Source organism: Mesoplodon bidens, assembly GCF_964165515.1.
Source record: "Mesoplodon bidens genome assembly, chromosome: 8".
Taxonomy (NCBI): Eukaryota; Metazoa; Chordata; class Mammalia; order Artiodactyla; family Ziphiidae; genus Mesoplodon; species Mesoplodon bidens.
The window spans coordinates 72,746,249-72,818,337 of NC_138165.1; the positions used below are offsets into that span (position 1 = coordinate 72,746,249).

Consider the following 72,089-nt stretch of genomic DNA (forward strand, 5'->3'; position numbering starts at 1 on the left):
AAATTAATTAATTGCAAACCACACACCATTAATGTGTTAGGCTCTGTCCAAGTTAGTATTTCATATGTTCAAACCCTGGAGTAAAATATAAGTCGGAACGTTCAGTTGCTCTATTTTTTTTGTGGGAGTATCAGCTCAAAATTATTTCATACTACAAGTATGCCCTTACCATGACCATGTTGTAAAATTTCCTAAGTATTCTTGAAATCATTTCTGTTCCTAGAACTATTTTTTAAAACTTTCATTAAGTACTGTTTTCTTTCTTTTTCTTTTAAGTGTCCTATTTTTAATTAAGGGGAATTGAGAGCTTTCATACTTGATTCCTAGTATAGAGCCTGTTTTGTTGTTGTTGTTGTTTATTTCTTTGTTTCTTTAGTTTCAGTTAGTTGACTGATTTATTGATTTTCATTCATGATGATACTCTAATGTATTTCCTTTTATAAAAGTACCCTAAAGAGTTACATATTTATTAGATTGATATTCCTAACGCAGCTTTGTGATTTTGAGTTGAGGGAAAAAAACTGAAGGCAGATTTAAGAACCACTTATGATTTACTGGCGCTCAGTGCTTTGAAATATTTCAGGCTCACTAAATAAACAATAGGAACTGTGGTTTTAATACAGGATATAATGCTCCAATACTAATTTCATCTTGATGAAACAAAAGGAAATTTTCACAGGATAAATCAACATGATCTGAGGGGTACAACTGTTACTACAACAGCAGTTTTAAGCTTTTTCTTTAACATAAAAATAATCACTATTATCTAATTATCTTCATTATCTTGTTATCTTAAAACAATACATTTCATAATTTAAACTACATATTCTATAATAATATCACTAATAAATGAATAAAAACACTTTTCTAAATATTATTCTATTACTTTCAAACACTATATGCATCTTAAGCTTATTGAACAATGAAACAGTATAGAAATCTTTTGTTTTATTCTGAAGATAGCACCAGGCCACACAAAAAAAAATGTGCATTGTTTTTTTCTAGCTCTGATGATACTAACCTGTCTCAACTGTCTGTCAATATTCTATTTATAAAGTTGGCTTCTTTTAGTCTAAGCATGTTGAGAGAGTGTAAGCAAAATTCGTTTGCAACACCTGGCCTAGGATATTTAGTTCATGAGAAATCTTGTCCCCAAATTATAATAATTCAGAGTTTCATCTCATGGCCATGGTGTAAAAAGAAAGCCACCTGAGAGTGTCTTCATGGCAGTAGGTATACTAACTAAGAAAAAGTTTAGTGATTACATAAATATATGTAATTCTCCAGTGAGTGGTGTCATTTCTGTTTGCAAGTCCAATTCACAAAAGATTATTTGAAAAGTAAATTGTTGCCAAGAGCCCTTGTGTTCCAGATCTGCTTTACATAGGCTAGTTTTTAAAGTAATAGCTAAAATAACATCACTATCCTGTAGAAATCAGCTGGCTAAATTACCTAAAAAAGGTTAAGAATTTAATCCATATAATATTGGTGTTGTTTCCTACTTTCAAATATAAAATTAAATATTTTGTTTCTCAGAAATCAAGTCCCAAGTTGTTTTTTATAAAATTTCAATGTTTCCCTAATGGTGGTGTATATAGTTATTTGTCAAAAGAGAAGATAATTTGAAGTTTTTGTACCATATTTTTAACAGCTTTGAACTTCTTTTAACATTTCTGTTAGTGCAGATATGCTAGAGACAAATTCTCTTAGTTTTTATTGTCAGAAAATGATTTTATTTGACTATATTCTTGAGGGATATTTTTGCTGAATATAGAACACTGGTGGGATAGTTGTTTTTATTCTATTTCAATGTTTTCAATATGTTTTTCATTGTTTTCTAGCAACCATTGTTTCCAAAGAGTATTCAGTAGTCATTTTAATCATTGTTCTGAATGAGATGTGCCTTTTATTTTTCCCTGACTGCTTTAAATTTTTCTATTTATATTTGGATTTTAGCCAAATGTGTCCAGGTGTCATTGTCTTTGTAATAATCCTGCTTGGTGTTTTCTGAACAAACACACCTCAAATAACAATTGAGTTCTGTTTCTGTTAGCCATTTGAAGACTACCCCATACACGCCCCACATGCATGGTTCAGGGGTTAGTTTATATACAGAATTTAGGGCTTCCTTTCTCTGGCTCTCTCCTTTCATAGATACTGTCCCTTATTTTCTATCATTTGTAAGTGCCATAAAAAATGTCCTATAGATCTTCAGAACATCAAGATGATGGGTTTTCTTTCTATCAGAGATTTAACAGTCCAGCATGTTAAATTGCTCCGTTTAAAAAACTGGGGCCTGTTCTCAGACTAGACACCATGAAAATGAGAAACTCACTCAGTACCTGTTCTCCTAAGTGTCATCTGCTGCTCACTTTTTCACTTTGTTCACTCTCCAATGCTTTCTGGTTGTTCCTCACACTGTCCAGATTTTATAGTTATTTTCCCTGGAAGGTTTAGTTCGATGGGACCAAAGTGGAGCTATCATGACTCCTGTTTAAATAGGGAAACAAAACTAAATATTTGGTGAGATGATTATTCATGCTTCTTACAGTAGCATAGCAAATAAATATTAAAATACTTTCACCCCTCTGATTAATGTTCGGGAAGTTTATCTTGTGGTGAGTGTGCGTATGCTGGGAAGATTTGAAGGTGAGGAGAGGGAGAAAAGAGAACTAGAGTAGAAAAATGAGAGATTTGAGGGGAAGAAAAATATGATGTTATGTTATATCATTAAGATCTCTATCTATGCATGTGTTACATATTAAAATATGTATATATAATATATATAAAATATTACATCATTAAGAAAATCTAAGGTATCTAGCTTTAAATAAAACTATCATAAAAGTGATTTGGCTGAATAAAGGGATGAACTTATAGTTATTAATATGAAATACTCATAATGTATGCATGATTACCAAGTAGCACTCTAAAGATTACATATGTAATTTGTTATAAACTCTTAGTTAAAAACACTAAACAATACAGACTACATAAGGAATTAGAGTTGTTCAGACAAATGCCAATAATTCAGAAAGTAAAAAAGAAAAAAATAGAAGAATTTAATTTCCTTAGCAGAAAAGTATAATCTATTCAAAATCTATATGACCCATTAGACTACATGAGTACCTAGACCTTGGTCCTAGACAATAAGTTGCAATTTACTTTATGGTTGTCTTTCCTGTCTCATTATTTGTGTTCTGCATACTTATGATTCAGTGCTGAAAGTAACTAGCTGGAAAGCCAAATGCTTATTCCACTCTATCACCAGTCCTTAAAAGCTGGGAGCAAGACTTTTGATTCTAGAGAAAGTGTCAATTCAAGGCAGACATAAGATGCAAACACATTTAGTAAAATTATGCTAGCATCTGTCATAAACTAAATTTGCCCATCATTTTCATATAAAGTAATCTAACACCTAGAGCAAGACCCTGTGTATGTTTAAATAATAAAAAAAAGTAAAACAAAATTCTAGTAGATAGAATTGCTCATTTTAAGCATCACACTTAAAATACATGTGTTTTCAGATAATAAGCTCAAATTAGTGCCCCTTCATCTAAATGTGTGAAATAAAAAGCCATGTTGTAACTTGCTTATTTTAATTGTCTTTGTGCCACCAGCTGTGGTATTTTCTAATGGCTGTATCTGCCCCACTGAGTTCGGGATAGGTGTGTGTCTGTTAGAATGAGAGCGAGAGAAAGAGCCAGAGAGGTAGTGAGAGAAAGAGGATGGAGTCATGTGCAGAGATAGCTGGGGGTGGTGCTTGCCCTTCTGTGAGCAGTGAACCTCTACCAACGTCTGTATTAAATTAAGTTTTTCAGGTTTTGACCATACCCTGAAATACAAGATTTCATGGCCCTGAGTTCCTGAAAGAGTTCAAGTGTTGATTTCTGAGTGAAAATAAAAGTAAAACAAGGAAGGAATTACCCCAAGACTGCCAATACTTTTACTTCTAGTGATTCAATTATTGCACCAAATATTCTGGTAATTAGCTATAATATTTATTATGATCCATTTAGAATAAAAGACAATGTCAAGAAGGGAACCAAGATTAGGACTTGTGGACAAAGATGAAAACCTTGGTAAGAAAGTTGCCCTGTGATAGTTTTTTCTAATTCTCAAGCAATTATTTTTTACTCAGAACTTAGAAAATGACTGAAAACATCAAATTGTACATAGCAACCTACTAATAAAATCACATTGGCACTATAATAATATTTATTTGACATATCTTGGACATTGATAATAAAATAAAAGGAATGCATTTTAACACAACCCTACTATATTTGAAATGTTTACAGTTGAGATCATTCTGATCCATTCTGTATCTTTTAGCTTTTGCCCAATCAAGACAAGCAAAAATTAGTAAAACCACTTTGTTCTATAATATTCCAATATTACATTGAATTACAATGTTTCATTTTGCTTCAAGTATTTGCACCACAAATTTTAAAATGACAATGCATAAATAGCTGATGTTTTATATGATCAAATTTTGCTTTCCTATCTGAAACTTACCTTGCTGTAATTTAAATCTTATGAATGGTCAGTATATCGGGTGTTAGAGCATTTTAGTACCATGTATATATCAATGACATTAAAATGTATAATTCTAGCACTATTTTCCCTCTCACATATAATTGCCTACTCAACATAGCTAGTTGAATTGTAATAACAGTCCCAACTTAATATGTCCAAAATCAAACTCTTATTTCACCTATAAAACATACTCCTCCCATAGTCATCCCTACTTCATTAAGTATCAAAGTTCACACACAATATCTTAGCAAATCATTCAGATTATTTCTCTAAAATGTGTCTAATGTGTGTTGAGTTTTCACCATCTTCATTGTTACTATCCTGATCCAAGCAACCATCATAATTTACCTGGACTTTTTCCATTCTAACTGATCTCCATGCTTCCTTTTACCCCTCTGCAGCAGCCAGAATGATTCTTTTAACCATAAATTGGATTATGTCATTCCTCTACTCTGTACCCCAATAGGCTTTTGACTTTATTGGATTTAACTTCAAACTTCTAACGATGTCCTACAGGACTTCTGTGATCGACGTCCTGTTACTTCCATGACCTCAACTCCTAGCACTCTTCTTCCTTGCTCTCAACCTGAGTAATTGATCTATCTCCTTGTTGTTCCTTGAACACACTAAACAATTGTTTACCCTCCATCCTCGAGTCATTGCAGATGCTGTTTTCTCTGAGCAGTACCTTCATTGGTTAGCATATATATATATATATATATATATACTTCTTCATACCTTCCATCATTCCCTATATCTCTGACTTTCCTTTATTTTACTGTATAGAATTCACCATCACTTGATGAATTATAGATCTGCATATCGTATGCCTCTGCCCATTAGAACATAAGGTTCCAGAGAGGAGAGACCTTTTTTTTTTAAGTGTTTTATTCTAAGTGCTTGGAAAAGTGAGAAATACCACAAACTATGTGCTCAATAAATGATAACCTGAAAATGAATCTTTCTTATCAACATAAGAACATATTATGTATCTTCCAACTTTAAAAGTATTTATTTAACCTGATAATTCCTCTAATTACTACCTCATTTATCTTTACAAGTTGAAAATAAATTTTTTTAAATATTGGTTATATTCTCTGTTTCTATTTTCTAATATCCCATACTCTTCAGTCAGTGATAAGACTTTATCATACTGACATATAACCATTGTTTGACACCCTTGATTATGCACTCTTTTTTTTTTTTTTCACTTTTTCTCTAGGACAGAACTACCTCTGAATTTGCTGCCTACCATACTGGCCAGTTCTCAGTCTCTTTTGCTGGCTGTTTCTTCTCTCTTGATATGTAAATACTGAAGTAAACTAGTGGGGTTTTTTTTCATCCTTTCCATTCCCTCTCTCTCTCCTCTTTCTCTCTCTCTCTCTCTCTATATATATATGTGTGTGTGTGTGTGTGTGTGTGTGTATGTATATGTATATGTATATATACCTCTTCTTAAGTCATACCATCCTATCTCTCTTTAGAAATTATTTTACTAAAACTCTAAAATTTAAATCCTAACTTCTCTTTTGAACTGCCGGCTTACATATATATTTAACTGCCTACACTTCATCTCAACTTGTATGTCTAAGCATTAAATGGTTATTACATTTAAGTTTTAATTTTTTTCCCAAACGTGATATATAACAAGCAATTCCAATCTCAATAATGGGTATTTTTGCCCTTTCAGCTACTCAGGTCATAACTTTAGTGCTATTGTTATCATGTTAAATATATCCCAAACCTAACCACTTCTGTTTTTTTTTTTAATAAATTTATTTATTTATTTTTGGATTTGTTGGTTCTTTGTTGCTGCATGCGGGCTTTCTCTAGTTGCGAAGAGTGGGGGCTACTTTTTGTTGCGGTGTGCGGGCTTCTCATTGCAGTGGCTTCTCTTGTTGTGGAGCATGGGCTTTAGGTGTGCAGGCTTCAGTAGTTGCAGCACGTGGGCTCAGTAGTTGTGGTTCACGGGCTCTAGAGCACAGGTTCAGTAGTTGTGGCTCACGGGCTTAGTTTCTCCATGGCATGTGGGATCTTCCAGGACCAGGGCTCGAACCCATGTCCCCTGCATTGGCAAGTAGATTCTTAACCACTGCACCACCAGGGAAGTCTCTAACCACTTCTTAACTCCACCACTAATACCAAACTAGCCAAGCCACCGTCATCTCTAATTTGTACTATATCATTAGCACACTACCTGAACTTTCTGTTTCTTCTCTTGCCCTCTACTAGGTAAATCTCCACGTAGTCCCAGAAGAATTCTTTTAAAGCAGAAATAAGATCATGTGACCTGTGACCCCCGAGCTCTTAAACATTTCAATGACTCTGACTTAGCATCCTATCAGTTTCCAACGCGTTCAATGTATTTCTGCCCCACTGACCTTCTTTTCCTTCCTTGTGCATGGAAAGCATGTTTCCTATTTAGGATACAAGTTTTGCTTTTCCTGTTCACCCATTCTGTAGTAATCCATATTTCCTTAGACTTCCCATGGCATACTCTTTCACTTCCTTTGTGCATCTGCTCATTTTTACAGAAGTCCACCCTCTTCGAATGATTTAATATGTGCTTCTTTCCCTCTCTAACCCTTACTCTTGCTGCACAGATACTTATATACTTAGTAATTTCTTTTTTATTTCTGTAACTGGAATATCAGCCTCAGGACCACATAAGTTTGTGTAGCACACAGTAAACTCTCAATAACTATTTGTTAAATGATTAAAAGAATGAAAAGGTGGATGATTCAAAAGCTACAACCTTGACCAAAAACAAAGAACAAATGGTTAAATTACTTTCAAAACATCACATATCTCCTAGAAAATAGCGCACCCACTTTTAATATGATATATGTATTCCTTCCAAATAGTACGTATTTCTGTGTCTCTACATATACATGACTTCATGACTTCAGAAGCCATGCCAGAATAGTTATGGTGGTGGGAAGTGAGAGAAAGAAATAGTACTAGACTATAACCAAATATGTTTTCCCCTTATTCTAACAAGAACCTTTCTTTTTAAAATATCTTATCCTCAAGTTTCTAATTAAAGACTATTTTTCTTACAGATCACTACTATTCTTAATTAAATATGAATTATACCAGCTAGATGAACAAACCATATTTTAATTAAGAAGATGTGACAAAGAGTGATAAGGTATAATGCAGATCTAGAAAAAATTAATCTGTATATTAGAAAATTTCTTCTCTACAGATAATATAAAGGGAGTGTTTGAAAGATGACACAATTCATTGTGGTTTATTGAGTATAGTTTGCAGAGAATGTAAGGAGCAAAGTAGTACATTAAGCTGTAAGTCAGAAAATAGTGACTAGTTCAAACTGAGTCATTAATTAGTTTTGTTACCTGTAGCAAGTCACTTAACCTCTCTGGATCTCAGTTATCTTATCTATAATATAAAAGTGTTAGATTCAATTATCTCTAAAATCCAGTCTATGTCTGAGATTATATAAGAATTTGAAAAAAAAATTCTCTGGGGACTCAAAGTGATAAATGCTATCCCTATCTATTAATAGGAAATATATGAATTTATCAAATTGGTTCAGTTAAATCTAGACCTTAGTCAAGCTAAAAGTTTGAATAAATTGATTTGAAAAGTCTGAACAAATTGAATAGACATACTGACTAAAAACCAATTAGTCTATGTGAGTTTCAGTCCAATTTTGTTATATGATGCAGTGATAATATAATAATAATAAAAGAAAACCCAAATTTTATCCCTACTAAACAACTTCTTTATGAAATAGTTAAGAAGTTAATTTCTGGGCTAAATTGTCCTTGAATATAAAATATATGGATGATATTCCTATAAAATTCTTTCTTCTATCTGGTATTAAATAATATTAAATAATCTTGAAAATGTGAATAGAGAATTACTTTTCTGTATTGTCCTCCACTAACAGCCTCAACCCCACTCTTTCAAAATCTCCTACTTTCTCTCATCATATCCCCTTCCTAACAGAATAAACGTCTTATTCATTATACTTTTAATGTCATTCTGAGGATATTTTTGTTGTATCAAGCTACTAAAATGTATCTGAATGATAAAGAAAGGTAAATGATAAAGCAGAAATTTAAGAAAGGAAAAATATTAGTACTGATAAAATTATTACTAAAAAAAAAGTAAATAAGGGGTTTTGGTTCTGCAGATTATCTGCTAGAACTAGCTGATCTTTTATGGTAGCTACAGGTGACTACTGAGCTCCAGAAATGTGACTAGTCCAAACTGTGTGATGTAAGTGTACAATGTTCACTGGATACCAAGACTTAGCCACCGCCACCAAATTATAAATATATCACTAATATTTAATATTGAATAAATATTAAAATGATAATATTTTAGATATTGGGTTAAAATAAAATATATTATTAAATTTAATTTACTTTTCTAATGCAGTTAGTAAAAAATCTAAATTAAAATGTGATTCACATTGTATTTCTATTGGAAAGCACTGACATAGAATGTTAAATCCTAGTATGTTCTTATTACAGTCATTTGAATAGTTAGAGATAGTACTAAAGGTCATCAAAACACTTAGTAAATTTTGTTTTCAACCAAAATATTTATCAGTAACCTGTTATGGCACTTAATGCATAGGTTAACATAAAAAGATTTAAAATAATACACTGTCATATACTTCTTGCTATACATGTGTCACAAGTCTAGTATTTTCACTGTGTAGAATGGATTAACCCAACTGAGAACGACTGTCTTTAAAATATTCCTATATATTGGGTTTTTAATTTTTAAAGTTTCAGAAAATGCACCCTTCCATGTAGGTTTCTGCCACATAGAATTTTAGTAAGTTATGGTACTCTAAAATAAGACACTATAATATATAGAATATTATATTACTTGCATAAAATAATCCAAAACAATAAAAAGAAGCAATTGCTAAAAATGAAATACATCCTATTCCTCCAAATTATGAGCACTGATGAAAATAAAATGTTTAACTTTGTAATTCCATTCAGTACCTTTCATTATTCACAGACTTATCAGATATCCTTTAATAGTTTAAAGTTATCATAAGGTGTGACTTTTTATTAGGTATATTTTAGACTTCATTATTTTATGAAAAAACATACTTTCATCATATATATGTATCCATTCTATTTCTTCATGAAAACTAACAAGATGTTTGAAAAAATATATCTTCAAATATCAAAATATTTTTGAAGAGATGTGTGACAACAAAAATGCCTTTTTCCAACAATGAGTAGAGATGCTGAATGTTTCTCTGAAGAAAACAGATATTTGATCACAATCAAATGGATGTTTTAAAAGTGGAGCAATTGGGGTTTTGGATATTTACATAGATTCTTTTTTATTTGACAAGCATGATGCTTGTTCAGGTTTACTTCAAAGTTGACATAAGTTTGCACAGTACCCCTAAGAGAAATCATTTTTGAAAAAAAAAAAAAGAAAAGAAAAGAAAACTAGAATGAAAGCACAGTCACTATGGAAGTTTCCTGAGTTTTGTTTTACAATTAATTGAATTCTTGAGAGCTATCACCCACCTATGAATTTATAAAAATTGTTACTCTGAAGTTTAATTCGTTATTCCATTACACTGATGGTTTCACCATCTGCAGATGGGTATTAATAACCTTACCTAGTGTTTCATTGAATTTCTGTGCGTGTTAAATGAGATAATGCCTATAAAGTACTTAACATAATCTCCAGCACACATTTTAGCTTTCACAGTTTCAGCTTGCAACCTAACTCTTACAGTACAAAATACAAGTGTCTCTCATTTTATGAAGGCATTGATAGGCTAATTTTATTTTTAGAAAATATCGCATATCTACTTTTATGCATAGTTTGGTTTCATTGGAGTAACTATAGAGAAGTCATCCTAAAATCATTTATATATTCATGACTTGATTGTTATAGTAAGGCATATGAGCAGTTGGTTTAATTTAGCATCTCATTCCAATATATCTTGAAAAGAAATAATCTTTAGAATATAAAATAGAAGATTATGGATAGATGAATAAATCTGAATATTTGGTGAGGGGAATGTGCTTGACTCTCTTTTCTTGACATCCTATCTGCCACTGCTTGCTGAATGGGAGATGGCTCTCTAATTTACTGGGGAGCTCTAATATAAAAATTTTCAAAAATATTGTATGTCCCTGGAGAAACAAGCTTTCTGAACACCATAAAAATGAAGTAATCTCACCCCTCAGAAAACCAAACCCTGCATTTTTCATTTCAAGCTGTTCACTGGTACAGCTGAGATTAAAAGCTTTTGACTCACAGGGAATGCTTCATCTTACTCAAGTAATTATTTGTTATCCACTGTGGGTGTTATACAATGTACATTAGAATATACATTTTGGCTGCTCAGACTTAGTTTTCTTTCAATTATAATTTTACCTGTATTCTAGTGAGCTGAGTTTTCAATTAGGTAATGTACTGTTATTTATTTATGTGCAAATTTTTCTTGGTATTTGTCTGCTTATTTGATATTTTTTTTTCTTTTTAATAGATAGGGAAAGATAGCATTTATCACTTTGAGACCCCAGATAATTTTTTTTTATCATAGTGTTTCAGACATGAAATGGACTTAATATACAATTGAATCCAACATTTTCATAGTATAGATGAGAAAACTAAGATCTGGAGAGGTTAACTGAATTGCCACAGGTCACAAAGTAATTAGTGGCTAAGTTTGATCCAGTTACTATTTTCTGACCTACATCATAAGTACAAAGTCCTATTAGTTTTGCTTCAATATATTTTTCAAATGGTTCTCCTCTTCATTGTCAATACTACTGCCACATATGAGACAATAATGTTCTCATATAAAGGTTTAATCAATTTCATCTCAAGAGGTTTTCCCACTTTCATTTGTGCTGTTTCACAGCTGTTGAATATATTGAGGATATAATCCTTTCTCCTTCTTATTCTCCAAATTATAATCTTAGATTAGGCAAAAGCTTTTATTAAACAGGACCAAAGCCAGAAACAATATATGAAAGTTAATATGTCTAGTTATATATTATTTTTAAATCCACTAAGGAAATCTTTGCCATAACAAAAGCAAAAGATGAATGACATAATGGGAAAAAATGAATGCAGCGCAGGTAGTATGTGACTAATATCCTTCATTTACAAATAATTCAGTGAAAGAAATAAGAGGTGGTAGGAAAAAATGAGAAAAATATATTAAATAGATATCAAAGTGATGGGGATGTGAATGAAAGTCAATCCTTGTATTCTCTCCTTATCATATAAAGTTTATCTTGTTGGGTTCAGTTAATGTTTATAAAACCCAGTTTACATTTCAGTAAAATGAGTCTCAGAGAGGTTGAGTTGTTCAAAGTCAGCATGTTCCAGTTAGTTCATGCATGATCATCCAGGCCAGGCCAGGGTTCTTAGACATCTTTAGGTTAGAAGTGGTCAGTGAGCCTTAGATATTTTAGAGATGTTGGTGATATATATATATATATATATATATATATATATATATATATATATATATATATATATATATATATATATATATAAAATACTAATCCTTGAAATTCATTGTCCCAAAGTGCATTATTGGAGAGGGAAGTGAAATTGGGTGGAGGAAGTACATCAATTTCTGGAAACCTCTAGGACTGCTTTTCCCTGTACTCTTGTTTCAAAGCATATGACAAAAAATTCTGCCCCTCTTTATAACCAGAAGCCACAGAAAGACTGATGATAGGTAGATATAGATTTTTTAATATGAAACAATTTATACATTTGGTGAGGAAATTCTCCTGGCTGGGATATATTGAATTGCTTTACTATATCTTATGATTCTTTTTGATATCAAAATATCTCTTCAAATTTTGAGAAACTAGTTCCTATGCTTTGGAAATTTCTAGAAGTCAGGAATTTAATGATTTGTTGAAGTCTGCCATTATGGAATCATTATATACTGTGTGTTTTCTCACAACGATTTAAGTTAATGTTTCCAGATGACAACCATCAAAAAAAAAAAAAACCATAAATAAGCAAGTACATAAAAATTTGTCAAGAAGATTATTTGTTTTGGTCTTGTACTCAGTCTTAATGCTGTCATAAGTGTTAACAGGTGACACTAACTTAATTTATATTATTTTAAAAAATTTTTTTGGAATTGGCTTCCATAGAGGTTATTAATCCATACAACCAAGTGATTGCACTTCGTTTCCTACTAAATTTCATTCCCTTTCAAATGGACACAAAAACATTTGTAACATCTATTTTAGCTCAGAATCTGATAACAAATATCAGTTCTACTCTCTAATTACAGGGGCTTCATTCAGTGTTCATCACCCATATTCTGAATGCACTCATAAAATTAGTTTGGTGTATATGAAAAGAAAACAACTTCATTAAGAAAAATAAGAATTTAACTCTGAAGACAAATAGAAACATTTTTTTTATTTTTACAATAATAATTATTTTGAGTAAACAAAATAACCAATACAAATTATCTGACTTTTTGATGGATGGAGAGCTATAACTCTCTCAATGACATTCTTCAATAATTTATTTTAGCATTTTATTCTTTGATTCTTCAAATAACCATTTCTCATTTAAAAAAAAGAATTTCTAAAAGGATGTAAATGATCCTTTTTTTTTTTTTTTTTGCGTCACGTGGACCTTTCACTGTTGTGGCCTCTCACGTTGCGGAGCACAGACTCCGGATGGGCAGGCTCAGCGGCCATGGCTCACAGGCCCAGCCACTCCGCGGCACGTGGGATCTTCCCGGACTGGGGCATGAACCCGTGTCCCCTGCATTGGCAGGTGGCCTCTTAACCACTGCGCCACCAGGGAAGCCCAAATGATTCTTTGATATATACTTGATTTTTTTTTACAAAGAGAATTGAAAATTTTTGGACTATATTTCCTCTAAAATTATACATATTACCTTAAAAATTATTTCTAATCAATCTTAATTTCATTATATATAATAAAGCTAAAAACTTTAGAAACTTTTTCTAAAATTAAGTATCTTTAAGTAAGGCTTACAACTATTTTAGTCTTTAAAAGAAAAGTTCTTAGCTATTAAGCTATTATATCATATCTACTAGAGACCTGTAATTTATTCTAAAATTCCAACAATAATCCAAAATGAAGAGAAAATCAAAGTGTGATTTATTTTCTCTACATCATATATTTTAAAATTTAAACACATAATGAAGTGGCAATTTCATTTTATCAAATAAAATGCACTTTCAGTTTCATTACTAGATAGACCAGCCGCTAACTTAGTATTACCACTGGCTCAGGCACGCAGAGGAAGTTTAATTTTCTCTTTGTATTCTGGTTGACTTCTTCCCCTCCTCCTGGCACACCTGGAGTATTATAATCTTATAAATGCAAGATTGCATTACATTCCCTCTTCTGTAACTCTTTCTCAATCAAAGCAAGTACAATAGAAAGAGAGTAACCGTTTCCCACAGTAACATCCCTCCAACAGTTTATCAGCTCACTGTGGTGTCATACCTTCCAGTAATCTCAATGCAAGATATCTTTACAAATGGGCCCTGTATATTCTTTACACCATGAAAGTCATTAGCGAGGATAATTAACTGAGACTGTGGTGATGAATAGAGCTGCATTACTGATCAGTGTAATAAAGAACAGAAGCCACTAATTACAGATATAGAGCCTTGGAGCTACCGAGAAATGTAATTTAACATTGCTGCCCAGATTCCACACAGACTAATATAAGTGCACAATTAAAACAATAAGGTCTTCCCACAGATAATGCTTTTGGGATCATTCCAGGTGTAAGAAAATGTGCCCATCTGCATGAAGTGGCTTGTGATCTAGTAAGTACAATGCCTTAAGAAAAACTTCTAAAAAATTAAACATACCTAAATATTTTGCTAGGTACTCTCATCATAACCTTGGCCTTCTATCACATACTTTAGTAATTTCTTTGAATTTTCAAAAGGTTAAAAATAATTTCACCTTTATGTGAGTATACAAACAGCACAAATAAATCTTTGCATCCATAGAGTTAGTTAGAATTGTCTGTTCCTTAGATACAAAGAAGGCATTTTTCAACTGCACAGAAAGTAGTAAGTTGTAGAGCAGTGTTTACCAAAATTACTTGATGATAAGAATTATATGAGGCCCTTGTTAAAATTCAGATTATTGGAAAGTACCCTGGACAATGAGAATAGGATCTCGAAGGGGAAGGCTTAGGATAGTGATTTCAATGAGAGCTCTGGATGATTTTTATCATTGGGCAACTTTGGTGCAGTAGAAAGAAATTGGTTTGGGGACTTTAATACTGGTTCTTTGAATCCTGAATCTACCTTTTCATAGATGTGTACCCTAGTGAGAGCCATTTCTTCTCTCTTATTATCAGTACATATATTAGAAATGTATATAACTTGCCTATTAATGTGTTTGTACATTGTACACATGCAGCAAATATCAGTTCCCTCACACTTTCTTCTTACCTTTAAGGGTTCTTTTTATTCGGTAAATATATATATAGTCTCACTAAGAGTAAGGAAGCTATATATGTATGTTTCAAATCTATTATAAAGAAGAGGAAGTAAACTCAGGAAAACAGCCTTCTATTGGTCTTCCTGGCTTTTGTGTATGACAGCACAAAATGTACATATCTGCCTGGACAGTGCCCTTCTGTCATGTTTAGAATTTGGTAGCTGGTATATCCTCTAGTTTTAAGTCAAGAAAATTTTAACATAAAGCAGAGGTTTACATCCATTTATATAAAATCATTTGTGATAACATTCTACTGCTAGCAAAAAATTTTAATAACGTCAAGTAACATATATAAATTTTTAAAAATTATCATTAAAAAGTTATCATACATAATATCAGCAACTATCCAAGTATTTAGAAACAACTTCTCATTATTATTACTTTCATGGAATGGAAGAAAAATGTTTTGGAGTCTAGTACCATAATTTGGAGGCAGACTCAAAGAGATAATAATTTAAAAATGCTTATCACTGAGCTATTTTGCTATGATTATCTTTTTGATTCTAATAAGATTATAACTGATATGGTAGCCTCTCAAAATTGTGTCAATAAGAAGGCTTGCTGGAAGAGTTTCCTCTCAGAAAGGGAAAATGCGGTCTTTTTCTCCGAAAGTATAATCCTTATCCTTGACTGGTAATTATACACCTGTTTACTTGACAGATATTTCTTGATGACACACATATAGGCCAATTGGAGAATAGAAAAATTATTTCTACACAGAAGAGGTCATAAGGATCTTCAGTTCTACAAGTTATGCACATACATTTTTACAAAATGGCTCAATCATTGACAAAGAAAGGTACAACTGTGAATTCAGAGGAGGGCTAGATTACATACAGCCTGGATGACCAGCTAGGCACTATAACATTTCATAATTTATTTAATGGTGTAAGTCAGTTCATAGCTAACTGAGCTAATAATTAATAACAATTGGGCTAAATAAGAGCCAATAATACCAAAAAAAGTGTTTCCTAGCTTTTGTTTTATATTTATGTAATTTCCTGATATATATATCCACTGGTCAAATTAAGTCATCTCCAAAATAAAGTTAAATAAAAAATTAAAAACAATATTTTGAGTTACTCGTTAGCTCTTTTTTCTTTACTATTTTGCAATTTCAGCACCAAACCATTTAAATTTATTTGTATTTTGACAATAATAATTTCATATATACATGGAGTTGCTTTTCACTATTCATCATACTGTCTACCTTTTATCAAACTGGCTAGTTTAAACTCTCATGCAAAAAATATCTTCTTACCATAGACTTTACTATCCACATTGTTTTTAATCTCACTCCTCGTAAAGATGCATTAACTCAATGACAATGTCAGGCTAAGCTTTTGCAATAAATTAATGAACAAAACAGCCCATGGAGTTTACTTCTTAATGGAGAGACATAAACAACAACAACAACAACAAAATATTACCTTAGAAAGTAATAAGAGTGATAGAAATGATAGAGCCACATAAAGCAGATGATGGCTGAGGGAGAGTAGAGTATTAATTAAAATAATCATGATAGGCCTCCATAGGATTGTCATACTTGAGGAAAATGTGGAAGAGGTGAGGGACAGTATAATCCAAGAGAGACAAGGACTAGCACAAAGACCCTACGGTAAGAGCATGTACAATGTATATTCAAAGGTGATATTTAATATCAAATAAGTTACTAATAGAGATAAAACCTCTAAGTCATGATGCATGCAAGGTATGGTTACTGGGGTTCTGCATTGAATTTATTACTTCAGAGCTTTAGGCTTCTAGTCAATCCATAGATGCTCATATCTCTTTTCAATTAACTCTATTAATCCTCTTCTACTCTGGAAAGGAATCCACAATTTTCAGCCATAGAAAAGCTATTCCGTCATGAACTCTTTTTGAAGATGGAAGACAAACAGAGAAACATGACAGGATAGTCAAGGCATATCCTGAATGTTTGAAGCAACAAAAGTAACAGAGTTGGAAAACACAAGTTCCAATTTAACAGTAATGATATCCTTTACCCAGAGACATTGATATTCCCCATATCATTCTTTTTATGTAAATCCTAAAAATATAAATAAACAGCAAACAAAATGCAAATTTTATAATTATCTTGCCTCCCTCTCAGACTCAATGATTAGCACGGGTTCAATTTTTAAAGAGATGAAAAGAACAGAAAGAATACTAAAAGATTGGGGGTTGTAAATAATAGCAAAACTAGGTACCTGAGGCAAAATCATTGAATTAGACATAAAGCAAAGATTTGAGTTTCCAAGAAGTCTGTAAATGGAAAGTTTTAGGCTCTATCATTCTCACAATAGAATAATAAGAGCATTTTCTGCTATTAGCTTCAGCTTTTTTCTAAAAGTACCACTTTATAGATCTTATTATGCTCCCACAGATAATTTCTATGTCTAGTAAAACAGAGAACATTACAGAGGGATGACAATATTTTATTGCTCTTCAAAGGCTAAGAAAAATATTTTTTTAAGTTCAATATTATAAATCAGTGACTGGCATAGAGTAAATATTCAATAAATGTCAGCACCTTCTCAACGCCTTAATTTCCTTCACTTGTTCTCATTTTATATGTGCAACTAATTATACAGTTATTTAGAGATTTCTAATGAGGCTCTCCCTTGTGCATTAAAAAATGGGTTGAAATAACATTTGATAGAAATATATTCCATAAGTGGTTCTATGTTACTGTCAATAGTGTACTGCTTCTGCCCCTAAAAACAGAGATGCAACACCTCGCAGAGGCTCACTTATTACCATATCTAATTAGTTTGTTTACCTTAATTAAAATTTTGGCAGGTTTTATTCGAAACCTCACATTTTAACTACACGATAAGAAATTTATAGGTACTTATAGGAACATTGAAAAGCGTAGCTTGAGAAGAATATGAAGCCACTAAGATAAAGACACCCCTTAAGGAGTAAGGAGATTAAGAAGTCTTAAAGCTAAAGGGTCTAGTCAAGGCTTCAATAGTTCACCATCAGCACCCCACCCTCCTCCACCAAGTAGTCCTTCACCCTGTCTGTGATAGGAAAAAAAAATGTTTAAATCAGTTATTTCAAGCAGTCATGAATTGTAGAGAAAGCACTGGAGTTTCAGTTATATGGCAAAAGATAAAACATCTTTTTAAATGCCCTTTCTTACTCACTAATTGCTTTATGTGTTTACTATTTAAAATGCCTACAATATAAAAAAAGTTTAGTAAAGAAGAAAGCAAATCATGAGAAAGGAAATAATATACTCAGTGTTAAGATTAGCAGTCAGAAATGCCCACTGTAAAGTCCTGTGTAGATGTAGAGATGTACTAAAATGTTGACTCTAAAATTCCTGGTGGTCAAAGCAATCAGCATAAAATTCAGAGATATAGGCTCTATAAGATTAGAAAGGCAGGGACAGAGGGGAGCCGGTGTTCAAAAGAGATATACCTTCTACTGATAACAGAGGCCTAATAGAAATGTCTCCTTTGGGATACTGTAAAGAGGAAGCTGTTCCATATATTGACTGATGTCCTCAATAACATTCACACAAAAGGAAAGCTAACAAGTTTCTTATGATTGTTTCTTTTAACATCCAGAACAAAAGCTGGTGGTAAATGCTTATGTGCAATTCAGAAAGCAATTCTATCAGGGGCTAAGACATTGCTATCCAAGTATATAGTTCCTTGGTCGTCTCAAGCCCAGGTTTAGTCCCTTGGGATCTAAGAGAGAATAACCTTTTTAGGTGTAGAGAGTGCATTCATCATGATGGGAAGAATGTCTTTATTTCACTCTTTCAAAAGTTACAGGATTAAAAAAAATTTTTAAGGTAATTCCCCAAATTAAGCTCCAATAGAAGTAATATCATACTTCTGTAAAGTATATCAAACAGTATGATGGTTTAATGACCAGTGTTCCAAAAAGGGAATCACCATGGGAAATTGCTGTTTTGAATTTTTTCTTCCTGAGGCCAAAGCAGTAGTAGCATTTTTATCTGGCCATATTCTCTATCAAGGTTCACTTTGAAAACTTCAAAGGCCACATTTGAAAAAAGAAAATATCTCTCATTTTCATTCCTCTTCCCTTTGAGCCAGCATGTAAAAATGGCAATCCTTTTAATCCCAGGGAAAAATACTTTTAGACAAACCATGTAGGTGTTCTTTTTTTTCCTGGGAATATACAAAAAGTAATGTGGAAGAACTATTATAAGTAATGCATTGGCCCAGTAAGGCATTAAAAACAGAACAGGTAGAAATCATCATAGTTCTCTACCAATTTAGACTTCTTACATTTAAGACATAACACATTAATGGAAGCCTTTAGGGCAACAATAAAGTTAAATAATATACTCAAAGGTAAAATGATCTGATTTTTCCTTTTAATAACAATTACTCTACATATTACTAGAGACTATAAAATAGTAATAAATTGATTTAGGATGCTGGCATCTTATATGAAATATATTCCCATTGTATATGAGTGCATTTTAGTTCCAATCTTTTTTATTTTTTTTCTTTTTCCAGCATCAAGGGACTGCTGCTTTGGGAATAAATGGGAGACCAACATGAGGCCCATACAACACCTAGTTTTGGCAACCAAAATTTTCCATTCATCTTATGATTTCAGTGGTTTCATTCAACATTCTACCACCTCACTGAAATGCAGGGCAATGGTGAGGAAACTACCAAGTGTTACCTTTGAACTAAGGAGTAACTTACTCTAAAGCGTCCTGCCATTAGTTACAGATAACCTAATATATGTCGCTGTATATTTTTATTATTTTTCTTCCTCTTACAAAATCTTCAGAGAAAGAATTTCTTAGAGTAAGTTTTTAATCTAAAATTCTCAATTTTGCTTTTTATTGCTACCAGTACCACCTTTCAGATAATTTTTAGTAGATCACTATGTGAAGTTTTATAAGTTTATATATTCTTATATAAGACAGAAATTTCCCAGGATGGTATTAGTATTATTGATATATCATGGCAAAACTGATTAGACAAGATAAATCTGAATGAACCTTTTATACATGAAGTAAATAGCCATGGATATAAAAATAATATTATTGGGCTTCCATAGTTATTATCTTAAATATTCTTTATACTTTATTAACAGATTTTTCTGAATACTTAACTCTATATGCATTTTATATTAATATATAAACCAGATTAATCTAATTTCTCTAAATCCTAAGAAAATCTCCTAAGAATATTCAAATTTTAGATTTTACAACTAGCCTGAATTTCAGATTCTGCAATTCCCAAATCACTGAAAATCAAAATATTTTCTAACTTATGGCAAAACCTGATATGAATGGACTCTGATGCTGTATATGCAGTCTTTATTAATCACACTCAGTTTGAATATTCATATATTTTGCTGCCAAAATATGTGCTCAACCAGATTCCTCAGTGGATATAACATGTGCAGTTTATTACCTTTGTTAAATGCAAAAAATTCAGGCTTCTGTTCCCAGGGGATACTGGGCCTGGATAGATATATCACTGTGGGTAGACAGATACATTAAATGGACAAGTTGAATGTAAAATAAATGTAGTAATCATTTTAACCCACTGAATAAAATAATAATTTATGAAACCATACTGATATAAACAAACGCGTAAAGAGAGAGCTCTCCTTACAATAGGAAGCTAGTTCATATATGTACATATACTATAATATAGTATCATATATTGTATTGTATATATAATGTGTAGTTATAATTATATATAATATATAAACAATATACATAATAATATATAATGAATATATGTATTATAAAAATATATACATATATAATTATAAAATCATCAATGGTTGATAATACTGGTGACTGAAAGTTTGATGAGCATCAAGATTTTTAAATAGTTTCAAAATATCTTCTTACAATTCCTAAATTGATCACATAGGAAAGTATAGTAAATTTATAGTGAAGAAACCTAGTAGACATCACCTTAACTATGTAACCAAATTTAACATCACCAATACTGAGACAAACCAGAATCATTTTCCCCTTGATTTCATTTATTGAGAATAAGAGACAAAAAAAAAAATCACTCAGAGTATTCTGCCACAAATGTATACAGTGAATTTGATTATGAAAAAAAATCATATCAGAGAAACTCATATTGAGGAATATTCTGCAAAATAACTGATCTTTATTTCTCAAAAAAAGAAAAAAAGAAAAATTCAAGTCAGGAAAGACAAAGGCTGAAGAAATGTGCCAGGTTACAGAAGAGACATGACAAGAAAATGCCATTCCAGCTCCTATAACTTTGATAAGATGTGTGGCAATGGAATTTATTCCAATCAAAAAGAAAGAAATAGTCCTGAATATTGTCAAGTATATGAAAATGGTGCTAATTTTGAAGCAAATGAAATGAACATTTAAGGGAAATAATTTAATAAGGGAAGTTAAAAAGTGCCTTTCTATGGCCACTAATGGCTGGAAATGGTAGAAGAAAAAGAAGTAAATATGTGAACATAATGGAAGAAAATGAGAGACAATAAAAGAAAATGAAATACAGGCAATTATGGTGAGGAAAATAAAACTCATCTAGAAATACTGAGTCCTAGATATTCAGGAAACAATTAAGTGAGTTACTATAGTATGGTAAAAACATAATTGGTTTTAGCCAATAGAAAAAACAGTTTGAAATAGTTAACATTTAAGAAAATTTAAATGACTCATTAGGAAACAGAATATATAAAGTTTTGAAAGGTAAAACAACTTTAAGTAAAAAAATGCATGTGTTGTGAGAAACAGATCAGATCCTTGAATAGATTAATGACTCAAAGAGTCCACACTTGGGTCTCAAGCACATTTTCCTGAGAAGATACTTTAGTTGTGAAGGATTTTGCAATGTAACCGTCATGTTAGTTTTATATATTTAAATAAATATAAATAAATAAATAAAGCATGAAAGAATGAAGGAGAAATTTTCTTCTTCAATGAAATATACATATATGCAATTAGTTATTACTTCTGTATTTTTTGTCATTAATGATAATTACCATCCACCAAGCCAGAACTGGAGACTAACTCTTTTGTCTCCCAGAATCTCCTCATTAAATCAACCACTTGGACATGATTTTTCTTCTTTTCATTTATTGTTATGATAATAATTCAAAATTTTATAGTTTATCTAGTAGATTAATTCCTTATTTTCTAAATTTCTTTTCCGATCCCTACTTGATTCTTATTAATTCACATTCCAGAAAGTCTTGTTTTTTCTTTAAAAAAAATGTACTGATGCCCTCCCATTGCAGAAATGTCTTTAGTGGCTTCTCATTGCATGTGGAATGAGGTTCAATTCATTATCATTGCCTATAGTTTTGAATAAAAAAAAGTCAACACAGTTTTTAAAAAATTAAAATTCAGATGCTTGAAATTTTAGTTATCTTATAAGCCTTATATTTATACATGATCAGTGAACAGAGTTACATACTACTACAAATAATAATAATAATAACTATTATTATTATTATAGTTATTCATCTTGGCTTCAGTAGAGGGTGCCAGTTTTGTAAAAAAAAAATGTAATTTGATTATAGATATTAAAATCACCAGATGGGGAACTGTGGTACTAGTAATGTTCTATCATTTTTTTAACAGCTTTATTGGAGTATAATTGTTTTATATTTGTGTGTTAGTTTCTGCTTTATAACAAAGTGAATCAGCTATACATATACATATATCCCCATATCTCCTCCCTCTTGTGTCTCCCTCCCACCTTCCCTATCCCACTCCTCTAGGTGGTCACAGAGCACCCAGCTGATCTCCCTGTGCTATGTGGCTGCTTTCCACTAGCTATCTATTTTACATTTGGTAGTATATATATATGTCCATGCCACTCTCTCACTTCGTTCCAGCTTACCCTTCCCTTTCCCTGTGTCCTCAAGTCCACTCTCTATGTCTGCATCTTTATTCCTGTCTTGTCCCTAGGTTCTTCATATTCTATCTTTTGATCGGAGTGCTGGCTATATAGGTCAGTTCAGTTAGGGAAAAGCCATCAAGTGTAAAATTATGGTTTTTGCAATTTTTTGTATTATATAATAATAGTAAAAATGTTAACAATTGTTTGGAGATTTAGGATAAAAGGTACAATAAAGAGGAGGGAAAAGAGATAAAAGAAAATATATATTAATATATTCTCATTTTAATAAAGAATCCCATGAAAGATATAAATTTTCCATGTATGATTGTTAATTTAAGGTTAATTTATCTTAATGATTATCATGAGGTTCTTATAGTAGCACTTAAATTACATATAAATATATAATCCTAATATAGCTATTTATTTTCTAATCAAGAGCATAAACCTTCCAAAAATTTCCTTCTACATCTTTATAGCTGAATTTATTTTTCTGATTTTTTTTGTTTTTTTTCAAATCGTGTCCTTCAATACAGAAACGGATACTGCATTTATCCATATTTATTTAGGTCTTTCCTCAGCCCTACTGCCAATCCATGTGTCCTATTCTTAGCTCAGTGAGCTGGCACTAGTTTTGTACCTCAGGATGTTTACTCTGGCTAATTTAGCTAGTGATCTAATTTCTGGTGTTTGGCAATAAAGTTCCAGTTGGAGTTTTCAACCAACAGCAGTTTGTATTTAGTTTCTGAATCTCTGTTTTATAGTCTTAGTACCTTCCCTTCTACTGCATGAAGACAATTGCTCCTAGGGATACCTGAACCTGAAATGAACTGAAAATATTTTACTGCTTTCAACTTGCCAGGAGTAGAAGAAATATTCATACCAATTCCAGCACTCTGAACAGCTGTTGCTATAAGGTGATGTTGCTAAAGAATCCCAAAATAGAACAAGGCAAATACCATCACTGCAAGGTTTCCACTATGTTTTGGAGATATCCAGCTGGAAACTTAATTGTAATTTAAACAGAGAATGCAGAAACAGCTTTCTTGCATCTATTCACCATACTTTTATTGAATTGGATAATTTAATCAATAAGTCACAATTCTCTCTCGTGCTGTGCTATGTAAAATTCTGGGAGCAGAGAAATTTGATCTTTGCAGCCTATTTCTTCCATCTTCCTGTATTGCATTCCTCTAGGATTTAGGTAATATATCCCCCATTCTAATCAAGTCTTTAAACACATGCAATCTATTTTCTGTCCCTTGTGTCAGCACCCTACCTCCAAAGACCGCCAGGAACACTGCTGTGTTTATTCTCGTTTGCAGCATTAAAGGGCATACATATGGTGAAATGTGAGGTGTCTTGGTAAGAAGGTGTATTATAGTTCTCCAGAGAAAAGAGAACCAAAAACCTATATATATATACGCAGGTATTCCTCGCTTTTTGAACGTTTGCTTTATGCCACTTTGCTTTTATGAAAGACCTGTATTAGTACCCGTTTTCACTAACCAACAGAAATCTAAAGTGGTTTTTCACTTTTAGGAAAAAATTGCTTCTTTGCTTTAGGCAATTTCAACTTACAAACGTTTTCATAGGAACACTCTACTTTCAGAGAAAGAGAATGAGAGAGAGAGAGAGAGAGAGAAAGGGAGATATTTATTATAGGAGCTGGCTCATGCAATTTTTGAGGCCAAGACGTCCTACAACCTACCATCTGCAAGCTGGAGAACCAGCAGAGCCAGTGGTGTAATTCAGTCCAAGTCCAAAGATCTGAGAACCAGGAGGTTTGATGACTGAGGACAGGAGAAGATGTCCCAGCTCAAGCAGAAAGAGAGCAAATTCATTCTTCCTCTGCCTTTGTGTTCTGTTCAGGGCCCTCAAAAGATTGGATAATGCCTTCCTACATTGGGGAGGGCCATCTGCTTTATTCACTTCACCCATTCAAATGCTAATCTCTTCCAGAAACACCCTCACAGACACACCCAGAAGAATGCTTTACCAACTAACTGGGCGTCCCTTAGCCTAGTCAAATTGACATGTAAAATTAATACCATCATAGTGGGTATTAAAAGGAAGCCTACTATACAATTCAGGCTTTGGTTGAGTTGTTTGGAGGAGCCTTTAAGGAAGCAGTACCTTGCACTGGATTGTATCCTATGAGGAGCAGGAAGCAATTCTATGATAGGGTATCTCAAAACATATTAACCAGGGAAGGGTCATACTTGTGAAGCTGTGTGTTGGGTAGTGCTTTGTCTATGCTCAGCCATGATTAAGGAATGGCCTTGGTTTTGTCTTTATCCATAAAGATCAAAGAATGGTCTTATCTGAGTTTGAGGTTCTGTGAAAAAGATTATTTTCAGCAGGAGACACGGAAATCTAGATGTGAGTGCCAGGACAACTTGAAGCAACACCAAGGCCTGGCTGAGAGTTATGAGGCCACAGCCTGCATGTCAGGGGCTTGCTCTTTCTCGCTTGTTTCTATTAAAGAATGTTAATAGAACATTCCATTGTAAAGTATAAAATGTAAAAAGAAAATCATAAGAAAATGTAAGAATTCCTCATAAAGGTATTTATTCATGGATTCATTCATCTATTTATTTTTGGAAATTAAGGCAACACATTCAATTTCCTTGTAATCATATGATCTAAAGCATGTGTGGTGGTCATTGGCCAGAATATGATTTTTTTAAGGCCTTCTATAATTAAACTTCAGTTCAGAAATACATCATATTTAGTGCAAATTTGAGAAAACTTATTTCTGGCCTGAGCTCTTAACTCACGATAAATACATCTTTACCTCATCAACACTTGATCACACTCAATCACTGTTTCAGTGGCAGGGCATAGCCAGTTTTAGCAGCTGCTCTAAAGGTTCTAACGTGGCCTGACCAAGTAAAGTAACTGTGGGCCATGGTGGGCTCCTTTCTCTCCTCAGGCTGGGCTCTGAATGATGAGTGTCATACCTTGGCCAACTGCAATGCAAGCTTATGCCCCTGCACATTTTCCACCTCCACATCTTAATTCATGAACCATGTGTGCAATAATGCTTGATCCAGATCCTCCCAATGGCTGATCCCAAGTAATGGCTCTTCCATTTAAATTGGTTATAGCTGGGTCGAGATCCAAGCTCTTCTCAACTGACAAGTACTGGGGAGGAAAAGCTCCATTTACCTCTACCAAATCCACATCCTTAAGACTCAGTCTCCTTTTCTTTTGTGCCCCATTGGAGGTAGGGACAAAACCAATATCTATGACAGAGAGATCACATCTAGATACAAAATAGCTCAAAAATTTTGTCAGTGTAAAGTGATGCTTTTTAGCAGCATCTTTACTAGCTATGAAAGCATCAGATACTTCTGGTACATTCCTTACACTGATGGTCCCTTCTTCCTTGAAAATTGGAGGAAGTTTATTTAACTGCTCCAGGCTCATTGGGACCAAACCAGCGCATTACTTGCACTGTTTTCCTGTCCTTGTCTTTACCTCAACTGGTACCATCTCATTATTAAAGTAGCCAGCATCTTTAGCAGCTTTCCATCTCTGCTCTGACTACAGGGTGTATTTGTTACATTCTTCTCTGCTAATTTTATGTTTTGCAGCAAGATTCTTTGCAGTAATTCCCATGGGGAGTTGGAGATGCTGCTCTGTTAATGCTGCTCGCAAAGAATCTTCCAGCTTGAGTCTGATCAAAACTTGGCTCTAAAACGCACGTTTCTGACACAGTAAGGAGCCATATTTTTGGATCCTCCACACAAGATAACTTCAGCATCTTTAACACACATTTTCTGACATCCATTCACAATGGACGGGAAACCAGAGCCACGGAGCCTATTAACAGTGAGAGCTGAGGTCTCTTTAGGAACTCCCACATCAAACTGACCTGCCTTGCCAAGTATGCAGCATCTGAAGAGCTATTTGCCAGTTTATTATAAAGAATACAACTAAAGAACAGACAAATAGAAGAGATGCATAGGGCAAGATATGGGGAGGTGGGGTGTGGACCTTCCACATGCTCTGGACACCCACCTGTCCCAGCACTTTCATTTGTTCACCAACTTGAAGCTCTGATGGGTTTATTCTTCATTCATAACAGAAGGATTTGCAAAACAATGGAATTCATTTTTAATAGTAGAATTTTTGTTAATCAAATTCTGGAGAGGATAGTATCATTTGATGCAATGGGAGTTACAGGTAGAAGTTGTAATCTGCCTCTAAAAATTTGGCAAATATAAGGTTAATCTCCCCTGCCCTCCTAGTATTTGCACTTGAGTTTTCTTTATATTTAGGTTCTAAGTTAAAGGAATCCTGAATGAGAGGAATTGAAGACACATGTTTAAAATATAAAATTATAATTTTCAGTGCCATCACTATATTTTAAAAGTTCTATGTTTTATGTTACATTCATAATACTTCTATAGTATATAGTTTAAGAGCGATCTTATCGTACTCGATTGGAACAATTATTTGGTAAGTTAATTGAAAAGTACGTTAAAGTAGGAACCATATACAAACAAAAAATGTACACATACCTTAAAAATTTTATTTCAAGTTAAAACATACGCATGCACCCTATGATGTAGGGACAAAGCCTTTCTTTGAAACTTAGTTTACTGATTTATTTTCCACATTTTGCATAAAAGACATCCTAAGGCCTCACACAATATCTAGCAATGGTTTCATTAGGTAAAGTAAGAAGGGCAGAAGGTGTGGAGCAAAAGAGAGAGGTACTTGGGCTTCCCTGGTGGCGCAGTGGTTGGGAGTCTGCCTGCCGATGCAGGGGACACGGGTTCGTGCCCCGGTCCGGGAGGGTCCCATACGCTGCAGAGCGGCTGGGCCTGTGAGCCATGGCCGCTGAGCCTGCGCGTCCGGAGCCTGTGCTCCGCAACGGGAGAGGCCACAGCAGTGAGAGGCCCGCGTACAGCAAAAAAAAAAAAAAAAAAAAAAAAAAAAAGAGAGAGGTACTTATTAGCCACAGTTATTCAGTTGGTATATTTTCAAAAGGGAATTGTAACCTTCAATTAATCACAAAGACTATGTGAAGACATATTAAGAGAGTTTCTGTATGCTCTATAAATAAAGATACAGTCCACTTAATGAATAAGGCTTTTATATATTATCTGCAAGGACTTATAATTATTTTTAAGTATTTTATAGCCTTATGTCATAAATCTTCGTGTCTATTCATTAGATAGGTGAGTTTCTGTTGTTGTTTGTTTATATATATATGTGTGTGTATATATATCCCCTTTCCTTACTTAAGGTACTACTGCTAAGTATTTTGGGAAATTTAGAATAGAAAGCAGAATTCTCAACAGCAGGTCCATTTAGTTGGTTAAAATATGTTTATAACTAATCTTTTAAAATATATACTTGTAGAAATATAATTTTCAGGCAATGTTCATCTATTATATATATATATATATATATATATATATATATATATATATATATATATTTCCCCCATAAACACCAATTATATGTTGACATCGATCCTACTTGTTAGCTATGCTGTCAGTCAAAACAGATCTGACTGCTCTCTAATGGCATTTGGCAGAAGTAAATGGAGATTAGGGGATAGAGAGATCAGTTCAGGCCTCCAGGACAATCTGTAGCTTTCAATTCCAACCAATCAGTGACACCTGCATGTGGTAATCATTCTCCTTGGTTACAAGTGCTGGCAGAAACTAGAGACCTGTTTTTCAAGCTTAAGCAAAACGAGCTAAATATAAATGTGAAAATCCTCTTCATTGTAGAATTTTCATCTTCTTTTGAGGAAAAAAAAAGGACAAAAAACAGAGTTGTTTTATTCATATTTTCAATTATTTTGTAGTAAGGTCAATTAAGCTTAAACACACCAATGAAGGAGAAGCATGTTGGGGATAATATTTATCTTCCTGGGCCCATGACAAGAATTCAAACTGCAGTCCAGTATCCAACATGGGACTTTAAACTGTTGTGCTGGTGCCCACTACACCAGTCTCCTTTTTAGTTACTTGTTAGAGCTGTGTGAACCTTTCATCTTGCAAAACTTGCCAACTTCAGGAATATTTTATGAGTTGCCAGCTTTGCAACTTTTGTAGAATACATTCAAACATCACTTTTACGGGCAGCAGAACTGTAAAATGTCTCTCCAAAGATTAAAGAAAAGTATATAAAAAGGAAACCATGGAAAGAAAACTAGTAGCATTCTCCCATCATTTCCCAGCAAACTCCTGTTTTCTCTAACTTTAAATGAAGTCAGGCCTCTACTTAGGGGTCAGTAGACCATCCTTCTGAGGTTATCATTCTCAATTGAATCTGTCTCCAGGAAAGCAAAAACACTATAGGTAATAAGCTTCCATTTTTTTAAATTCAGGTATTTAACTGCCATTCTTGGGTAAAATAAGATATTACTTTATAATGTAGTATTTTTCATTTTCTTTTCTCCTCTTTTCCAACTAGTTATCCCTAATCTTTTAACAAATTCTCATATCAAAATGTAATATTTATTTAATAGATGATGAAATATGCCAAAGGTTTTTTTTAGTAGAGTTCAAAGAGCTCGTAAGAAAGCCACACTATTCTTTTTCCAAATGTGAACAGCAGTGCGTTGTTATAATGCCTGTGGAAACCCAGAAGGGCAGCTAGATGCTAGATCTGGTGAATAGGAAAAGCCTCGATTTAGATCTTGAATTAAACCCTTTTGAAACTTTGACCTCAGAAAGATTAAAACTGATTTTGTAAGCAGATTTTTGGGAGCATACCTACACAGTTGGCCTTACTTATGGCAAAAAGAGGAAAACTAATAATTATAGAACACCTAGTACATTCCAGGGTCTCAGAGTCATAGATAGTTTTATTTGCTATCTTATATCCATTCTCCTTCTAGATATTATTTGAGGTCAGTTTTAGAGTCTCCATGGGAATTTGTCCTTGGATTCTTTCAGAAGAGGTGCATGCATGAGACAAATCAAGCAAATATTGAATGGTGAATATTCAGAACCTGTCTATTGAATGAATGTCAGAAAATTTGGAGAATTTATAAGCAGTAGTTCTTCTTTCTCTTGAACTAGAAATTTAGGAGCTACTGCCATCTTGCTACCAGAAAGAGAGTCTGAGGGTAGTTGTTCCTACTCACTGAAAACAAAGTCAAGATAAGATCAGAGAAAAACCAAGACCTAGAATATTGTTTAAGCCATTGCATCAAGCTTGATCAGAAGTCTCTTCTATCCATGGACTTTTCAAAGGATCAAGCACTGGATATGAAAGCCACAGCACAGTCAACTGCACCATATTTGTAAACTACGTGGCCAGCAGAAGCAACAGCATCCAACACTTCCTACTCCCCACATAGCAGAGAAAGTTAGCTCTCCCAACTTGCCTCTGTTCGAGTACACAAGATTTTATCAGCATGTTGTTCTTGAAAGGGAAGTGTCAGTTGTTTTCTTTAGAAGAAGATGGAAAGAGAGAAATGAGTAATTGCTGCTCATCTTTCAGATATAATAACCGATTAACATGAGGACACGATTCACTGCAGTATGTCTCACACACTATGAGTGGCTCAAACTGGATAAAACCATAGCTTAAAGCAGGAAGACAAACTGAAGGCCCACCCAATCTATCCAATTTACTTTAAAGTAATTATTAATAATCCCTTTAAAAATGATAAATCTGTAAAAAGCCTAAGCCAGACAGGATGCCAAGATAATAAGAATAAACCAGCACTGTCCTGCAAAGGAAATTATCAACAAAACAAAAAAGACAACCTACTGAATGGGAGAAAATATTTGCTAATTATATGACCAATGAAGGGTCGATATCCAAAATATATGAACAACTCATACAAGTCAACATCAAGAGAACCCAGTCAACTCGATTAAAAAATGGGCAGAAGTCTTGAATTGACATTTTTTCAAAGAAAACATACAGATGGCCAACAGGCACATGAAAAGATGCTCTACACTGTTACTAATCAGAGAAATGAAAATTAAAACCACAATGAGATATCACCTCACACCTGTCAGAATGGCAATCATCAAAAAGACCACAAATAACAAATGTTGGAAAGGATGTGGAGAAAACACTTGTACATTGTTGGTGGGAATGTAAATTGGCATAGCCACTGTGGAAAACACTATGGCAGTTTCTCAAAAAACTAAAAATAGAACTACCACATGACCCAGCAATTCCACTTCTGGGTATATATCTGAAAAATACAAAAACACTAATTTGAAAAGGTACATGCACCCCAGTGTTCATAGCAGAATTGTTTACAATCACCGAGGTATGAAAGCAACCTAAGTGTCCATCAACAGATAAATGGATAAATAAGATGTGGTCTATATGTATACAATGAATACTACTTAGCCATAAAAAAAGAATGAAATTTTGCCATTTGCAGCAACATGAATGGACTTGGAAGATATTAGGCTAAGTGAAATAAGTCAGACAGAGAAAGCCAAATACTGTATGATACTGCTTATATGCAGATTCTAAAAAAGTAGAACGAGTGAATATAACAAAAAGGAAACATACAGATATAGAGAACAAACTAGTGATTACCAGTGGGGAGAGGGAAAGGGGGAGGGAAAAGACAGGGGTAGGGGATTAAGGACATACAAACTATTATGTATAAAATAAGCCTCAAGGATATATTGTACAATACAGGGAACATAGCCAATATTTTATAATAATTACAAAAGGAGGATAACCTTTAAAAATTGTGAATCACTATGTTGTACACCTGTAACTTATGTAATATAATACATCAACTATATCTTAATTAAAAATAAAAAAACACAGGACTGTCCCGGGAAACCCAAGATGTACAAATCATCTAGCTACAGGGAATAACAAAACTCATGGGTGAGGTATGTACAATGACCTGTGACCTTTGGCTAATATGTAACAAAAACATGACTTTATTAATTCACTTAGTAAACATCGTTGTAGACTATCATGCAGCACTATGATACATCTTAAGAATAAAAAGATAACCAGAATAAAATTTCTTACCCTAAAATAACACGTGTTTATCAATGGAGAAAGACATATTTGCAGATAGTTATGACACAAACATTGCAAGTAAGATATTGGCAGTGATAAAATAAGCACTCAGAGTACTGAACTCTGTTTGGGGAGGTGGGAGAAAAAGTAACCAGAAAAGCTTAAAAAAAGAAGTGAAATTTGAGCTGTATAACAGTGGAATAATATATATTTGGCAAGTAACTAAGAAAAAAAAAAGAGTTTAGTCTTGAGTAAGGGAATAAAAGACATGGAATCATGGGGTCTAAAATGGCTTAATAACTTTAGGTTAATTTTGTCATGAAAATATTAAATCTTTCTAAGACTTATTTTCACCAAGATGAAGTGACTAAGAATAATACTGAGAGGCATTTTAGTTAATAAACATATCGCAACTTTTCAGAATCCATTCCTTGGTAGATTTTCAGCAAATTCATTGGCACTCTAGGATTTCTGAGATTGAAATAAATTTACAAAGGTCAGTTTTTATAAGTGAATTTAAGAAAATATTTCTTATCTTCAACATAAAAACTTTGATTTAAATCCTGGAGGCCAAAGGTGTTATATTTTATTGAAACTGGAAAAAAAAATAAAAGAATAGGAAAGCAATTCCCTTAGGAATTAAAGAACATTTTTATTCCCCTTTTATACAGTATGGCAGTTTCTACTTTTAGTGTTTGTCTTTAAAGTATAGAAGTAACCTCACCATGAAAGTTTTATGTGTAGAACCAAAGAATAAACAGCTTTCACTGATTCCCACCTGTATGCACACAGAGCCAAAAGAGTCCTTTCACTTAATTAAACCAAATTAAATTTTAGAATAACTTTAGAAACACGTACCTTCAAAATAACTGAGGTGTGCACTTCTCTCTAAACCCTCTGCTTGCCAAGTTTTTCCCATTAGACAAGCTTTTACATTATGTCATTAAAATCCTTCTTCTTTACTTGGTATAAATTGTTCAACCCAGAGGTTATTATTTTTACCTAAGTCCAATATATTCTGTTTTCTCATAATGACCTACTGTTCTAATCTCTTATTTAGTTTATGATGTACTTTGTTTTTATTCTAATACATGGTATTAATGTTTGGTATTTTAAATGTCTGGACCATTAAGTACGTAATGAATTACACAACTTTTTGTTTTAACTTTCACAAATGAGTTAAATAGGAAGAGAAAAATTTAACACTATTTATGATCTATATAGAAATATAGCATAATGTAGAAATTTAATAACAACTTTCTTTTGTGATTCTATTAATTTGCTGGGCTGCCATAACAAAGCATCAAAAACTGTGTGGCTTAAACAACAGAAAGATATTGTTTCACAGTTCTGGAGACAAAAAGTCCAAGATCAAGGTGTCCGCAGGTTTAGTTCCTACTGAGGCCTGTGAGGGAGAATCTGTTTCTGGTGATTTGAATGCACTCTTTGGTGTTTCCTGGCTTGTATGTGCATCAACCTGGCCTCTGCCTTCATCTTCTTATGGAGTTGTGTGTGTGTGTGTGTGTGTGTGTGTGTGTGTATGTCTGTCTCCATGTCCAAATCGCCTCCTTATTTTCAGGATGCACTCATATAGGATTAGAACTCCCCCTATTGAACTCGTCTTAACTTGATCATCTTCAAGGACCCTATTTCTAAATAAGGCCACATTCACAAGCACTGGGATTTAGGACTCCAACATCTTTTTGTTATTAAACCCATAGGAGTGACTGGGTTTTGAAATGTTTTTCTTAAAGCAGACTGAGAAAATGCTTAACTATGGGTCATCATGCCTGGGTTTAAATACAACCCCTATCATTCATGAAGAAATCATATAATTTCTTCATGTTCTAAGCTTTTGCAAATATACCCAGGTATATAGGCTCTGCTTTATCTTACCTGTATCAGGAAAGAAGATAAGATGTCAAGGAAGAAAAAATTGGAATGAAAACTTTTAAAGGGTCTTAAAGAAAAGCAGGAATATTAAGAAGAGAATAGAAATAAAGTAAGTAAGTAAAAGGTGCCCAAGGAAAAGTGGTTGATATGGAAGAGTGACAAAGAAAATCCAATTTACAATTGGATTTGCTGAAGAAGATAAACAGTTCATGAGATCTTACTTCTGGTTCTGCCGTCTGAGAGGTGCTAGAAGACAAGGCAATCAAGTAACAGTCACAGACCCAGAGCCAGATCCTGGTTTCTAAATACTCTCTCTCCACTAATAGGAACTAGAATTATTTGGAGAAATGTCTGATTCCAGGCTGGAGCAGGAACAGTACAAGATGAACTTGGATGATCTTGTTTCTGAATGTAAGTACTCAAAATTGAGACACACAGAAAGGACACAGAAGCCAACTTGAAGAACTCCCATGGCTAAATATGATGCAATTCAGCATCAAATTAAATAATGATAGTAAAGGATTATAGCTTTTTAAATGAATTAACTTACTATTATGCCATATTTAATAGTTTATATATCTATATTTATATGGAAAGCCCTTTCTTATAGTAGAGGCTCAAATAATAAATAAGAAAGGAATGAAGAGATCCAAAAAATCACCATTTAACAACTATCAACATTAATGGAGGCAAGACTCATTGATGGATACTAAAATAAGTGAGTGATATTTTGAGGTGTCACAAAATATTTATACGATCTCAATATAACTCCTTACAAGATAGTGGGAAAAAATTGACAGGAACAACTTGATAAAGTGATCAAGTTAACATAATGAATCATGAAACATTTCAATAACATATGCTAACTGACATAAGCCATTGAGAATAGCACGATATTGCTTCTGTGCTGTTCCTGACAATAAAAAACATCTATAACCTGGACATATCAAACATTCCAAAGAGAGATGCATCTTATGCAAAATTACTGTTCTCAAAAAAAAAAAAAAAGTTCCAAAATAAAAGAGACTCGAGACGTGACAACTGAATGCAAGGCATGATCCAGGATTTTCGGCATTTTCTGTCATATAAATTGCATTATTGGGAAAATTGTCAAAATCTGAATAATGTCTTCAAATTAGAGAATAATGCTGTATCAGTGTTAATTTCCTAATGTTGTTAAGTGTGCTATATTCAATAAAGTATTTACAGAGAAAGGGACATAATATCAGTAACGTTCTCATGAGAAAGAGAGAGAGAGAGAGAGAGATGAGGGAAGAATCTGGGTGAAGAGTATACGAGAATTTTTGTATTTATTCTTGCAACTTTCTGTATATCTGAAATGATATTAGAATTAAAAAATAAAAAGTTAAAAGGTACTCATATGACTTCTTACATGGTAGAGAGTAAGACTTGAAGAAAGAGCAAAAGTGTTACTCTTGAATTAAGAGAAGAAAGAAATAGGTTGTAGCTTGTAAGAGTGAAAAACTATGACACAAGGGGGATAAAGGAGAATTTCAGCACCACTTGGACTTAGAAGATTTGCAGAAATGGGCATACCAGGAAAGGGCAGCAGCAGATGCATTTGGGAAGTATTGCCTTTATGAAATTTTTCCAGGAGCAGAGAGCAAGAAACGTGAAGAGGTGTTTGCAAAGAAGAAAGTGAACATGTTAGAAAATACATGTAACCTGAAAATGTGGGCTGAGAAAAAGAGGTTTTTCCAGTGGGCTGAAGTCTTGAATTATGCATACAAGGGCATGAACTAGTGACATTTTTCTTATTATTTTAAATATAAGCATGATAGAATGATAGAATTGGCAAAGGTTAGAGAAAATGGGGTTACAGAAAGTATACATGTGCCTAGAGGGCCAACATGTCCTAGACTCACAGTAGGCTGACGCTGGTATTTCTAATGGCTGTTGTGTTGTCTTAATGACAGCAGATCTTGAATTTCTGCTCCCTCATTGCTGTCACTTACTTGAGCCTTTTATTTCTTCTGACACCAAGCTTTCCAGATTTTCAGCTTGTTTCTAATTTTGGAAAACTGAAGTCATCTACTATCTTTCTGATGATCTAGGGTACAGAAAGACTTTGCAGGACTCAATTACCAGATTATAGGTCTTCACTTTGACTCTTGGAGCCTGAGTATCTACCTAAATTCCTGCCTCTGTAAATTGGATGGACTCTATATGTGACCACATTTGAAAAAAATATTTACTCCAACTTAATTTCATGGCCTTCATTTCTGTTACATTTTAAAGAACTTCAGCGACTCTCTTATAGTATTTAGAGCTTCAGTTAAGATTATAGATAGAGGGCTTCCCTGGTGATGCAGTGGTTGAGAGTGCGCCTGACGATGCACGGGACACGGGTTCGTGCCCTGGTCTGGGAAGATCCCGCATGCCGCAGAGCGGCTGGGCTTGTGAGCCATGGCTGCTGAGCCTGCGCGTCCGGAGCCTGTGCGTCCGGAGCCTGTGCTCCACAACAGGAAAGGCCACAACAGTGAAGGGCCCGCGTACCACAAAAAAAAAAAAAAAAAAAAAAAATTATAGATAGAAATAAAGACTTACAAAAGACATCTGCCTATTGTCACCATTACTTTTTTGGAGATCCCTTTTTTGTTCACCCCGAATTTATCAGGCCTAACTTCTTACATTTACTGACTTAGAGGCATAAACATTATTTTATTATCCAAGGGAGAAAATTCCTTTCACCTTATTTTTCTAAAGAATAAGTCAAAATATGATATTTTCGTTCTTATAACAGAAACTAATGGAAGTATTTCTATTTTAATATATTTTCTGTGGTTCACTTAAGCTTAAATAGGTCAGTTATAATTTACATATTGTGTGAATATTTGTAAAATGCAGAATCTATGCATTTTATTATATAGGCTGTTTTAGAGCTAACAAGTCAATTTACATATCTAAATCAAAATTTACTAATGTTTTATTTAAATTCAATCATGCTTTAAAATGCTCAGAACCATGACAAGGGTTAGATGATCTTATACAAATTTCCCTTTGCACTAACTATTTTGCAATCTATTAATGATATCCTAATATTCTAATTGAATATTGGAAATATACATAGATTGAATCTAAAAATGGTTATTTTGAAGAGACACATTTAAATATCATCAAAAGATGACATTTGTTATAAGGAATCAATGAAAAGTTATTGAACAGGTACCAACTTGTCTAGATAATTGGTTTTTCATCAAGTTTCAATACAGAATGACATAAGTGTAGGGAATGACAGAATATTTGGAGCATTGGTCATCCAAAAGAACTTGAAAATAATTTTCAAAATCCACCAGGAGTTAAATCCACAGGGGTGGTAACGGTAAATGATTATGTAAACATTCATCAGGGTTACTATCTTTCAGGGTTTCACATCCCTTGAAACACTGAGAACACAATTCCTATTTCTAGTTGCATGACTATTTGCAGGGTTTTCACTTAATATGCTTCAAAAATGTGAATTTCAGATTCTGCCATAATTATGCATAACCCAAAAGCACCACATAAGGATAAAAGATTTCAACTGATTTTTTAAATAAGAATTTATTTATGTCACACATGCACCCCAATGTTCATTGCAGTACTATTCACAGTAGCCAGGTCATGGAAGCAACCTAAATGTCCATCGACAGACGAATGGATAAAGAAGATGTGGCACATATATATAATGGAATAATACTCAGCCATAAGAATGAATGATACTGGGTCATTTGTAGAGACATGGATGGACCTAGAGACTGTCATACAGCGTGAAGTAAGTCAGAAAGAGAAAAACAAATATCATATATTAACGCATACATGTGGAATCTAGGAAAATGGTACAGATGAACTGGTTTGCAAGGCAGAAATAGAGACACAGATGTAGAGAACAAACATATGAACACCAAGGGGGGAAAGTGAGGGTGGTGGTAGTGGTGGGATGAATTGGGAGATTGGGGTTGACATATATACACTAATATGTATAAAATAGATAACTAATAAGAACCTGCTGTATAAATAAAATAAAGTTCTAATAAAAAAAGATTTGTCATAGTTCTTTCTCAAAAATTACATTATTGAATTTTACCTATTTATACATGACATGCAGTTTAAATACACAAAAATTCCAAAATGAAATATAGACATGTTTTGAATATTCAGATTAAAAATGTAGGTGAATAGGTAGGTTGATGAATGGATAGATGAATGAATGGATATTAGATTAATTGAGATATACACAGATAGCTAGATTGCTAGCTCCAGAGAAAAGTCATAGTGAAATGGTAATCTCAAGCGTTCTGGAGTCCAAGCATTTGCATTCAAGTACTACATAAGTCGTTTACTACCAGTGTGTACTAGGGGGATTTACTTAACATTTCTGTCTTATTTTACTTATCTATATAATAGATAATTTTATCTGTGATTAATTTTAGTACATCCATTAATATGAATGCACAGAAGATTAAATCAATTAATCAAGATAAATGTACCTATAGGTATTATTGCATTAGTTTGCTAGGGCTGCCATATAAAATGCCACAGACTAGGAGGTTTAAACAACAGAAATTAATTTTCTCACAGTTCTGGAGGCTGAAAATTTAAGATCAAGATGTCAGCAGATTTGGTTTCTCCTGAGGCCTCTCTCCTTAGCTTGAAGATGTCATGTTCTCTCTGAGTACTCACACAGCCTTTTCTCTATGTGTGAGCATCCCTAGTGTGTCTCCCTCTTCTTCTAAGGACATCCTATGACTTCATTTAACTGTATTGAAAATTTTAAAGGTCCTATTTACAAATACAATCACATTGAGGGTAAGGGCTCCTGCATACACATTTTGGAGGAACATAATTCAGTCCATAACAGGTATTAAATATTATTAATGATTGGTATATGAATGATTATTTGGACCACAATTAAGCAATAATGGCCAAAATGGCAAAACTGAATTTATGTTTCAATGAATAAAAGTTCTATTTATTGTACAGCTAAAGGTCTGAGAATAAATACATAATGAATAATATGCAGTTCCTCTGCCTAGAACCTAACTTCAGCATGGAGATGGCTCCTTCAAACTATAATCAAAACTTTGAAACATGGCCCCCAGTATCATTCAAACTAATGCTGGGCTCAAGAATTCATACTGTGTCAATTGTGAAAAATCAAGTAAATATTGCCTCACCCACTTTTGTTTGGCTTCAAAATGTAACATTATGTTTAATGTTACCTGTGACGGCAAAAGAAATGATTGAACACTTTTTGCTGAATCTATACTATTCAGTCAATAACACTGTTATCTAATTGCAATTGATATCCTGATAGAAATAAATGCATTAAAATATTTTAAATGGGACATTTTTTATATTTATATAGTAATTTCTTAATAGAAAGATTATTTTGATAGAGATAGAATAAGATAGTTACACAGCTAGAAACCCCACGAGGGGGAGATAGATAGAGAGGGACTTCAGGAGATGGCCATAAGCTAGACACCAACCAGAAAATGCCCAGAACATCTGGCAGCTAAGCAACAATCAGAATAGTCTGAAACTAAGCACACTTACTTAGGCTACTACTGCAGAAAAAATAGATACAAGACCTGCATTTGGCCTTGGGAGGTCTATAAGATAACAGACCCTAAGAAAAACTGCATTCTTGCATGTAGCCAAAACAGGATAATAGGTAAAAGGGGAAAGAAACTAGGTGAAAGGGTCCATTATGCTGAAACTCCAGATGAATTACGATATTTTAGTATATGCTACCACATTTTACTAATACACATATGATTTAAATAGTGCCATAACAGTCCCTATTAGACTAATAGAGTTAAAGGAGGAACTAATGATGTAAGCCTTGACGTCTACCTAAGAGGGAGGAAGAAGGTGGTCCTCTCCCCTCCCCACTTTTTCTTTGATTATAAAAATGTAGTTCTCTTTGTTCTCAGGGCTTTGCTCCCTTGCCTGCCTGCCTGTATCTCTTACAAGCTTCCTATGCTAATGAACTCACTCTTTGCCTATCACTTTGCCTCACACTGAATTCTTTTTGTGCTGAGACAAAAGAACTTGAGCTTTAGTAAGTCCTGACACCAGGTGAGCAGCTTTAATTAAAAGATAGTGGGTTCGAGTCCCTTCCTAAGTCAGGAATTGTGGGTTCAAGTCCAGTCTGAGGTGTGGCTGGGTTCAAGTTCCAGCTGAGGAGGAGTGAGGTTTCCATTTTAAAAGGAATTACATTACCAAAGTATTTTGATATCACTGTAGATTTAAAAAATTCAATAGTTTATTAAATTGCCAGGATATATAAAGAATTCTGCTCTTTCAAGTAAAATCAACGGTTAATAAAATTTGGGCAAAGATGAATGTGTGTACACACATATACTATATATATACACACACATACATATAATATGTATGTATATGTGTGTGTATGTGTGTGTGTGTGTGTGTGTATAGTCTTATGACAAAAAGAAAATTTAATCACAGAATTCTTTATTTTTCTCAATTGAATAAAAAGTCGGTGATTATGTTCCCTGTATATCAGGTTTGATATGTTTTAACCTTCTTAACTTTATCTTTAAATAATTCACAAGCAACCTTTTTATGCCTCACATATTAAAAGAGTGCATTTACTTTTTTTGTTCTCTATGATTTTTATTGTGTTTCCCATTTAGCCTTATCGGTTTTGAATACTTGGTTCATTTCCATCTCTATCTTTTTCCATTCCAATTATTTTCAACAAAAATGACATGCGTTTTTTGTCTGCTTAGTTTGACCCTTAACATAGTTAAATATCATCTTTGAAAACTGATGGTAACACAGGAAAAACATAAAGCATTGGGTTATTTTGGTGGGTTGAGTGTTTCAAAGAACGGCCACTGCTCCATTGTGGAATACAGACAAGACAATGATGAGAGGGCAAATGCCAATGACTGATAGTATGTAAAAGGCAATCCTCCAGGATTTCATATGAATCTTTGGAACCTATGCTTTGTCTTTAGTTCAGTTTTTCATAGAATGATCACACTAAGATGCTTCTGTCTTCACAATAGTTTTCCTCATGTTTCCCTTTTATTTTTTTAAATATTCACCTTGGGTTTCAAGGGAGGTTACATATTGATGCTCTATTATTTTCCAATACATTTGGTTAAAAGGGAAATTTGATTTGCTATATTTTTCTGTGTGTCTGGGGGAATCTTGCTGATATTATGCATATTACACTCCAAATTAAATCTCATCAAAATGCCACAGACACTTTACTGATTAATATACTAAAATGATTACTTTCCAAAGCATGCTCTGTTTACAGAAAGACTGTTACAAAAACCCCCAGTAGATATTGGTTTGAAAGACATTTTACTGACTCAACATGTATACCTTTTTTTGAATATTTTATGGAAAAATAAAACCCCTGTCATTGACATCTGTAGTTTTAGATGGTGTTTCTAGCAGTTTATTTGAACTAGATATATTCAGAAATTTTTGAGGAATATTTTATTGTATAAACACAAATTGAGTATGGCAATCTGATTTGGGTTATTTAGCTAACTCCTAATACTAATTATCATATTTTAAAATATTTTGATAATGGAAAATGCTCCAATTTTGAGTGATATTTTAATGGTAGATGTTTTGAAAAATCCATTCAAATAGAAAGTACGTCACACTTATTGTTGATGTTTTCCTTCATGCTGATGAAGCTAATTAATGCAACACTTCCAACCTCTTTCTGCCCCTTTTCTTAATTCTGTTTTAGGAAAGGTGTTATGGCTTGTCTCACTTGCAAATTTGGCAATAGAAGAACAAGCTTGCTCACTCTGCTCTATTCTTATGCCTCGTGGAGACTATCTACTCACAGAAAACCCACATTTTGCTCTCTTCCCTCCAGGAGCAGATTTGTTCTTTGGTAGAGGGACATCTTCCCTAGCCTGACACTGCTGTTCTGTGGAGCTCTGTAAACAGTATAATTTGGCTTTCTCATCAAGATCTACTCTTTCCTTAGCCCTTCAACAGTAATAAAAGCAGTGTATTATATGTACTAGCTTCGTGTGGCTTGTCACTTATTTCTAACTGTTTTGTAATATTGCAAACATGAAGATTCTAATAATTTAGAATGAGCTTAATATAATTTGCTAAAATTAACTATAATTATATGTCTAAATTTTAATATTCTTCTTCCAAATTTGGCAGAAAAAACAACAATAAAGAAAATATATGTACCCCACTCCCGGTACCAAAAAAAAAATAATAATAGATAAGTTAAATAATATAAACATCAAATTTTATAGATATTATGTATAACATAACAGATCATTTCCAACAGATAACCTTATTTCTCTTTTGCCCAGGAAATAGTTTTAAAAATTAATGCACATTCAATAAAAACAGAAACAGAGAGGAATGTTGAAACCTCTGACTAAAGTTGTGAATGAGTCTATTTCTTCTGTAGTTCTATCAGTTTTTGTTTCATGTATTGTGGATTTCTTTAATTTGGTGTAAAAACATTTAGGATTGTTATGTCACCATAATGAATTGACATTTTATCAGCATAAAATTTCCCTTTTTATCCCAGAGAATGTGTTTTGGCTTTTTGTCTAATATTAATATATTCATTTTAGCATTTTGTTTAGCGTTAGAATGCTGCATCATATTTATATTTATCCTTATGTATGTATCTTATTTGTATACTTATGTTTAAAGTGGATTATGTATAGGCAGTATATCATGGAGTCTTGCTTTTTTATGTATAATCTGAAAATCTTTGCCATTTAATTGGGGTGTTTATATAATTTACATTTAATAGAATTATGTAATTTTATATATCTCTTATATAATATATAATTGAGTTTAAATTTATCATTTATTATTTGTTTTCTCTTATTCCATCTGTTCTTTTCCATATGTTTCTGTCATCTTCCTTTGTTGGTTTTTAATTACTGAAAACAATAGTTGTTTTAGAGTTGACATTTATATGACTTTAACTTATCACACTCTGTTTTCAAGTAATATATTACATAGGCTGTAAGAACCTTATGTTCTGTTCTTATAGAACATTTATTTTGCCCTAGTAGCCTTTTTGCTATTGTTGTCAGATGTTTTACTTCTACATATGTTATAAACCTCTCAATATATTGTTAATATTTGTTTTTTAATTGTTGACTTTGAAGATTGTTGTCTTTTTAATTTATTTATTTATTTTTGTTTGGGCTGCACCATGCAGCATTTGTGACCTTACTTCCCCAACCAGGGATTGAACCGCACTCATTGCAGTGGAAGCATGGAGTCTTAACCACTGGACTGTCAGGGAAGTTCCTGAAGATAATGTTCAAAATGACAAGTCATTTATATTTGTCCACATATTTACCTTTTCTCAGTGAGCTTTACTCCTTTATGTAGATTCAGGCTTCCATCTGAGTGAGTTTTTCTTTCTACTGAGGACTTTCTTTAACATCTCTTGTAGCTCAGGTCTTCTGGTGATTAATTGTTTCACTTTATATATGTCTGAAAAAGTCTATTTTTCCATTACTTTTTAAAGGTATTTTTGCTAGCTATAGAATTTAACACTGATAGGGCTGTCCCTCTCTGTTTGTTTTTCCTTTTGGTAATTTAAATTTGTAACTGTCTTTTGCAGTTTTTAATGAAAAGTCTTCTGTAATTGTTCTTTGTTTTTCTTTGTGAAATGTTTAATTTAATTTAGCTGTTTCTTAAGATTTTCTCTAAATAATTTAAGAAATTAAATTATGATGTATTTTGTTGCAACATTCTTTTTATCACATGCTTAAAATATACACATAAAAATAATCCAAAAAATAAAGAACAAAAACAAGAAAAAAAACACAAAAACAACAAAAAAGTAAAAGTAGAAAAATAAAAGTATATATATTTTTGGAATAGTGGAAAATATTTCCACTATTTTTGATGAGATTCTATTTATCTTTTTCTTTTTACCTAGAGTGCATTTGTGTCTATTTGTGATATCTAAAAAAACTCTGTTATTGAAAAACCAGTATGATATGTTCAAAATAATTATTCTAGATATGATATAGTTTGACTTTTAATTCTTAGGTCTATGATCAATTCTTTTAATTATTTTGTCAAGGTGTAATTTACATGAAATAAAATTCACCAGTTTTGTGTGTATAATTTGTTCAGTTGTAGCTAATATAAATAGTTGTACAACAACCAACAAAGTGACACAGAACATGTTCATCTCCCTACAAAATTCTCTTGTATCCCTATGAAGCCAATCCTCTCCCTCTCCTCTAGCTATTGGCAAACAGTGATCTGCTTTCCATATTACAAATTTCAAACCTGTGCTCTCTTTTAGGCAATGTATAAAATTAGTACTTTTTGTATATTTTGTCCATTTTTTAGTTGTTTATGGTGGAAGGGCTAATCCAGTGTTAGTTTCTCTACCAGTATGGAAGCAGAAATGTTTATATGATTTTTACTTCAAGATCAAACACTGAAACATATAATAACTCCTTTACTTGACAATTAACTAGATTAATTAACTCACAGCAAATGAAATGGTCTCAAAGCCTGAATTCAGCTTGACATTTACTTCAGTAGTTTTCACTGAGATATAGGTTTTCTCCTACTCTGAAGTTTTATGATCAGAAAGTCAAATGTGGTTATCAAAATATAATTTAAATTTTTTCCAAAATGCTTTGTAATTAATTTTTTAGATTAAAATGTTCCCTTATATTGTACCACCTATTTGTCATAACAGCAATTTTTATTGCAGATCCAAGCTCTTACATATATAGACACACAAATTAACATTGCCATTTTAAACTTTTCATTTAAAGTTACCAACTGATTCCCACATTGTGGAGAATATAGAAAAACAACAAAAGCCCCCAAGGAAAGAGTATGTATAAGAAAGACATCTTATGGTAAGCATGCATGGATATCAGCAACTTACTTTTTAACAACAGAGAAGAATCACCAGAGAAAGGTATGCATTTCTTTTCATAAAAATGGATGTTACTTTCCACAGTCCTATATATTCTCCTTGATTTATTTGTTCTTTTGCGCACTTTCACTGCACTTCTGATTCTACCTCCAAGAACAATTCATACAATTCTTCATGGAAATAATAACAACAATCTACAATATTTTATCCATTTTTGCAAGCTAGTATATAGAGTTACCCACTCATAAGTAAAAGCACATACTGTAGGAAAAAAATCCATTAAGGAAATTTTGAATCAGTATTTCTATTGAAATTCACAGCACAATAAAAAGCAAAGCTAAAAAAAATTGTTACCACCATTATAGGATTGGACTTAATGGGAATCTAGGGTATTGCCCTGTCAATGCCAACAACAGAAATTGATTCACTTTGCATTCTTGTCCAGAAGAAAAATAGTCTAATGTGACATTAAATTATACTTTATTTTGTGTTTTAAGAACTTAGAGAATTTTATTTTTAGGGTAGCATAAGTCGTGGACTCCAAGGGCAGATGCATACACCTAACAAACTATACATGGAAAGACGAAAGCACAAACAGCTCTCTGAATTCCAAAAGAAAGCATAGATAGATACAGTAAACCAGTGGCAACAATGCAATAAATTATATTAATCACAAAGTTCTAGGAAAATTGTCTAATTCTACATAAATATGTCTGTATGTTGAGAGAGCCACTGAAGGTTATTTAATTTAGAAATTCAGGATTTCTAAAGTTTTGTTGTTATCGTTATTGCTATATATTACTGGTCTTCAAACCTTAAATTAGGACTACTTTCCCTCAAAGTCTCTTAGATGTTCATATAGATTTATAATTTATAAATTAACCCAGAATTAAATGGTTTAATAATGGTTACAGAACTACTATTCATTTTGTACATATAATATGACATTCAGTTTGTGCCATGAAAACTGCTTCTAAGCAGGGGGAGGTGATATGTCTTGGTGGTTTTCATGGTGTGAATACTACCACCAAGTCTGCTTTCAAGCTGTCAATATGATGTCACTGAACGGGAGTTGAAAAAAGATGCATACATGTGGTTTTTGCATGCCAGTGTGAGCTGGTTCTAGTACAAACTACATTTGTTGGGAGGATATTCTGCAATGCTTTGAAGTAACGATCACCATCCTTTTTTAAAGATGTGGAAATTGTGGTTTTCAGTATTGTTGAATTTACTTACCAAGTGCATGCAGCTAGAATGGGAGAGAAAGGATTCAAACTCCAGGTCTCTCTCCCTGCAAAACTTAATATCTGTATACATGCATGTTCAAACTCACACAGACACACACACACACACATCTTAAGATTGGACTTTTACATAGATAGAGGAAGGCTCTAGTAATATTACCACAGTTATTATATATTTGTATTAGTTGTGAATACACTTTCCACTCATTTAATCATATGGACTCCCTGAAAGCAAACAAGAAGTAAATAATGAAACTTCACTGATTCTTACTTATGTTTACATCAGGTTTTGAATCTTTACTATATAAGGTTAAACAGGAGTTTTTAAATGATTAAGATGTATGATGCAGTGGTATGTGGCTAGAACTAAGTTGCTTTGGTGTTTCTCAAGCATATGTATAATATGTATACTAAGGTGTTTCTCAAGCATAACAGTGCTGTGCAGTGCCTTGGCATATGAAACTCTCTCCTAGTTCTGTTTCTGTCAAATATTCAATTTATGTGACAACTACTAAGTCACCATTTCGGGTATATATATATATATATATATATATATATATATATATATTTTTTTTTTTTTTTTTTTTTTTTTTTTTTTGCGGTACGCGGGCCTCTCACTGTTGTGGCCTCTCCCGCTGCGGGGCACAGGCTCCGGATGCGCAGGCTCAGCGGCCATGGCTCACGGGCCCAGCCTCTCCGCGGCATATGGGATCCTCCCAGACCGGGGCACGAACCCGTATCCCCTGCATCGGCAGGCGGACTCTCAACCACTGCGCCACCAGGGAGGCCCCTCGGGTATATATTTATATATCTGTTTTTTTTCTATAAAATCAATGGAACATTTATAACTTACTTCCATAACTTATTTGAATCTATGAAGGTCTAAATTTATATATAAGGACATATGTTACTGCCGTTCATTTGATAAATAAATTAAGTCACAGAAAGTAATTTAATATTTGCATACAAAATAAGCCAACTTTGAAGAGTGCATCTTCTATATAACAATTCACTGTATTAACACATAATTCTGCAAATGAATACTTACTAAAGCATTTTAGAGTCAGAATTAAGACTCTGAAATCTGTAGAGCAGTGGGCAAAAAGAGTGGTCTGACCAAATTGGAATTTCCATTTTCTTTTGATAATGTATTTGATATTCTTTCTAAAATCATGACTCTTGTTTTATTTCAAAGGAAATTTTACAGATTTCATAGTGCTACCTTTTATTTTGGCTTTAAAATTCTGGTGGAAGCAAAGCAATCTAATGATGTGTTTCAGATCTACTCTATCCTCTATAATCAAGTTACTGAATGCAGTTGCTTTGATAACTTTGATTCATTGGAGAGACTCAGACCTTATATTATTCTTGATAAATTCCATCTTTGGAAACATTATACTGCAGTCATGAAAATGAATACCCCTTTAAAAAGTTGGCTTTTAGGTATGAGAGTGATTAATTTCTTCAAATTCTGAGTCTATGTTTCCTCATTAAAGAGGAAACATTTTACTGGGGAATGCATCTATGCTAAGACCACTTAGGAAGGTTTTTTCCTATTCAAATCTTGTGCTAACAGTATTGTTCTCCTCAAAAAGCCTTTTATATTTCTTATCCCTTGAAAAGAGGTTACAATATGTCTGCAATTTCTTATTGACTTGGAATTTGCCTAATTGTTTCCCTAAGTGTACTTAATGGAACTGACCTGAAGCATTAAAAGTATTTACATAAAGAAAAATGATGGTCAAATAAATTGCAGAAATGTAGAGCTGAAGAGAAGTTAAATGTTTTATTAATCACATTTATTTACTCGCATAAAGAATTTTCAAAAACAATACAAAATAAAGCTAACCAAAAAAAGTACATTCTCTGAAAATGATTTTAGGAAACTCTGCCATATGTGAACATGTTAAGGAAGAGAATGCAAATTTTAGCTCCCAGGAACAAAGCCCAAACACACTTTGGGTCTTCTTTTTCCTAAGAGGAAATGGATCACAATCAAGCTAGATAATATTTGAAAGTAAACATAGAATCAAATTCTTATTATACATGCTTTTGTTCATAACTGCTCCAATCCTGGTAAGCAAAGCATGGCTGATATCTTTAAAATATTTCTGTACCCAGCTTATTGCTCATAATTGAATCTAGACCCTAGACTAATTTTCCAAGCTAAACTTTCACCTCTCTCTGACCTGCTTATCCTGCTCTGGCCTATTTGCTTCTCTCTGCCTCCTGAAAATACCAGCCTAGTTTCTGCATCAGTGTTTGGTATTTCTAATACATGATTAATATGTATACTAAGGTTGAACCAATTAGTAAATATATTGCAAATAATGAAAACCAGTATTTTCATGAGTGGGAAAAGAAGTTACAAATAAGGAAAGATGGAATGAAACTTGGGATGTTGGATTGGAATTGTAGAACTCATAATTTTAAAAAAAATCAGATGATAAAAATCCATTCTCCTCCTCCCCTCAAAAAAAAAGCAACCACAAAGCAAAAATAACCTTCCAAAATGAAAATATGACTTAGTATTTATTTTAAATACTGAAATATGAATTTAGTATTTATTAGTATAGTATCCTATGCAAAATTTTCCAAATATGATACAAACGACTGAGTATCTTTTTTTATGTAACATTTTCTCTTGTATTATTTTTTCTTCTCTTTTTAAGATTTTTTGTTCTTTTGGTTCTTTCTCTCTTTCTCTCTACACACACACATGCACACATACACACACCCCTATATACAGACAGACATTTATGTATATTTTGGCATCTGTGAGAAATAAAATAAAATAAAACAGTGGAACAGAAAAGCATGTACACTATAATCTAAGAAGACATACTAAAAATAAAAAGTATAACTGAATCTGTATATTGAAAGAACTTGTGTATCAGTGAACATTGACCTAGAAACTTCAACTTCAAGACGGGTCCTATCAAAATTGTCAGGCAATAAAGATAAAAGAAGAAATGTTTAGGGCCTTCAGGCAAAAAGACCAAGTTTACTAATAAAGGACAAACAATCAGATTGGTGTCAGACTTCTTGATTTTTGACAGAACAGGGAATGTAAGTCAACAAAGAATTCAAAAAATAAAAGTGATCCAAAGATTTTACATCTAGCCAAGTTGCCGTTCAAGAATCAAGTCTATAGGAAGCCACTGAACATGAAAAAACACAAGGAGCACTTAGAATCCTCCTGAGAAATCTACTAGAAAATGAGCTTCTTCCAACCAAGAAATGATAAACATTTTAATAAAATATATGCATTGAATATATTTAATCATAGATCAAAGAGTAGAAGTTTGGAACAAAGGCTATAACCAATATAAAACTGAGAAACATATTGACAAGATGTAAATAATACAACTAAAAATGTGGAAGGAGAAGAGAGGGATGGCAAAAGTTAGAATAAGTTCATAGATTTTTATATAGTCATATGAGAATCTGTTTCTGTCAGCTCGGGCTGCCATAACAAAATACTATAGACAGGGTGGCTTAAGTAACAGAAATTCATTTTCTCACGGTTCCAGAGTCTGGAAATATGAGATTACAGTGCCATCATAGTCAGATTCTAGTGAGAGTTCTCTTCCTAGCTTGCAGATACATGCTTTCTTGCATGTCCTCACAGGGGAGAGAGAGAGAGAGAGCTCTCTGATGTCTCTTCTTATAAGAGTACTAATCCTATCGTGAAGACCCCACCATCATGACCTCATCCAAACCTAATTATTTCCCAAGAGCTTCATCTCCAAATACCATTACACAGGGGTTTAGTATACGAGTTTGTGGAGGATGAAATTTAGTCCATAGCAGAGTCCAAAGGTTTTTTTGGTAGCTACAACACCCATATTAAAAGTTTAAGCAGGGAAAAAAAGGATAAGAGTACTACATATGTTATTAGTATAATCATAGCCATTAGAATAAAAACATGAGCTTCATAAATGCCAGAGCAATAATACTGGACAAAGAAAAAAAAACACATATAGGAATGGAATACAGTATATATAACATAAACAAAAAAATATCATGATAGAATCAAAGCCAAGCATATTTGTTATATCAAATAAATGTGAATGCAATTGACACTGATTAAACATACAAAAAACTTTAATTGGTTCACAAAGTGAAACTAATTTTAATACTGTATTCAAGAGGCATACCTAAAGGAAAGTACTCTAAAGACTAAAATTTAAAGGATGAGAAAACTATACCATCCAAGAGAAAGTAAACAAAGAAATCAAGTATTGCTATTCTGATACTAGAGAAGGCAGAATTCAGACACCAAATATTAGATATAATCAATAAAGAACAACTTTAAATTCTAAGAGCCACACTCATAGTAAATATATAACAGTTATGACCATGTACACAACAGTGCAAGAAATGAGCACAATCAACTTTATAAATAAAATATTATATGAGAGCCAAAAAATAGAAAGAAATTTATTCATAGAAGAAGAACTTAACACACCATTATCAGCTCAAGAAATGTTAAGTGGCAAAAGAGTAGGCCAAAATATAAAATACCTAAACAGTATTATAAAAGGATCATAGATCTTATAAAAATATACCAGCACTTAAAACCCCATATTAGAGAATATAATTTCATCTCAAGTAAACATAGGACTCACATAAATAGATCACACATTAGAACATAAAGAAAGCATCAATAAATTCAGCAAAGAAATAATGCAAACAATATTTTTATCACAAGGCAATGAAACAAAAAATAAAAAAGAAATTAATAACAAAAACAACAAATTTAATTATTTAAATAAAATGGGTGAATTTCATAAAAAAAATGCAACTGATCAAAACTGACAGAAGAAAAAATAGAAGACAACATATACCAAATAAAGAAATTTAATTTGTCATCAATCCCACCAAAAGAAAACCCCAGGTCCAAATGGTTTGGTGAATTCTGCCAAACCTGAAAGAAGAAATAGACCCAATTTGCATAAACTATTTCAGTGTATAGAGGAGGAGAGAGCATTGCCTAACTTGTATTATGAAGCTAACATAATTAATAAAAATCTAGTAAAGACATTACAAAAAAAATTCTAGACCAATTTCCCTTATGAATATAGATACCATAAATCTAATTATAATATTAACATATTAAATCCAATAATATTTAAAAGTAAGCCAAGGCCAAGGTGGATTTATCCAATATTGCAAGATTGGATTAACATTTAACAACAACCAATAGAATTCACTATATTAACAGGATAGAGAAGGGGTTGTATCATCATTTCAGTAGGTGCAGAGAAAGGATTTGAAAACTTTTAAAAACATTTAACACCTATTAAAGATAAAAAATTGTCAGTATAATACGAATAGTAGGAAACCTCCTCAATCTGGTAAAGGGCATCTGTGAAAATCCCAGGGCTAATAATACACTATATAGTGAAGGACTGAATTATTTCCCCCTGAGTTTAGGGACAAGTGATGACACCTGGTTTCACTACTACCATTCAGTATTGTACTGAATAAATAATACATCTACCTTTCATCATTGCTTCAATTTTCTCAATGAAGTAGAAACCCAGGTTATTATTTGAAACAGTGAAGACTGAGGATGTTTTATTTGGGGTTTGAAGAGAAAGGAGAAGAGTGAGAAAAAGTGAACTCTGCATGTGGATAAATGAATTTGCAATGGAAGTACAATATCATGTCTGGTTTTAGCAGGGCCTGTTTCTGTTGTACTCCTTGCATGATGTTCCCCATCGAGATAGATGAGGGTTTTTCTCCAGACGCCCAGTGATGAGAAACGGTTTATACTTCAAAGTTGTGCTTCCTTTAACACATTTTCCAAATATGCTAATCATGCTATTTTAGAAAGGACAATTATTTCTTTAAATGGTTATTAAATTTTGTAGTAAACTGCTTTAGAATCTCTCAAGTCAAAATTAATGAGAATGTAAATATTTTACAACTGATAGTTTTTTAAAAGGTAGACACCCAAATTGAGTAACACACATGGAATTAAGTATAAAGTCTAACTTTAACTGAAAGGAGACCATTAAACAGAATTGATTTTCTGTGAATTACATGGATAAATTTTTTTCACGTATATCTCTTTAAATTATTTAACTTCAATATATTTAAACAAAAAATTGTCATCAAAGAAATTACATCTTTTTTATAGAAATAGTAGATTAACACATGACTAGTTAGTATTTGGCATTTTAGACCTCAGGAATGAGTCATATTTTGGTGAGTCTAAAGATATTCTTAGGAATCCTTATTACTTGAACACAAATGGAGATGCTTTCATTATTATGACAACATTGTCAGCATATTGCTTTAAAACAGATTAATGTTATAGAGAAGAAATGCATTAGAAGACCTTTTTAATTCAGGCCTGTTTCCAAGAAGTAGCAGTAATGTTATTTATGGTTTAATAATTGTAAATAAATTTATATTTAATTTTTGCATGTGAAATCATAGTTTACCAAAAAGTTAGGCAATTACAGCATGAACCATCCTCAATAAAATACACAGATTGAGATTCTATGACACAGAATATCAAGCAAGAGTAACAGTATTAGAAGACAATGTACTTTAATAAAAAAACATCTGATAGAATATGCTTTGCTTCCTATAAACTGCTGTCTCCAATTTCTTGGCAATGTAAATTAGTTCAGAAAATGTGTTCCACAGTGTGTGGTGTGACCTAGATCATAAAATAAAGGAACAAAGGGGAGAGTGTGCTTAAGTGGACTCATTATAATAGTTCAATAAAGTGTGCATGCTTTTCAAATAAGTGCTGTTCAGAAAATCAGTTATAATTTGCTAATAATTCAGGCCTTTTCTATATAAATAGTCTAGACTGATGCATTTCCTTCTTACTCTTTTTTTTTTTTTTTTTTTTGGGTAGGAAAAAAAAATCTTGTCAGCAGAACTCAAAATGAAAGCCAGTGTGGCTAAACATAGGATACTAGGATACAAATCATGGTTCTTAATGTCGCATTTAATAGAGCTTTGTGTTGAGTGGATTTTCCTCTCTGATACATTTTATCGTAACAAGTCCAAAGTTTCAGGGAGACCAAGTTAGAACAGATTTGAATGATAAAGCATGTGAGACAAGTGGCAAAGATCTCTCAAAACATGGAGGCTCAGGCTTGTCAAATGTCCCATACCTTGCCAAACAAAAGAAGAAATAAATAGTTGTACGTAGATAAAATTAGGTGAAATAGAGATAAGGAAATGGAAAGGAGGAAGCCAAGACATAAGAAAGTAAAATAAGCTGAATCCCTGGACCCTTCATAAGCAGATAAAAACAGTTTTTAAACTTTCTTATTTCATGTTATCCTTAGTGTCTGGGTAAGATTTTTTTCCTAATGTTCCTAAAACAAAAGAAATACACAGTATCCATGTTGCATTATTAAGTAGTTAAATACAAACAACTTCATCAGGATTTATGTTCTAACAACTTAGTAGTCATTTGAGAAAAGTTGAACACAGAATATAAAACAAAATTATGTCATTAAATAATCACAATTATTTACTAATAAAATGCGTGTTTTAGCAGCTGCTCAAACCTTCCCCATTTATCTGCACATTGACCCCTGAATGCCATGCTGCCTCTAAGTCTTCTTCCTCCTGCTCTATTCACTCATTATTCCTTTCCAAAAGTCCCATCCTGAGATGGGGAGCTGTCAGCTCACATAACCTTGAGGACAGTGTAGTATAATGTCAGTTCTGATTATAGGTTTTGCCTGAGTCTGATGAACAGCCTTACTAGAATTCTCATGCAAAACTCTGTAAATCCTTACACAGGCATGTAAACAGTAGACTGCAATAAAAAAAGTGATAAATTTTAAGGGAGAAACCACTGGAACCTACATGAATGCATAATAGAAGTACACAATGCAGATTTTTGTCACGAATCGAGTAGAAATTCCCAGAGATGATATCACATAATTTGACACCTGAAAAATGAATGAGAGTATAGCAGATAAAAGAGGGGGGTTGAGGAAATATAGTATGACTCTAGTATAAAGAGTGAGGTTTGATATGTAATCTGTGTCATATCATGAAGTGTTTATAAATCGTATTATCGTAACATGCATGATGAGATTGGTATTAAAAGATGGTGGCTCTGGCTGCAGTATGGATTATGGTGTTCTAGCTAGGTTTTCTTGTTTGCAAGGAATAGGAAGTCCCTTAGACTAACTCAAGCAAGGGAAGGGAGTTATCTTGGTACCTGCAAAGCTAAATATCTAGCCGTAAAGGGAGAAAGTCTCATGAGTAACCCTGAATGAGAACCGTAATGAAGGAAGATCTTATGGAGGCTGCAGAAGACGGGTAACTCTCAAAATCTTCGTAGAAAAAGAGTACAGATCTTCCCCAGTATACTAATTTTCTTTACCCTCTTATTTCCTTTTTAATTTGCTGGATGATTGTTTTAATACCCTATGTCTTTTCTATACTATCATTTATTTTTGCACGTAGCTTCTGATTTTATGCCATTGCTTTAATCGGGATATTTTTGTGTCTCCTAGTGTATCTTATAGCTTCCTTCTATTTATGCATATTTCAGTTTCAGGTCCCAGGATTAACTGATCTAAGTATTTCCCAGATTAGATTCCACAGAGAGAGAGAGAGAAAGATAAACAGACGTTGAGAAAGAGAGATTGCTAAATCTAACTTTCCTTTTAACGACAACAAAAATTATAGCTTAATTGCTTTCAAATCAATGGTTACTCCTATTAGATAAACTATAACTATCTAGAGGGTAAACATTTATGGACACATATTTGCAACATGAATAAAGCCAAAGAGCGGGACAATTTCTCTTAGAAGAAGCTGTTAATATGACAGAAGCCAGGGAGAAAATTTAATGGTCTCTAATATAGAAAAGGGATGGCAGTGATCTAGAGTTAGGGCCAACAGAAAGAAAATCATTAGGTGGATTATAGAAAGGTTTGTTGGTCAACTAAACAATCTTGCTAACTGGCTAGGTATGAGGCTGAAGAGAGATAAAGGAGTTAAGCATCAGTGACCATGCAAACTGAGGAGATAGTGGTAACTTTTGGTGACATACTGCATACAATAGTAACAGCATGTAAAAGCACCAGTGTTAAGCTTCTATACACACTTATCAAAAATTACTCTCTATGTTATGTGATGATGACTGATGAGGATAATATGTTAATTGTATTATTAACAATTGGAACTGATATTGATCTATCATTGATTTAGGACATGCACTCATAACTTGAAAAAAAGCTATTTCTATAATAATTTATTGATGCTAAACTTGTATTACAGATTTTTCTAAAAGGCCCTTGCAGCATACAGAGAATGTGATTACTCTGGGCAATTAATAGAATTCTCTCAATAGTGGGGTTAACTAGCCAAGACATCAGAAAATAAATCTTTATAATCAAAAAAGAAGAAGAGTACAATCCCACTTTGAACATTTAATAAATTTATTTTTTACAATAAGATAAGATATAGAAAACAGAAAAGGACTCTGAAAACATAATTTTGCCACAACTTAGTTTTTGCCAGTGTAAGAGAATGCTATTCTGGGATATCTATTTTATTATAGACTGGAGAGAATTTGTTGATTTAGATATATTGCCTCCCTTTTTGTTATTGCCTAAAGGAAGCCTAGTTCTTTACTGTAGCAAATGTCACTGTGAGAATTTATAAAAATCTTGAAAAAAATATATCCTTTTTCATGGTACAGTGCAGTACTAATGAGTCTTACCAAATCAAAACATTGTTTTTCTCTCCATAAAGCTTCATAACTAAGTATCAGAGATCATCTGTAACCCCATGCCTTTTAAAACTTGCTCTTGAATGTAGATTCTGGTTAGCCTAGGACAGCCCAAATTTATACCTGTTGCTCCAGCTCAATTATTACCAGTGCCTCCTTTCACTCAAATATTTCCTGATTTGGAGAATATAGTGCAGTCAGCCCTCAGTATATGCAGAGCATTCACAGATAAGGAAGGCTGACTCTCCTATACCATTTCATATGAGGGACCCGAGCATCCCCTGATTTTGATACTCATGGGAGCTCCTGGAAACAATCTCTCATGGATACTAAGGGACACTATATGAGTTTCCTGTTGATGACCATCACCTAGTGTTACATCAGTGCAGTTTTTAAATCTCTGGACTACAAATATATTCTTCAAAACACAAAAGGTTAATAGGACATCACAGAAATGTCAATTTAGAGTTTTCTGGAAAGCTGAGGAAAAGTCAAAGAAGCTAAGATCTAAATATCTAGTACTTTTTATTTTACAAACATATATTTTCAGTAATAAAATCATTTTACTTAATTAAAAACTTCTTAAAATATATATTGCACTTAAATATGTTTAACATTTGTGTAATAAGAAAAAATCATCAAAAATAAAATGTATATAAAATCTAGTTAAAATAAGTTTGCTTTGAAAATGAGAATTCAGACATATATTTGTTTCTATGCCTTCTTTAAACTTCAAACTTCCAACACCTCTTCCCCCATCTTTACTGATGGTCTTATGTGTATATTGCATTGATAAAAATGGAAGTAATCAGAAGTAAACTTATACAACTAGTTTCCTCTCCCCCTGTGCACACACACATCTTAACTACTTGCATCTGTGGCATGTCCTCTGCTTTGTACTTGTTCCTGTGCACAAGGTGTCCATGGTTCTGGAGAAAGCCAGTCCCTCTATTTTGTAGTAGATCCTTTCCTCCTCTTACTTATTTAAGGATATCACTCCAGATTTCCTGCCTTTTAATGTTTGTAATTTCCCTCTTAACTGATTGGCCACTCCCTCCTATCATTCTTTAGCATTTCTTTCTGATCTCAAAGTATCCATTGGGGTGCCCAGGACCTCCTTGAGCCTTTTCTCTTTTCTATTAGGGCTCATAGCCTTACATAAAATATATGTGTAGGGTTGACAGGTAAAATGCAGGATTTCCAGTTAAATTGGAATTTCAGAAAAACAATCTTGTTTTAGTATAACTATGTCTTTTCAATATTATCTTAAATATTGTGTGAACATGCCATACTAAAAATTATTCATTGTTTTTCTGTAATTTAAATTTAACTAGGTGATACATATACATACACACACACACACGTGTGTGTATATATATATATATATATATATATATATATACACACACACACACACACATAGTCTCTCAGGCATGTATAATGTGTAACAATTCTCAATTTTTCTCAAATCTAGACATCTCTCTGAACCCAAGACTTGTATCTCCAACTTTCCACTAGATATATCCACTAAGATGTCTTAAATTTTGCATCTTCAAAATGGGATACCTGACTGTTCTCCCCAGATCTCTTACTTATTGGTGACAAATTTATTCTTCATGTTGCCGGAGAAAAAAATATGGGTTTCCTTTCAAACTCTTATCTAAAGCCTAAAATTCTCTCTAACCCCTACATATATCCCACTCTCACTGCAGTTAAGATGGACGTTATTGTCAAATTTGACCTTCTCGAGGAGCTGCTCACAACTATTCTTTTTAATATTATACTACCCTCACCTTAGGCAACTCGCTGACTCCTTCTCCTAGTTTATTTTTTTTTGTTATGTTTCACCATCTAACACAATATGTATTTTACTTATTAGTGTTGTATATTGTCATTCACTTCTTACTAGAGTGTAAGTTCCAAGGGGGTAGATTAGGGTTTTTCTTGTTGTTTCTAATGTTTTATCACGCTTGTATTCCCCAGAGCCTATAACAGTACCTGACATATGAAAAGTCCTCAATATATACTGGATAAAGTAACAAATTTATAAATATAAATCTATGATAGTGGTAAAAGCAAAGGCACAATATAACCTGGAACTACAAATAACCCAAGTTTCTATTAATGCAATGAAAATGTGTTTATTCAGTGAATACTTAGGCATATTTTTGAGGACTCTGAATGGACATAGCACTAAATAATAATAATTTTCAATTATTGAAGCCTATTAGAACAATTATTGTTATTGTTTGTGAATGTGTACTCAATATCATTTTTATTAAGTATCAATATTTAGGTAATAATTTGAATTATTTCTTAAAATCTTTTGAAAATAGATCACACACAATAATACACTCTAGAAATAAAATACCTCTTTAATCTTATAATAAATTATTTTGATGTGCTCTTTTAAAAATAGATTCAAGTTATATAAGTCAAAGTGAAAGAAATATCAAGTTAGGAATAAATTTGTAAGGTAATGGGATTTTACATTATTGAATTCCAAAATCCTTAATGGTTGTTATATGAGGGGTCTTTCTCGAATTACTATTTTTTTTTGTGGTATGCGGGCCTCTCACTGCTGTGGCCTGTCTTGTTGTGGAGCACAGGCTCTGGACGCACAGGCTTAGCGGCCATGGCTCACGGGCCCAGCTGCTCCGTGGCATGTGGGATCTTCCTGGGCTGGGGCATGAACCCGTGTCCCCTGCATCAGCAGGCGGACTCTCAACCACTGCACCACCAGTGAAGCCCAATAATATGTTTATTAATTAATCTCTTTGGTGCATTTACAACTCATTCTACACTAATGTCTAATCAATATAGCCTTTGCTAATATCCTATTTGATTGTCATTCTTAGAACTCATGATACATAATTGGTTTTATTGTAAGAAAGCCCAGTAGTTAGTTGAGTGCAGATAATTTACCATGAAGTTTCTATGCATATGAAAACAAATCACCAATTACAACTGTGAATGAAAAGTAAACAAAAATATTTTATCATATTATTTTGTAAATATAGATAGGCCATCTTTTTATTGAAATTAAATATTTTGCATTATTCATATTTATCTAAATAACTATATATAATATACATCCAATAAAATTTCATGATTATGAGCATTCATAATTGAATTCATATTATTTACTGACCATATATTAGGGCACTGAACCAAGAGTTTGGGGGATGTGTAGAGTTCAATCCCATATGAATCTTGCAAGATGATTATAATTTATTAAGAAGACAAAGTATATATGAGCCTAAATGATTGTATCCTAAGACAGGAAATCATGCAATATGAATGGTAGAGATAAAATGGTTATAGGATGAGGACACATAGTAGCACAGCTCTAAAGCATAAAATATAGATTGTCTTAAGTCTCCAAAATATTCCAAAACAGTTGTAACAGTATTTCTCCTCTGAGGCAAAAAAAAAAAAAAAAAAAAAAAGTGCTTCATATGCTTTTATATTATACGCAAATAGAAAACCTTTTACTATTTCCTAGGACAATATTTGAGTTATAATTTAGTTTACAATTCTTTTGATATGTTTGGAAATAACTAGGAAAATAATTGGCAAAATATATTTCTTTCTATAGCAGTGGCATAAAATACGTATGTTAATCACCAACAGATTTAAGAAACTACTCCAGAAAAGAATTTGAAACACAGGTCTCTCATACAGCTGGCAGTTATAGTGTGTTATCTCCCTAATGCAGTACCATCATAGGTAAATGAAGAAAATGTCTTTTTATATTTTAGATTAGCCACAAGAGGGAACTCACAGAGAACTGTTAATGTAAGTGAAACATATTAACAATGATGAAAAGTGTTAGTCTGCAGAGTTCAAACACAGTTCATTCTCTCTTATTATGTTTTAGTCCTGTGATGCTTGAAAGGAAGTTTTGAAGATACTAATTACTTTTCTTACAATTCCTGAACTCATTTCACAAATTTTAAGGGTTTTTTGTGTGTCTTATTATAAGATTTGACTATTTGATTAATTTTTTTAAGGTAAGTATTGGAGATCTTTAATAAACATAGTTTTGAACTGACTGAGCTACTTTCACTGCAGTGTCACTTTGGGATCTTGGAAGTCATCTAATCTCTTTGCACATGATCTTTTCACTGAGACTAGGGGAATAACAACATAAATACATTAATATTCACACCTCTTTTCAAAACGTGCTTCAATGTCTGTAATATAAATCCAGAAGTAAATAGTGTAGTAATTGTATTATAGTATTGGCATTTTAAGTTTCACACCATATTTGGCCCTGGGAAGATACTGAAAGAAATCTTATCCCCTCCAAATTTGGCTACAATAATTATGAAGACTGAATTTGAAGGTGTCTTGCTTCTTGACACTTCTTTCTTCTAGGACAAGCATCAGTTCAAATATTAATCGAGGAAGGGAGGTGGATAGTGCAAGCCTTTAGCACCCACAGTGAAATACAAGATATGCTCATCAGAGAATCTGTAGGCAAAGTGAGCTTGCTGGCTTTCTTACTTATTCGGTGACATTTTTGTCTCTGTAACTCCTGGTAAATATCTAAATATGTAATCACCTGATTAGGTTAATGCTACCAAAATTTTTGTGCTAGTTTTGCAGTTTAACTTATTGCTACTCAGGATTTCTTTTTTCCTTTTGATGAAAATATATTTGGGGTAGAAAAAACATTTTTTACATCTGTATATAATATATTTGGTCATAGGTTTTAATAACAGAAAATAGCAATTGGTGATACTATTATAAGTTTTAAGCAGATACATGGACACTAAATCAAAACTAAGCAAGTAAACAAACAACCTTTCCCTTATTACTCATTTAATGCAAGAAAGCTTTAAAGTAAAGAATTTCAATGTATGGTCCTGAAATTGAATGCCCTTAGATCTAAGATATTGACACCATAATTAAGTTGAGGTATTGTTATAGTTGAGAAAAGGGGATATTTAAAGCATAGTTTAAATATCTTTACCAAAATGCCAAAAAACTTAATAAAGACATGAAACAGTGTCTAGTTTATAAAAATTAGACTAAAAACCATCTCAGCATCTTTGTGGACATGTTGGAAGATCTAAATAAACACCATGGCAATCATTTTTGAAAAAAAGTCCATGATGTTAAATTTTGAACTTCGGTTGCTTAAAGATAGGAAAATATAATAATAAAAATTTAACACACTTAAGTTAACAAAACACTTCCAATATAGTTGTCTCATCATATTTTCAAAGATTCTCCACATCCCAGAAAGTAAAATTTATCTTAGAGAAATCAAGGTCCTATATAGACCTCTGATGGCAGAAAACAACTTGAAACCTAGGTATAATGAGTAATGCTCAGATTATCTTTGCACACTTTTTCTTGCAACTGTTACAAGTTCTATGGAAGGATACATCACAATATATCTCAGAACAATTGAGACCTTGTTAAATTTTTTATTGCAAACTTGGCTGAAACATATTTTTTTAATACGAATTTGTTTGCCCTGCCCTAAAGTTACAGAATGGGAATCTCTGTGTTGGCATTTGAAAAATTTCTACATGTGATACCATTTTGCAGAAATGCCATGAGATATTTAGTAAGTGGATTTGCTACTTTTTTTAGTCAATATACCTTCAACTATAATGTCTACCTTAAACTTAATGTGGTAGGGAGAATAATAGCTTTTCACAGATGTCCATGTCCTGATTTCTGAAACCTGTGCATATGTTAGATTATACAGAAAAGGGGAATTAAGGTTGCAGATGAAATTATGGTTGCTAATCAAGTGACCTTAAAATGAGGGTGTTATCCTGGATTATCTAGGTGGATCCAATGTAATCACAAAAGTCCTTAAAAGTATATGTGGGAGGTAGAAGAAGAGAATCAGAGGGAGATGTGATTGTTCAAGAATGGTCAGAGAAATACAACACTGCACACTTTGAAGATGGAGGAAGGGGGTCATGATCCAATAAATGCAGGTGGATTGTAGCAGCTTGACAAGATGAGGAAATGGATTCCCTTCCCTCACATAACCAGAGCCTTCAAAAGGCAATGAAGTCCTGTCAACACCTTGAATTTAATCCAGTGAGAACCAAATCAGACTTCTGACCTACAGAAATGTAAGATGATAAATTTGTGCTTGTTGAAGCCACTAAATTGTGGTAAATTGTTACAAGCTATAGAAAAATATTATAGATCAAAGAATTTCAAGGGTTTTGATAGAAAACATCTAGATTTCCTTGAATAAACTGTTAGTAGTAATATGGATGTTAACAGCTGTGCTAGGGAAGGCTCAAAACAAAGTCAAGGGCTTCCCTGGTGGCACAGAGGTTAAGAATCCGCCTGCCAATGCAGGGGACAAGGGTTTGAGCCCTGGTCCGGGAAGATCCCACATGCTGCGGAGCAACTAAGCCCACGAGCCACAACTACTGAGCCTGCGTGCCACAACTACTGAAGCCTGCACACCTAGAGCCTGTGTTCTGCAACAAGAGAAGCCACCACAATGAGAAGCCCTGTGCACTGCAACAAAGAGTAGCCCCCACTCGCTGGAACTAGAGAAAGCCCGCTCACAGCAACGAAGACCCAACACAGCCAAAAATAAAAATTAAATTAAATTAAAGAATTAAAACAAAAAACAAACAAACAAAAAAAAAGTCAGGATCATGGTAGAGAAAACATGTATTGCCTTAGAGAATACCTACTGTTCTGAATAGACTATAGAAATATGAACACTAAAGGCACTGCTGGTAAAAGTTCAGAAGGAAATGGGGAAGTGCTATTGGAAATTTGGGAAAGAGGTTCCTTGCTGTACAGTGAAAGAAAGCTTAGCAGAATGATGTCCCACTATTATATGGAAAGTAGAACTTATAAATGGAGAAAATGGACATTTATCTGAAAGAATTTCAATCATAGTGTTAAAGGTATGACCTGGTTTCTTCTTACTGCTCACAGTAGAATGAGAGAGGAAAGAGATGGATTAATGGAAGAACTATTAAACAAAAATGAAAGTGGAACTTGATGATTCAGAAAATTTTCAGCCTTCCTAGATAGCAAAGGACTCTACAATTAAGAGATTCACTCTTCCTAGAGAAAATGCTAAGGACTCAGGAGTTGAGGTAGTCAATTAGAACAACAAGCTAAACGGAAAATAGCAAATAAGCCTTCACTTACTTACAGCAACAGTGAACTCAAGGGGCAAAAAGAAGCACTCGCTCACTTATGTTCCATTTTTGCCCATGGAAGAGCACCAGGAAAGTCAAGTGAATACAGGGCAGACAAAGAGAATCACGTCACTGTAAAAGAGCCCTGATATATAGGCTTCTGTCTATTTATGACACCATGAACTAGGAAGTAGGGAGATAGCCAAAGCCTCCAATAATGAGGTTTTAGTGTAGGAGCCTGGAAATTTTCTCAACTGAGGCCTCTGATTAAAAGGTGTCAGAATAGAGGCCCCTGGGTTAGGAATGCAGCTATGCATATGAACATGGCTGACCTATGGAAGTGAGGGGTGCTGAGCCTTTGAATGAAAGTCTAGAAAACTGCAAGGCCTTGGATGTGCACCAAATCTGGTGTGTGCGGAACAGATTATTCTCATGAAGCCTGCCCTGTAATGGCCTATAGTTGGACCCAAAAGATCCCAATAGGTTTTTGGCTTGTAGCCAAATTCCTCACAATCTTTTTCAAATTTAGCACTTCAGAAAGAACAAAAGGTCAGAGTATTTAGTTGCAGAAAAAGCAATCGGAAGATATTAAGTATGTTATGAATAGATCCCCTGAGCCATCTCAGCAGAAGACAAAAATTAGATATGAGGTTATTTAAGAAAAATCTGTGGAGGGATCTCTTCCCCAATGGAGTGAATTTCTCTGACATACACGGGAGACCCAGAAACTTCTCGAGAATTTTAAACTAGAAGAAACACTGCATTTTGGACCTGAAAGGACAGAGAGAACATGTGAAAATAAAAAAGGCTGTTGAGGACTTCCCTGGTAGCACAGTGGTTAAGAATCCACCTGCCAATGCAGGGGACACGGGTTCAATCCCTGGTCCAGGAAGATCCCACATGCTGCGAAGCAACTAAGCCCGTGTGCCACAACTACTGAGCCTGTGCTCTAGAGCCTACGAGCCACAACTACTGAGCCTGCATGCTGTAACTACTGAAGCCTGCGTGCCTAGAGCCTGTGCTCCGCAACAAGAGAAGCCACCGCAATGAGAAGCCCGCACACCACAATGAAGAGTAGCCCCCACTCACCACAACTAGAGAAAGCCCCTGTGCAGCAATGAAGACCCAATTCAGCCAACAATAAATAAATAAATACATTTATTTAAAAAAAGAAAAAAAGGCTGTTGTACTTTCAAATGTCGAAAGGCAAGTCTGATAAAACTACTCAGCTGCAAACATGTGCTCTTTCAATGAAAATAAAAGGATGACTCAGTGAGTGGAGCATGGGCCTGGAGTGCAGAGTGGCACCACCTATTCACAGGCCTTAAAACCTAATGGAGTTCATCCAGCTTGATTTTGATAATGCTTGGCACTAGTGTTTCCTTTTTTCCTTCCATTTTCACATTTTTTTGAACAGAAATATCTACCATTACTCCTATTTCTTTCTTACCATTGTATTCTAGGAATAGATAGCTTATTTTCTTGTTTTCCAGGTCCACAGATGGAAAAGAATTTTGCTCCAGAATGAATTACACACAAAGCCTCATCCAAATCTATCTAATTCAGATGATTTAGATGATAAAATTGGGGACTTTTTTAACTGCTGTGATTAAATTGAGATTTTGCACTTCACGTTGAATTGATGCTCTAATGGGTTAAGACGTTTTGGAGATCTTGATGAGAGGTGAATGTATTTTTCGTGTAGGATAGACATGCATATTTGCAGCCTAGAGGGCACACTGTGATAGGTACAATAGTAACTACCTTTACAAAAAATGTTCACATACTAATCCATGGAACATATGAATATGCTAAATTACACAGTAAAGAGGAATTAAGACTGAAGATGGACATAAGGTTGCTAATCAGCTGGCTTTAAATTAGAGACATTTTCTTGGATTATCTAGGAAGGTCCAATGTAATCACAGGATACTTAAAACTACAAGAGGGAAACAGAAAAAGAGAGTCAGAGGGAGATGTGACTATAGAACAATCAGAGAGAAGTAAAGTTGCTGGCTTTGAAGATGGAGTTAGGGGGCATGATTCAACTAATTGGAACAATCTCTAGAAGCTGGAAAAAGCAAGGAAATGGATTCTTTCCTAGAGTTCCCAGGAAAGAACACAACTCCACCAATATTTTGATTTTAGCCCAGTGAGATCTGTGTGCAACATCTAATCTTCAGAACTGTAAGATAATAAATTTCTGTTATTTTCAAACCTTGTTTGTAGTGACTTGTTACTTCAGCCATAGGGAGAAAAACAAAAACAAAAACTAACACACCTGGGATGGTGAAATGCTTGATTTACTATTCTTAATCAAATAGCTTGTAATTTAGTAAAAAGAAAATTTAGTCAAAAATGCTACAACCTAACATTAACCCAACTTTTAATGTGTGACTTTTTTATGCATTAATTTATCCATTTAAAAAATCCCCCCAAGGAATATATATTCTTAATATAAAAGTCAGCTGATACCTATTTTTTGAATAAAAGCCTAAAATAAATTGAAATTGCCATTTGCATTTTTACAATACAAAATAATTTTAGGGATTGTTATGTAGTATCATTTTGCTCTACTTAGTGTCTACAAAACTGCACAGGAGAAAAAAATAATATAGTCTCTGAATCTCAAGATTGAATAAGTCTTTAAAGGCCAATGTCTCTAACAATACCTTTAATGCTTTTATCCCTTTCTCAGCATCCCTTTCAATTTGTTTCTAGACTTTCCTTTGTAATGCTCTCTACTTTCTGAAGCATCTTATGCCATCCCTGGATTTATCAAATCAATGCAATTTTTGTTATTGTGGTTATTCATAATTGCCATAATGTTGAAGGTGTGATTAACTGGTAATCCTAAATGCCACAAAACTTAACTGAAGTAGCAATGTTTTATTTTTAATAGCAGAATAGATGAATTTTAGAACATTTTCATTCTCTTGGCCTTCTAAGCAAGCCTTTTGTACATGATTCTGACACACTGAAAGTTGGCATTTACTGCTTTTGTCCATCTGTCAAAATGGAATTTTGCCCGTTTTAAAATGTGATGAGACAACTATACTTGAACATAAGTGCCAGCAAAACACAGACATAATTTTTAACTCTGCATAGCATTTCTAGGATTATCCTTTGGGCATTACAATGTCTGTGGCAAATTTGATTTTCAATGAGAAAGAAAAGATCTGTTTTAAACTCCATATCCTGCTGGATTACATGTTTTGTTCACATCAAATTTTATTTTTATCTTATGCCATGTTCAGCCTTGAGAAGAAACTGAATCACTATTGTCTTTGTTAAAGAGCCATATGCCATTTAAAGATAATCAAATCAAATCAGATGATAACATGTGAAAGTGTAAAGCACTGCACAGGTATGAGAGGTTATTTCATAACTAAAAGTATTATTGAGCTTCAGTTAACAATATCCTAAAATAATTTCCCTGAATAATCATTGTGAATAATTGTTTTTGAGTTATTTAACATAGGAACAAATAGTTTGCAGGCTAGAACACATTATTTAACATACGAAGACTAACCTGAGTATTTGGCACTTTTACCTTTCAAAAGCAATCTGATTACTACACGGATAAGCCATTTAACAGGAATAAAGCACTGGGTGTCTGCTGCTGAATAAACATGAACATGTTTAATATTTTTCTTAATTTTCTAAACTGTTAGAAAAACGTTGAATGCTGAATGAATATTTGTGCTAAAGATTAGACAAAAATAGGTTAAACACAAGACTCATTAAACATAAAGAACAAAGCAGGTAGTTACTATAATATTTTATATAATAAGCACATTTTATATAGTAAAAATACTTTTGCCTAGTATTTTTATGCTTTTCAGGTAGTCTAACATATATTAAAAGTGAAAAATAGGCAATTTTCAGTTGACTATGGTTTTTACTAACAGTCAGTCTTGATACTTTAATCCTAAGCCCAAATAAAAGGGATTAAATAGAGGAAATGAAAAAATATTTTTATAATCTAAAATGATTTAACTTTATTCAATGCTTACATATTTAAAAGATAATGTCTTACCTGCTAAGACATTTTACCTATGTGTTAAATTTCTTTTACTTGTGGTCTCTCTAAAGAATCAGGAAGGATAGAGAAGGTGACATTTTATTTGGCTTTCAACATCATTTATTTGTCTTTGTATTGGCTATACATTCCCATGGTTCATAACCAAAAGAATACACAAAGGTATACAAAAACTTATTTTTCTCATTCTTGGAAAATTCATTCAGTTCTTCTCCCCAGAGGCAACCAGCAACATCAATTTCTCATGTATTTTTCCAAAGCTAATTTTGTCATTTATTTAAACTGTCTTTTACAAAAAAAAAAATTGTGGTATTTTTAATATATTACCTCATATGATTTTAAATATCACTGTGGACTAATTATTCTCACTTTACACATAAGTATTTCAAGACTCATAAGTATTTTCCAAGCTCAATCTCACATGGATAGGTCAGAGATTAAAACCCATTTCTGTCCAATTTCTATCCCATTCAACTACCATTTCAACATAATATTGTGCCTTGCCTTTTTGAATTTTCATCAATATTTCCATAGTCATTTTATACTTTCTACAATTTTAGAGTAAAACTAGAGGTTGAGCCATACAGTAAAATGAAACTGGTTGAGCTATTGCAAATTTTAAAGTAAATAGTTTTTCCTCTATTGTACACTAAACTTTATGTAGCTATGCTGGGAAGGATATGGAGAAACTAATACTCTCAAACATTAGTGTCAAGAGTGTGTGAAAAATTTCAGTTGAATAAACTTAAAAACAAACAAAAAAAAACCCTTCACATAGTTCTTCTAACTTATGAAATACATTTGATGTTGAACTTCTCATATTACCCTCTATGATCTAAATCTGCTTTCTCTCTTGTCTTTACAACAACAAGGTATACTAAAATATACAATCAATTCTTTTTTAACAATATTCACTTCCCTCAAATTTTTGATGTAATAAGATAATCTCAATTAATCCAAATAAATCGTGACTAGGCAATAAATGACTGATCTCCAAATTTTCCAGAATAAATATATATTAATAGAGAAATTGTTAAAATAATATCAAACTGAAAGATAAAGTATTTCATCACTAGAACATGAAAACTACTGTAAATACAGGAATTTTAAAAGTCCATTTATTTCTTATGATTAGCATTAAGTGGTAGTTGTCTCCTTAGTTTTCTGCTGAGCTCAAAATTTTCTCTCATCCCTGGGAATAGCAACAGTATATGAAACTGTATTATCAGTGACAGTGCCCATATTGTGTGACTGTGCCATGCTGGCTAGAGTGGTCTGATCCAGGTATAGTTACCTGATCTAAGGTTGAGCCAATCAGTTTCTCTCTGATAGGAATTTGAAATCTCAAGCAGGGAGAAAGAAGCCATCTTGTGGCCTCAGAAAGAAGAGGGCTGGAGAAAGGGGTCTGTGCATTTGCTGTCTAGTCTTTATTTCCTAAATCTGGATTATTTAACTTTTCTCTATGTTTATTTCCAAATAATTATCTTCTCCCCACATTTTTGGTATTATTATTTAATCTAACCATTGCTTTATCGATTTGTTCATTTATTCAACAAATATTTAATATGAATTTTGCACTTTGATATGCTCCATCCTGTTCAAGGCACTGAAGAGCCTTCAGAAAAACTGACATAGTTCTACTCTTCTTTAATTTGTGTTCTAGCAAGAAAGATTGATAGTAATAAGAAAACAAGCATATGCTATAAGTTAACATAGTTATAAGTTCTATGGAGAAAAAGATCAAAATAATAATACAGAAAGTGACGAAGTTGAGTTGACATGCTAGTCCAGATAGGATGTTCAGAAAAGAGATGACATTTTCTCAGACTTAAATGAAATAAGAAATGAGAATAAGAAATTATAAATATATATGCACCCAACATAGGAGCACCTCAATATATAAGGCAAATGTTAACAGACATAAAAGGAGAAACTGACAGTAACAAAATAATAGTGGGGGACTTTAACACCCTACTTACACCAATGTTCAGATCATCCAAACAGAAAATTAATAAAGAAATAGAGGTCTTAAATGACATACTAGAGCAGATGGATTTAACTGAAATTTTAGAGCATTCCATTTGAAAGCAGCAGAATACACATTCTTTTCTATTCTCCAGGATAGATCACATGCTGGGCCACAAAGCAAGCCTCACTAACTTTAAGAAAATTGAAGTCTTATCAAGTATGCTTTCCAACCACAACACTATGAGATTAGAAATCAACTACAAGAAAAAAACTGCAAAAACACAAACACCTGGAGGCTAAACAATATGCTACTAAATAACTAATGGATCACTGAAGAAATCAAACAGGAAATTAAAAAATACTTAGAGACAAATGAAAACAAAAACACGATGACCCAAAACCTATGTGAAGCAGTAAAGAGCGGTTCTAAGAGCAAAGCTTATAGTGATAAAAGCTTACCCCAGGAAACAAGAACAATCTCAGATAAACAACCTAACTTTACACCTAAAGCAACTAGAGAAAGAAGAACAAACAAAACTCAAAGTTAGTAAAAGGAAAGAAATCATAAAAATCAGTGCAGAAATAAATGAATAGAGACTAAAAAAAAAAAAAGAAAAGAAAAGAAAAAAAAATCAATGAAAGTAAAAGTTGGTACAAAATTGATGTAAATTTTGTACATCAAAAATTTACAGGGCTTCCCTGGTTGAGTGGTTGATAGTCCGCCTGCCGACGCAGGGGACATGGGTTCGTGCCCCAGTCTGGGAACATCCCACATGCTGCGGAGCGGCTGGGCCCGTGAGCCATGGCCGCTGAGCCTGCGTGTCCAGAGCCTGTGCTCCACAACAGGAGAGGCCACAACAGTGAGAGGCCCGAGTACCGCAAAAAAAATAAATAAATAAAATAAAAATTATATCAATTTTGTACCAACTTTTACTTTCATTGATTTTTTTTTTCTATTCTCCAGGATAGATCACATGCTGGGCCACAAAGCAAGCCTCAGTAACCAGACTCACCAAGAAAAAATAGAGAGGGCCCAAATCAATAACAACAGAAATGAAAAAGGAGAAGTTACAACTGACACCACAGAAATACAAAGGATTATGAGAGATTGCTATGAACAACTATATGCCAGTAAAATGGACAACTTAGAGGAAATGGCCAAATTCTTAGAAAAGTACAATCTCCCAAGACTGAACAGGAAGAAATAGAGAATATGAACAGACCAGTTACCAGTACTCAAATTGAATCAGTAATTTAAAAACTCCCAACAAACAAAAGTCCAGGACCAGATTGCTTCACAGGTGAATTCTACCAAATGTTTAGATAAGAGTTAATGCCTATCCTTCTGAAACTATTCCAAAAAATTTCAGATGAAGGAACACTCCCAAACTCATTCTATGAAGTCACCATCAACCTGATACCAAAACTAAACAAAGATCACAAAAAAAGAAAACAACAAGCCAACATCACTGATGAACATAGATGCAAAAATCCTCAATAAAATATTATCAAACCCAATCCAACAATACATTAAAACAATCATACACCATGATCAAGAGGGATTTATCCAAGGGATGTGAGGACTTTTCAATATCCATAAATCAATCAATGTGATACACCACATTAACAAATAGAAGAATAAAAACCACATGGTCATTTCAACAGATACAAAAAAAGCTTTTGATAAAATTCAACAGCCATTTATGATAAAAACTCTCCATAGAGTGGGCATAGAGGGAATACACCTCAACATAATAAAGGCCATAAATGACAAACCCACAGCTAACATCATACTCAACCATGAAAAGCTTAAAGGATTTCCTCTAAGGTCAGATACAAGACAAGGATGCACACTATTGTTACTTTTATTCAGCATAGTTTTGGAAGTCCTAGCCATGGCAATCAGAGAAGAAAAAAAAAAAATAATTCAATTTGAAAAAGTAGTAAAACTGTCACTTTTTACAGATGACATGATACTATACATAGAAAATCCTAAAGACACCACGAAAAAATGACTAGACCTCATCAATGAATTTGGTAAAGTTGCAGTATAAAAAATTAATATACAGAGATCTGTTGCATTTCTATACACTAACAATGAAATAGCAGAAAGAGAAATTAGTGAAACAATCCCATTTACCATAGCATCAAAAAGGATAAAATATTTCAGAATAAACCTACCTAAGGAGGCAAAAGACCTGTACTCTGAAAACTATAAGATGCTGATGAAAGAAATTGAAGATGACACAAACAGTTGGAAAACAACAATATTCTTGGATTGGAAGAATCAATATTCTCAAAATGACTTATACTATCCAAGGCAATCTACAGATTCAATGCAATCCCTATCAAATTACCAATGGCATTTTTCACAGAACTAGAACAAAAAATTTTTGAAATTTGTATGGAGACACAAATGACTCTGAAGAGCCAAAGCAATCTTGAAAAAGAAAAACTGAGCTGCAGGAATCAGTGTCCCTGACTTCAGACTATACTACAAAACTACAATAATGAAAACAATATGGTACTGGCACAAAAACAGAAATATAGATTAATGTAACAGGATAGAAAGCCCAGAAATAAACCCACACATTGATGGTCAATTAATCTATGACAAAGGAGGCAAGAATATAAAATGGAGAAAGGACAGTCTCTTCAACAAGTGGTACTGGAAAAACTGGACAGCTATATGTAAAAGAGTGAAATTACAACATTCTCAACAATATACACAAAAATAAACTCAAAATGGATTAAAGACTTAAATGTAAGAACGGATACTATAAAACCCCTAGAAGAAAACTTAGGCAGAACACATTTTGACATAAATTGCAGCAATATCTTTTAGGATCCATCCCCTAGAGTAACAGAAATAAAAGCAAAACTAAACAAATGGGGTCTAAATAACTTAAAAGCTTTTTCACAGCAAAGGGAGCCATAAACAAAATGAAAAGAAAACCTACAGACTGGGAAAAAATATTTGCAAAGGATGCAACTGACAGTGGATTAATTTCCAAAATATACAAACAGCTCATACAGCTCAATGTTAAAAACACAAACAACCCAATACGAAAACGGGCAGAAGATCTAAATAGACACTTCTCCAAAGAAGACATACAGATAGTCAACAAGTACATGAAAAGGTGCTCAACATGGCTAATTATTAGAGAAATGCAAATCAAAACTACAGTGAGGCATTACCTCACACTGGTCAGAATGGTCATCATCAAAAAGTCTACAAATAATAAATTCTTGAGAGAATGTGAAGAAAAAGGAACCCT

General features: G+C 33.2%; 1 pseudogene across 1 annotated transcript; it reads right to left on the reverse strand.

Annotated features, from left to right (window-relative positions):
* Positions 1 to 25,883: 25,883 nt before the first annotated feature.
* On the reverse strand, positions 25,884 to 57,274 carry LOC308621319 (3-ketoacyl-CoA thiolase, mitochondrial-like; annotated as a pseudogene). Its single transcript has 2 exons — positions 57,249 to 57,274; positions 25,884 to 26,839 (listed from the first exon to the last, which is right to left on the reverse strand). The product of its transcript is annotated as a 3-ketoacyl-CoA thiolase, mitochondrial-like (transcript).
* Between the last annotated feature and the right edge of the window lie 14,815 nt (positions 57,275 to 72,089).